This window comes from Argiope bruennichi, chromosome 1 (genome assembly GCF_947563725.1).
Source record: "Argiope bruennichi chromosome 1, qqArgBrue1.1, whole genome shotgun sequence".
Lineage (NCBI taxonomy): Eukaryota > Metazoa > Arthropoda > Arachnida > Araneae > Araneidae > Argiope > Argiope bruennichi.
In genome coordinates this window covers 126,095,994-126,156,941 of record NC_079151.1, presented here as the reverse complement: position 1 = coordinate 126,156,941, position 60,948 = coordinate 126,095,994, and the positions used below count along the sequence as shown (strand labels likewise).

The following is a 60,948-nucleotide window of genomic DNA, read 5'->3' as shown; positions in this document are numbered from 1 at the left end:
TTGAAACTGAAAAATCCAATCCAAAAAGCAATAATCGACTTAAACCTGTAAATTAATTTTTCAGATAGTGAATTCGACTTAATATCCAGAACTATATCAGCTCTACTTCCAATAAAACTGAATATTGAGGCATTATGTCGGAGAGATTCTAATTTATTAACAGCTAATGCAACAATAAATTTCATGTTGCAGTCACTGAAAGAAGAGCACACATCACTATTTGAAGAATTATATATAACATAGAAAAATCGCTCAGAAGAAAGGCATACCGAAATAGAAAATTAGAATAAATTTTCTTAAAATTTTTTTCCCACAAACCTATCCACATTCAGAATTCGGTTCAATTATCGAAGATTATGATGTCACTACTGTCGATAGTGAAAAGGATTGTCTCTTGAACAAAAATTAGAATTAGCGATAAATAAAAAAATTTCAACGAACCAAAATACAATACAGAAATCAGCTATACCCAAAACCATCCGAAGAGAAATCGATTATTTGAAGATGAGGGATTTAGAGGTAAACATTTGGAAAAAGTATATCGCGCATTGCTAACAGTACCATCAACTAGCGTAGATGCCGAAAGAGCGTTTTCGACGGCTGGTAATTTTTACACAAAATTACGTTTCAGGCTTAATGACATTACAACTGATGCATTATGCTTTTTAAGATCACATTTCAAAAATTTGTAATAGTACCACAGACTGAATAGTGATATCTACACTTTTTTTGGGATTTAAATAAATAAGATGTTTCTTTACTTTTTTGTGATTATATATTGTTATAATTTATGTTACAAATTATTTTTTGTGATATTTACACTCTCTAACAAAACTGGCAAATAAAACAAAGAAACACCGGGGTTTTCTTTCTTTTTCTAAAATTTCTAATACCGGTATTAAGATTTAAAAAATACCGAATACCGTTATTGGAATTTTGGTCCGGTATTGCAATCCCTAATCCCGGCCTCCTATAAAATCCTTACACCTGCTAATGAAATCAGTTCTTAGAAGTGATATTTGAAAAAGATAACATGAAAATAATCATAGTATCCGTATATGTATTTACAGTCTTTCTAGAAAAAAAACACATAGATGATAAATATGCTCTATTTTTTATACAAACTTATCTATATGCACTTATAATTCGCAGAATTTTATCTTATCCTTTAGGCACCATCAAGATCCGTCTTCTTGGTCATTTTTTGCAGCCTTTACAATCGAGTCTTCATCTATTGTTATAGAAAATGATTTTCAATTTGGTCAAAACAAAAATATAAATAACAATTCTAATATGCCTTTGTTATTATTATTCTATAACGTTTTAATTAGTTTTCATAATATATGTAAAAACATATTTATATAATGCTCATCATATGTAAATATATATTCTCACACAAATGGAAAAATTGTGTATAGATTTTAGTAAACATAAAGAAAAATATATCTAATGTAGTAAAAAGTAAAGCCATTTAGATAATTTAAATAATCATGAATTATTATTCCTTTAAAAATCGAAACACTTCATAATTCGAACAGTTTAATATTATAAAAAAATGATCCGAAAATTCAAGATAATGAACAAAAATACGAATCCATTGCTAGAAAATAAATAGAAATTTCTTTTTTAATATTTGTGAGACTCCAAAATTATCGATGATGTACTATTCTAAACTAACTAATTAATATAATCACTACGTATAATGTAGATAAAGGAATGTGTATGAAATTTTATTAGATAAGCCGTTTAGCCTCAAACTACCAAATATGGTACAGATATACTTTGGAAGGTGGGAATGTGCATTTCTGAGCAATTTTTGAGGAGAAATTTTACTCAATTAAATTTCAGCGAAATTTTGGTGTTTTTCCACAATGACTTATGAAAATATTACAACACAAAACTTATGTTTACATCACCTTAACATTCAAAAAAGTATATTTTCAATGATACAATATTTGCCGTTTAAATCTTTATCTAATTCTAAACAATTTTTTTAAAAATATTTTAAATATATTTTTGAAGAATATATTTCATGTAAAATAAAATAAAATAAAATTTATTCTACACTAACATATTATTCTTGCATGATAAAAATTAACTTTAATCAACAGGTTGCCATTACATTGTCAAGTGTTCAAATTAAAAGATTAAGTTTCCTCTTGTTACAAATTAAAATTTGAAAACAATAACTTTCAACTATATGAAATGAAATAAATATTAAATATATTTTCTCAAAAAAGGGATTCAAGAAAAAGTTTGTTTTGAATTTTCAATGCTTTATTAATTTAATAATTTTATTATGTTATTTATTTATTTTTTTACTGTTTTATGAATTTAATATTTCTGTTTTATTTAAAGCAAGCACTGTTTTCATATACAGTATTTCCACTCTAATGGATTCCCAATTGCTAATTATTTTTAACAATTAGTATTAAGCATATACATAGAAAATTAGTCTAACTGAAATGAATATTCATTCAATAGCCTTTCAGTTCATGGATAACATTTGCTACAGAAATTGAAATCTTCATAATTTGAAAAATTCATATAAGGTTCAGTAAGAGGTTTCCCCAAATGTTTATCCATATTTTATAATACAAGTCCAACGTCTCTCATACCTATTAAAAATTGCATACTAACAAGGCGATGAACACAACAGTCATTTCTTTGAATTATCTGGTGTATAACGTTCTTGAGATCGTTAGAGAGATAGCATGAATATGAGATAAGGTAAAAAAGATGTTTGGAACCATAAATACATGAAAGTTTTAATATTAAACCACACATGTAAGTGGTAGTTTTATCTCTTCTTGTCTATTTGATGGATTTGGTTGATTTGCCTCTTTCTGTAAAGAGCACTGTTGTTCTTCAGCGTTGTCATTGTTGCCAGTAATCGTTTCTGATGCAGTAGTATTTTTTGTCAATTCTTGATTAAACTTAACTGTTATCTGTAGTTCTTTACTCTTTCTTGCTTCTTTCTTCCACAAAGCTCTGGCGGTAACAATATCAATATTGCCTATAACCCTTTTCCTGTTAGAGCGTTGATCGTTTAGAACTTTTTATTCCATAACTGGCACTTTTTCCTTTATACAAGTCATCAATATCAAATAAATGTCTAGCTTCTTCTCTAAATTTTGTGAGGTTGAAATCAAACTTACCTGAACATTTTCTGCTTTTAGACATTAATAAATTACTGTATTTAGCATGATAAGCTTTTATCGTTTGCGAAATTTTTTTGCTAAAAGCAACTGGAATAGAAGATCTTTATCATATTTGTTCCATTATGGGAACTACAGTGTCATATATTTCGCTTACAAAAGGATCCTTCTCTGAAGCAATTTTGAAATGTGTTATATAAAAATAGCAGTAGATTCGTCAGTAGTCACTTTGAGCCAGACAGATGAAAACTAATATACAGTCTTTAGACAAAATTTGCAGATTTCTATTAAATTTTGTGTAAAATCTGTTCAAAAGAAATCTGTCTGTCCAGATGTCCTAACATAAGCTTACGCGATAACTATATACAAAACGAAGAGAGCTAGATAGATAAAATTCAGGACAAAGATTTAACATTTATAGTGCAGAATTTAGTATTTTTACTGAATCTATCGTGTGATATTTGGCGAGTTATTTGGCGATTAATCTCTGGCATGCGTTAATAGTATCCAAAAATCGAATCAGTGTTTTAGACACGTTTCTCCCAACCGAATGAAACCAAACTTTGCCACAAAACAACACTCGTAGTCTAAAATTCCATATCAAATTTGATATATTTAAGTCATCACGTTTCTGAATGGAGTTTACATGTTTCTTAAACTGCAGACCGACAGATAGTCAGCCCGTAGTTGTATTTAGCTCAAAATTTGACAAGTATTTACAGTATTATGTTAAATTTGTGTACCGAATTTTATCTATTTAACTCTTCTTGTTTTATCGTGTTAATTTATATTCATGCAGCCATATATACTGACTTCCTCTGAACAGATATTACTCAAAATTTGATAGAAATGTGTAAGGACCGTATATCAAATTTCAATCATCTAGCTCAAAGAGTTTTTGAGTTATCATTGTCCAGACAGACCGGCGGATATTTTCCAAAAATGCCGTTGCTTCTTTTTTTATCTCAGTAATATGTGAAACGTGGAGATTCATCAAAATAAAGAAATTTGAATTTTTTTTAGGTTTACTATACTTTCTCTACGTATACGAAAAAGTAAAAAACGTGCTTAACAACGAGTTCCGAAAAAGCCCTTTTCTTACAAGCTGTTTATCGTCATCTCTGCAGATTTCTTTCATCTCTCTTCTGAGCATCAATAGTATATTCTTCTAAAAGTTCCAGAAAATGAGTGGAGTTAATCACATGATAAAATGGGGAATGTGGCGAAACAAGGAGAATAAAGAGGCTAATTCAAAGAAATTCTAATTCTTTTAATAAAAGGATATGAAATTAAATTTTGAACATTTTTCATTATTTTCCGAAAAAGGTATGAAACTACTGTTTGCTTGATTTCGCTATTGTTTGGTTAATTCATTTTGGTTAATGATTAACTTATTTTTTTAATTTAACAGAAGGAAATTATTTTCTCCGTATTTTATAAAAGATTTATATGCGTTGCATTGATAGTTCTCTTCATTTATTTATTTATTTTTACTCCTGTTTCAAAGTATTTTTTCAAATATTTTATAGAAGTGTCCAATTTTTATTCATAAGAAACTTAAAATATCAGACTATGTTTGATTGGCTCGGTTGATCCACGAACTATTACAATTTGAAATTTTTTCATAAAAGCCATAAATTTCAAATAAATAATAGTAAATGATAGAAAAATTTTATAATAGGTAAAAAAAAAAAAAATGCTTTGATAGGAGGAAGTTGAATTAGAGACATAGTTGCTCATTTTTTTAAATTATAGAAAGTTCTCTTGTACTCTTTAATATTTTTAACCCTTTTCGGCACAGTGTTTCGCTACATGGAATACTTAAATTCACTCGCTTCTAAAATTGTTAATTTCAACTATAAATAGAAAAAAAATATGTTTAAGATTCACTTTTAATCTTGTTTTTTAATGATAGATAAAAATTTTAATCAAACTGATCTATAATTTTCAGCTATAGCACGTTATGTAAAAGCCTATTTTTTCAAAGAATTTGGTGCATTTTTTTTCTGTTAAAAAATAATTAATAGAAAAATAATTTCAATGTTATTTTGTTGGTTGTATCTTAAATTATTCATCTTTTTTTTTTTTTTTTTTTTTTTTTTTTTTTTTTTTTTTTTTTTTTTACAGATAGCATACGTATAATCATTGGATAAAATTAGGTGAACACTGTGCCGATAGTGTTATTCAGTGGAAAGCTGTGCCAAAAAGAGAACGTCTGTGTCTTCATTTCTTGTTCTTCTCCCTTTTTCGTGGAAAACAAACTCAATTCAAGGAATAGTGTTTGGGAGGATCAGAATTCTTGGAAATGGCAAACACAGGCTATAAATCCATTTTTTTTTTTTTTTTTTAATCACTAGCTTTGGTCATCTCCGTGCAGCTGAAAGTAATTACAGCTGCACGGAGTTTCTTACTCTTTATTTTTTGAGTTTTGATAACGTTCGTTTTATACAATAATATAAATATTTTTAATTATATGTATATGTATATATTTTAAATATTATTCTATTTTCTATTTTAAATATAATTATAGATTTTTTTGTAAATTAATTGTATTGAAATTGGAGCGGAGAGATCAACTAATTTTTCCGAAATATCAAAACCGCTTCAGAAAGTGTCCTCAAATAGCGAATCTGAGCATGCTTCCTTATGGTGTACTTTCGATCCTGCTAAAACTACTACAAAATTATAACGTATTGTTTTTTTTAATTCAAATTCTAGATATTTTTCTCACTTTCGTGCTTTACTGCAATGCTCCTTTAGTCACACTTTCCAATGCTCTAACGGCGCAGTTTTACAGGTGAGGGAACACCCCCAAAATCAAAACAATAAGAACAATCTTCACGAAATTTAACCTCTTTACTCCTAAGGGCCTAAATGTGTTATCTATATATATGTGTATATATATTTTTGTTTGAGTTTAAGAATTTTTGGTACTGCGCCACAAAGGATTAAAATATTAATTCGTCAATAAAACTCAAAAAGCCTTTTGCTTTATTTCTTTTTTCAAAAAAAGATAATACAGCGAATACTGCTTAATGTAATCGCGACTAAAATTAACATTCACTTTCTGTTATCAAAATCTTCTGGCCCCGAACTAACGTATTAGAATGTACAAAAAATATCCATTTAGTATGATCACAATATCGTTTATTGTTATCAGTTTTGAAATTGAAAATTGAACGATCTATCGTTTTCAACAAGCGATCGAAATTCGTCGAAATCTTTGTTCCTTTTGTAAGAACACATCTGCCCCCATGCAATGGGACTGTAAAAAAGCTTGTTTCTTCTGTAAAAAAGTAATCTGGATTGCAGAAATCTGTTAATCAGGTATATACTGCTTCATGCGACTGCATTACAATAGTAAAATGGATTTTTAAAAAAGATGGGGAATAGCTGGTTTTGAGTGCTAAAGACAAAGTTGAAATCCTTAAAAGGTATGGAAGTTTACCTGAAATAACTTATAGCGCAATTGAAATTGTCAAAGCATCTTTGTCAAAATTTGACTAATCATTAACTTTTTTTTTTTTTTTTTTAGAAAGACCAAACATTGATGATTCCAATGAGAACAAATGCACTAAAGAAAATCCTCCAAAAAATCAAATGTTTGATATTTCAAAAGGAGGTCTGCAGCATGCTTGAATAAGTTTTAGAAAACAATTCAAGTACAAACTGTGTATGATTGAACTGTTAAGGAATATTTGATGTTAAGTAACAATTGAGGAATTTTTTAGCTTTTATTTTTGAAATAAACTGTTGATAGTCCTAAAACGTTATTTTCCTCTTTCCTTTGATCTGATAAAAATATAGTTGATCTTACCCAATTCATTTATTGTTATCAAGCGATTAATATTATCAAAAATTTAAGTCCCGAAGTGGTCATATTAAGAGGTAGCTATTATATATCAATATACAACGAATGTCAAATAAAGCTCATTAATTAAAACTCTTTTTAAAAATCTATAATTCTCAAAAATTAATTTTGTAAGAATGCCATTTTTATTGGCTTTCAAACATTTATTTAACTTAAATAAATCAATAAATTTTCAATTACTAATCAATGCATTAGGTATATTTTTTTCAGTTTCATCCTTTGAGAAAAAAAAAAAAAAAAGAAAAAAAAAAGCGAGAAAAAATTGAATAAGAATTTACCTTAAAAATATATTCAGTTTTTCTGTAGGAAAAATTTAAACATCAAACATGCAATTCCTTTCCAAATCTTGAAATGCATTGCTCTATAATTTCTTACTGTGGCGTAAGAGAAAATAAAAAGTTCTGGATAGTTTAATAAAAACCAGAGAGAGTGGTCACTCGAGAGAGAGAGAGAGATTAGCAGCAGTTAGTAAACAAATTGACGCCATTCTGACCATCCACAGAAAGGGAACTATCCTTCCTTCCTCTGGGTTTTACAAAATATTGCGCTTTTTAATTAATGAAGAAATTTCTTTATTTATAAAATAAATCAAACTCAAAAACTGTAACTGGTTTGGAAAATAATTTTTTAAGTTTCTTTTTACAAACTTCCTTAATTTCCTTCAATAGCAAATATATGGACTCAAGCAAAAAATTTCTCTTTTGTTTCGAATTACATTACCAATAAGAAACTGTAAAGAATTAGTTTAATAAAAATTAAAAAAATTCTCTTCGGAATTAGGTTTAATAATCTCATGCATCTTTATATGAAACAGAATTCCTTAAATGATGTTATTGCTATATTCTTCCAAATTTACAATACTTTATAGTCCAGTGCATAATAATCCAAATGGTCAACCGAAAGGATTCGGGTTCGGAGCACAAATGCGTAGAAACTATATAATAAGAGAACAGTGTATAATTAACAAGATTCCTATGCAAATGATTAAAGCTCAAATTCTTTTCGTGTAAAAAAATAAAATTCTTGCCTTTTACGCTTTTTTAATATTAGAAAAATTCGATATTAATTTGCAAATTTCATGATATTATACGGTATTGGGCTACTCGGGCAGAAAAAGTGAAAATCAGAAGATAAATTAAGGCATAAGAAGTTACCAACTTAGATTTCAAGGAAAGTTGAAAATAGCTAAAAAAAAACTCTTGTTATAGTTTTTTAATAATTAAGTATATTATTATTCTTGAATGCTTCTTTGGATAAAAATTCATTAAATAATGTCTTTTCGGTTTTATTCAAAGACCTTCCTCTCAACATCATCATTTTTTGAATTCAAGTTAATATCTAACCAAATCTGCAGAGTAATTCACTGCTATATGTTATCTTCCTTTACCGTTCTACTCAAAAAAAAAAAAAAAGAAGAAGAAGAAGAAAGAAAAGAAAAGAAAAGCAGACATAAATTTATTTAACCGCTGTCACGTGATAACTTCATAGTCTCGTTTTTAAATTAAATAGTTGTAGGTTGATTTTCCGCAACAGCCAGATTCGAAAAATTTTCATTCTTGAACGTTGTTTTAACGTCGGTTTGTAAACGAATCTTTCTCTTCTCGTGCTTGGTGATCGCATTTTTTCGAAGACTGAAGGTAATGTAGAAAATTTTTGACAGAATTTTATTTTTATTGTATTTGTAAATAAAAGAAATTTAAGCCATAAAACTTACCAACCATTTTTAAAAACATTTAATTAGTTGAAAGATCTGAATGTATTAAATAATTTTATCTTAAATTATTATTAAATGGCTTTACTTAATTATCGTACCGGGTTGTAATTTTTCAAAACAATTATTTTTCTCAAATTTTCAGCAAAAATACTTTTTTGGTTTCAATAAAAATATATATTTATTCTGTTTTATAAGGAATGTTTTATATTTTCCTTTAAATATGAAGCTAATATGGAATTTCTGTCTTACTTACATTTATTATGTCTCTCGAATTGGTAAAACTATATTAAGTTGTTAATTATTATGAACATTTCTTAGTGAGATTTAATATTGTAATTTAAACTAATTTTTCATGGCAAGCAAAACAAGTATTATAATAATCTGCATGAAACAAATGAGTGTAATTTATGTAGATATTCTCATTTTAAGCAAATGTGTAGCGCTTACCATTGCATGTTTACAATCTGATGATAATAGTTAGCAATAGTGCGTATTTAATATCATTATGTGCAACATGATATTTCCAGATTTGTGGATTCTTACTGTAATTTGTATGGCATTTGTTATTGTTTTTATGACATTTGTATTTATAACATGTCTTTATGAGACTTTCTAAACGAAACTAAGTTTTATATATTCATTGATCTTAATAGAAATATAATATTCTATAGTCACATTTTAGGATTCTAATGTATTTTTACAATTGATAATTACTGATATATTTTCATAAACAAATAATTGATTCCTTCTTTGATATTAAATAAGTAAATTTTTTCAGAATGTATTAGTTTTGCTCTCGAATGTCAGTTTTATGCATTTGCCATTCACAAAATTAATGTACATTTAATATAAATTTTAATCAAATGCAGATCTAGGGAATGTTCAAAGTGAAAGGCATTACAAATACAAAACATTGTTTTATTTTGTGGATTTTAAAACCTAGGCTGCTGAAAAATGCTTTTTCTAAAAAGGTATATCCAAAAGTGTTTTTTGCTTTTTTTTTCAATGTTTTTGGTTCTAGAAAAAGGTGAATGTCATATAATCATGTAAAAAAGGAAGATCCTTCCTTTCATAACATATATTCTTATATAGTAAATAGTGCTTTTTATAATGATTCTTTCACGCCAATTAGAGTGTTGTAGTATAGTTGAAAATTAGCCATTTGCTGAAACTTTTGTTGACAAGATAATGAAACTTTTTATTTTATTCATCAAAAAATTTTCATATTCTCCATATTTATATTTGAGGTAATAAATTTTTATGGAAAAAAGAGTTAGACCTAAGTTAATGACCCTCTTATACATAGATACATGATGTTTAGAAATAGAAGTTTTAATTTTTAAGCTGTTTTTTAAACATATAGATATATACTGTAAATTCGGCATTTTTAAGAAATTCATTGTGCTAAAGCAACTTTCAAAGACAAAGCAGTCGACTGTATTTTGTTGAAGAAATATATTGGCAGAGATATCAATAAGTCATTCAAGATATGTGTAAGTTGATTTCAACTATATATTAAATTTATTATTATTTTAAACAATTAACATATTTTTGAATATAAGCTTATCTGTATATAAACTAAGAATGCAGTATCAAATCATTATAAAGTGCCAACAGCAATAATTTTAACTTTGGTAGCTTATTCTGAAGCTAACACATTTTTTTTTAACTATTTATTTGCTGTCTTATATATGTGTTAGTCTCATATTATTTGCCATTCTATTTTTTGGCTGAAGGAAGGATGTTCTTTCAAAACAAATTTTAAATTACAAATTATTGCATCTGAGGCAATTCTAATAGCATGGCTATTCCATATTTTCCCCATAAATTCTTTGATGTAACAAAATCAACAAATATAACAACAAATGTAACAAATATAATAAGTTAATTTTGTAGTGTAAATTACTCATTTTCTTTCACTTTAATTTTTCTTAAGAAATAATTAAACAATAAAAGATAAATAGAAAAAAATTAAAAGTTTTTCATTTTGCATATTCAGCAATTATCACTTACAAATAGCTAACGAAAATGTATCTATATTTTTTATGAAATTACAGTATCCATATATAAACTGATCTCTGTATTTTAGTTTTAGGAAAAATTCTTGACTTATACATGGAATTATGCATCATATTTATTTAATGTATGAACGAGTTTAAGGAATTAAAAAATAAATATTGTTAAAATTATAATATATGAATCAAAGAAAACATGTTTTAATTTTGAACAAAGAAGTAAAATTATTTTAAAATACAAACTTTTTGAATATCTGGTCAAATAAATATTTAGTTTTTTATTAATACATCATATTACATTTAAAATGTGTAGTTGTAATTTTAAATTTGATGTGAAATCTCAGTCTTTTATCATATAAATTTAATAAAAGGATTTTGCTAAGCATTTACTTATATTGACATTTTGGTTTTGCTTTAAATGAAGCAAATATATATTCAGATGCATCTCATTATTCTGAGAGAAATTACAATTTAATTGATGTTTTAACATAATGAACAATTTAAATAAAAGAAGAAAAAAAAACAGGAAAAACTATTCCAAATATATTTTTCTTTCTTTACTTTTCTGTCGACAGCAAAAATTAAGAATGATAAAGTTTTAAGCATTAGTAAATCTCTTCTGCTAATGATATTCTTCTTGCTAGATTTAAATAAATCAACAAAGGTAGTTGTTTATTTATGAGTTGATTTGAAAATTTGACATGTACTAGTAAAGATCCCAAAATTTATATTTTTCAATTATCTGTAAGAACACACTTTTTTGATGTGCAATACTAATTTGAAAATTAGAAGATTATTTGGTACTTTTCCATTATACCGGTGCAAATCTCGCCAAGCACACTTTTTGGCGACAGCACATAGACCCTGGAACAAATCACACCAAGCAAAAGATTACCTGTGGTAATATTCCATTTGGCATTGGTTGCATCATTATTGGCAACTTTATCGCCTGCACTGGTATAATGGAAAAGTACTGATTATTTATTATTTAGATAATTAAAAGATTATTAATATATTATCCATAAATAATTCCTTGCATAAATAATGATAGATATATTTTTTATTGAAATTTTTTAATTTAAATTGGCTTTGTAATTGATATTTTTGAATATAAATTGGCTTTGTAATTACAATTTTTGAATTAGTATTGAATAATTCTGATATATGTGAAATGCCAAAACATAAGATGTTTGTTTATTTATTTATTTAAAAATGCATATTTGTCTGAGGTGAGGAATTATGTGTAAAAACAAATTTATAGAATGTTATACACAAATGTTGTCAGTATTCAGTCTAAGAAATTAATTGTATTTAGTTTTTGCTGTCATTTTTTTAATTAATAATAAATGAATCTGTTGCGTAACAATACTAAAATCTTATCTTTTTTTTTTTTTAAGTTTAATGTGAGATTAATTTATTTCTTTAACTGAACCATAGATTTTTATGAATAAAAATTATATTTTTTAAAAATAAATTGTAATGAATATGATTTTGTTATAACTTATTATTTATATTGGTATTCTTTCAGTTGGAATCAGTGAAGAATAATAAGAATTTTAACAAGCAGATTGCTCTAAGGAAGAAAAGAAAGAAGACAAGAGGAAAGGTACAGGAATTTGAAATTGACTTTTTACAGTTTCGTATTATTATTATTACAAAATTTAAAACTAAAATTAAATTTTATTAATATAAATAACATATATTTATAAATTAAAATTTATTACAGTATTCTGATTTTTACAAAAATCTCCTAGCTATGAATTTAACATATAAGCTGTTTCAAAATATCAGATTTAAAATATGAAAGATTAAAATATGTAACTGAGTGTAATAACTATGGAAATTCCATAATTATTACACTATGGAATTACACAGAAATTAGGTGAAAATTATGGATATATTTCCAAAAAGTATGGAAAACTGCTCAAAACATCCTAAAGACCTTTTACCCGAATCTTGCCTCAAAGTGGTTGAGGAGGGGAGGGTAAGGAATCCTGTTCCAGCATGGATACAAAAACTGGAATTGCTGCTCATAATAAAAATGAATATTGAAATTAGTTATAATGTTAACTGAGGAATGATGACTTAAGAAAAAGCAAAAGTGATTGCTAACCAATGAAGGAAAGTTTTAAATATCTAATAAATAATGCTAATTTGTTTGATCAACAAAATTATCCTGTGTGATTTTTTTTAACATTCCACTTACATGTTTAGTTATTAATAAATTACTATAAAATAAGTTTGAAAACATTTATTTTAAAATTCTTTACAAATATCTATTCTGCAATAATTTGTTTATACTACATTATATGTAACATATTGTTAAGAAGTGCTACTGATGACTGACCAACTAATGTTGGAGGCTGTAGAGAACATACATCAAATAAAAATCTTTACTATATTTTTTAGGGTTATTACATCACAGTCTTATGTCATTGAAAAAATATTTACATATATGAAAATGCTTTTTTTTATGATGTAAGAGTTCATTTGATAGGTTATAATTTCTTCAGTTAAATGATACAAATGAAACAGAACTATTAATTTTCCATTTTACTTCAATTATTTAAAAAGAATAGCTCATAACATTATTTTAGTTTAAAAAGTATAGTGAAGCTTATAAATAATGCATAAAGATGTATAACTTAGTGCCAACAAATTATGTTTATTATTATTATTATTCATAAGGTAGAACATATATTTTCAAAGTGTGCCAAAACAGTGGAATAAATATTTGCTGCCTTAAATATAGCATTTACATATATGCATCTAGTTACTAGTTTTAATAAAAAGTTTTAATAAAAATTTTATGACCCCATAGTGTTAAATGACAATTCAAAAGGTAGATTTTTTATGTTCCTCAATGCACACACAAAATTTCATGCTCCTATTTTAACAATTTGTAGATGCATCTTTATTTCTGTATGTAAAAAAGCTAATCATAAATTTAGATAAAGCCATGTATTTTTAGAAATGCAAGTATATTAAATGCAGAAAAACTTAATATTTGACAGTTAGAGTATGTTTCAGTCATTACAACTTGAAAGAAATATGTTAATCATTCACTTTCATTGTTTGCTGTTTCACCTTAATGATGAAAGGGAGAAAAATTTAGTATCTAAGGTATATCAGAAAAGAAAATAAATACTTTATTTTGAATTATTTGCATGTTATTAAACTATCAATTTCCTTTCATTTTTTATAGATAAAAATTTTTGTATACATAGATGAATATAAGAGAAACATTTTATCAGCAATTTTAGACTATGGGTGCATATAAAAAGGTTACCTTTTTAATTTTTTTATTTCTAATGTCTGTAGAAGACAAAGTGTTTGTATACAATTGCCAACCTTATTTTAAGGGGGCGGGTTAAATGTTAAGTTAATGAGATAAAAATAATAAGGCTATCATCATATTAATTGCTTATCAGGAGATGAAATCAATGCTTTACATTCCCTAACCTTTTTTTTTTTTTTTTTGTCATTTAGCACATATTTCTTTTCTCTGATTTACATTCAGTTTTTACTTTTTATCATTGCTGTTGTTAGATATCTTTGCCTCTGATTGTATGTGTATTTTTGTATATATAAGTTGAGCTAAAGTTTAGTTATTTAGAAAGTGACTGAATTTGTTTTGAATCTAAGGCTATACAGCTAAAAGGAAACTTATGTTATTTTTGTTTCGTTAACATTAAATGTTTTAATCTTCATAGAAAAAGAATTTTCTGCAAATATTTTAAACTTTTACATATTATTTAACATTAGTGTGTGAGAAAAAATATCAAATAAAATCACAAATGCAATTTATTTACAAATATTATGGTTTAAACAAGATACTATTTGAATATTAATGTATATTGGAATTTAAAGGGGAAAACATAATTCATGCTAAAAGCATTAATATAAAATGTTTGTTCCTCAACCAAATAGTTTGGAGTAATTACTGCAGTTTTTAAGAAGCATAATTCTTGTTAAAACCTTTATGATTTAAAACTATTTTCTATATTCATTCATTTTTAATTATGTTTCTTTTAAAATCTTCAAAGCATAAACTTAGAATTTTTTTTTTTTTTTTTCAGTATTTGTTTCTAGTTATATTAGATATCTGACTATCAGTATTTTAATGTTTCTGTGTTATTTATAATCAGAAAAAATGAAATATTATTTTGTGTTGCCTCTGCTAATTAGTATAAACAAATTTATTTCCACTTTTCTTTCACTTTTTCTAATATTGCTTATATAACAATACAACTAGACTTTAAAGAAATTATTAGATAGAATACATGGAAGTACATGTAAATAGAAACTGTTTGGATAATCTAGAATTGCATGCTTATAGAATTTTATCAAAGCAATCAGGGAGAAAATTATTATTATTATTATTTTTAAGGAAGAAAAAAATTTTTAGTTATAATCGAGTTATTCATATTTGTGAACACAAAATACTTAGTTTTGTCAGAATAGTACTTATAATAATTTCATAATCGAGACTGTTTTCATACATTATTTGTAAAATCCCAAATCAATTTAACAATATTTTCAAATATATTGTTTGAAATGTGTGGCGTGAATAACTGTTGGCATAACTGTGAATTTAAACTAATACATTATATATAAATACTAATTCTTGCATAATGGTGCTTTAAATATGATAATAATATGTGTTAAGGCACATTCTTATTCATATACATATATATATATATATATGTTAATCCTTGTGTGGTTTATATTACTGCATTATAGAATAATAGAATCCTTCTTAAAGTTTTGAGTATTATGATCACCAGAAATGAAATAATATTATCTGTTTGTGATCATGAGTTTCTGTTGTAAGATCTTTTTGAAATACATATCTTGTAAAAATATCTTTAACATTAACGATAGCAATTTTTAACAACATTATCAATATGCACAACTAACAAAATATTTTATACTTTTCTGTTGTTGTTTTTTAAATTTATTTATTTATTACTTTTTTTGGAAGAGAGTATTTGGTTTTAAAAAATTTATTGTATTTAACAAAAAAAAAAAAAAGTTTCAAACAAACAAACAAAAAAAAAAGTACTTTCAAAAGCATATAAATTTTTTAAATAACTATTTCAAAATAATAAATACATGAGAGAAATTCTTTTGAACTAGCATTTAACTGAGTAATTTTATTTCTAAAATACAAATCATATTGTGATCAGTTTATTAAGAAGTTTGAATATAAATAGCATTAGCCTTTTTATGCATAAAATGAATAATATTTATAAATAAATGTTTATATATTGTTTCTAATTCAGCTTATTTAATTTATAATTCATTTAACTCAGTATAATATTTGAAATACAATTGGTATATAACAACCAGGATTTCTCAAAAAAAAAAAAAAAGTGTGTATCAAAAACATGAAATAAGTTGCTTTATTTTTTGTTGTATCCATTTAATTCATCTTTTTTGCATTCAAAAGTGTATTTGATATATCTCTGTTGGTACATTCTCTGTATTAATTAAATTTCCTTGTTTCTCAATTGAATGGAATTTATATTTAATTTTAGTTTTTAAATTACTAATTAGTTTATTAGTGTTAATTCTGTACTTTTAATATTAATAACTTGAATAAATATAGATGGCTAGAAGTGCTTATTTTGAAACAGACCATATTAGCAAAGAGGAAAGTTAATTGCATCTTTATATAAACTTATTACATGAAAGAAGTTTTGTAAAAATGCAGAGAGAAAAAACTTATTACTTTTTATGAATATTTTTCATAAAGCTGTTAAATATGAATAGTATATAAATCATTTGGGAGGGGGGGGGGATTTTTAAAAAGGTTTCTTTATATGGAAATTTTTTTTAATTCCCCATGTTTTGTGCTTCACCAGTCCAATTTTCTATCCCTCTTTCTTTTTTAATGTTGAATCAGTTTGTTATCTAGATAAGAAAATCCTACTGAATTTCTTAAGCTATGACAGTCAAATTGGATAATGTATTTTCATTGTGCACTCACTTGAATAACTAATATTGATGCTAATAATCTTTAATTTGCACTCAATGTGAGTGCTGCAACTTAGTTAAAAAAATTATTGCAACTAAGATCTTTTAAGTTCTTATCAACATTTCAAATGGCACCAGTTCAGTTTTGTTAATTTTAACAATTTTTAGAAAAATTATAATTTTCAATAGGGAATAACATATTGAGAATCAAATTAATTTCATTGTCCCATTAAATTAGCAATTCTAATATTCCTCTTCTGTTAAAACATAAGTGCAAATTTTCTTTTAATTCTTAGTGATATAAAACATTTCCTCCAACATCATCGCATGCATTTTCCCCATGTGATGATGCAAAGAAATTCCAATCTGCCATGATGCCAAAATCTTTCTAATGATTAAAGATTGAAAATTTTTATTTATTTTTGCATTGTGATGCTACAATGTGAGAAAGATAATTATATTTCTCGGGCATATTAGACAAGTTCTGTTTAAGAATGTCGATAATTAGACATTGAAACAAATAATGACCACTGTATCATGTGCCATAAAATCAGAAATGATAATTAAAGGCAGGTTTTGGATTTCTTTATCATAGTACATCACAAATGGATGTATTGTTGCTTGAGCATTATTCCAAAGAAAGCCCTGTGCAGCATTTTGAAGTACAAATGCATAATGTTATGCAGAATCACAAAGTTTGATTTTGAGATAATTTTTTTTAATGTCGTAAATACAATGTCTGTTATGTACCAATAAAAGAATGTCTTAAAAGTTTCAGAAAATTCTGAAATAAATTATCCCAAAACTCATTTTTGTATTTAACAACAGTTTCCAGGACAAACTTGTTATCAGTCATTCATTGTTTGAAACTCACTTGCTCTATCTATTAAATTCAAAGGCATCCTCAAATTGACCCTTCAAACTATCAATTCCTGGGCAATTAATACAATTTGTGGAATGATGATGATGTTATTTTACAAATTATGCTTCTTGTCATGTTTTAATGGGCAGCTCACCATTTGTCACTTCTGGTATTTTACATTGAACCATCATCAATTTGCCATTCCAACATATTGTGAAAACATACACAAAATATCCCATCGGATTAATAAGGCCTTATTTACATTTCTGATAAAGAACTGTGATTGATTATGTATTGTATATTACTCTGCATGCATGCATATTGTTTTTAATAGATTGTTTTCTTTGCAGGTTTATTAATTCACTTTGTGTAAGAATAAGAAGTTAATATTGGAACAGCATCATGTGTGACGAAGAAGGTGATTCAAGAAAATATTCATTGTCTGATAATTCATCTTTTCAATCTGTTCCTGATGCAGATAGAGAAATGGCTGCCCAAGCTTTTCATGAATTTGAAAAGCAAAAATATGATGAGTGCTTAAGCGTACTGAAAAAACTTTTATCTAAGAGGCCCCAAGATGTGAAAGTTCTTCATAACTGTGCTGTTGTTGAATATTTTCTTTCAGGCTGTAAGAAAACTGAAAAATTTAAGAAAAAAATGGCTGAAGTTTGCAGACATGTTCATATTGATTTGCAAGATCTTGAAACTATAGATGATGTTGACAATTGTATTGTGTTGTATAATCAGTCAGTAGTTTTATATCACCTACATCAATATCATGCAGCAATAAATATTTTAGATAAAGTATACCAGTTTATTGAGCCCTTGGAAGAAACACTGGCTAGAAATATTTGTTTCTTATTGATTGAATGCTATCTTGCAATATATCAGCCAAAAAAAGCACTGTGCGTGATTGGATTTTTAGAATCTGTATTATTTGCTGATAAAAACTGTAACAAATCTAACCAGAAGGAAAAAGAAGAAAATGATAATTGTATATCAGACACATTGAGACGTAAATTACAACTGTGCAAAGCTAGATCTTATGCTATGATGAAAACAGCAAAAGCATGTAAGCGAGAAATCAAGAATTTATTATCTTCTGGTTCCAACATTCCTAATATTCCAGCATATTATTTAAAATGTCAACTAGAATATCAAAGAGGAAATTATAAGAAAGCATTAAAATTATTAAATACTGTATCACTACCTGATGATATTTCTAAATATTTTAAAGAAACAGGTGATTGCTTACCATCTATTTTTTATAATAATGTGGGTTGTATTCATTTCTATATGGGGAAACCAAATCTAGGACATTTCTATACTGAACGGGCTTTGAAGGAATTTGAGAATGAAATAGCAAAATTGACTGATTCTAATGATAGTAAAAGTCCTCGACCTCTTTATGTCATGAGTATTTCCACCAAGCATCAACTAATGTACAACCTAGGTATGCAGTATTTACAGGCCAAGAAATTTCACAAAGCTTTTTCTTGTTTTGTTGAAGTAGTAAAATCATACCATTCTAATCCTAGGCTTTGGCTTCGAATAGCAGAATGCTGCATTCACATCAACAAGCCAAATTGTATGGACGAATATGCTGAAGTGAAAAAGAAACCTTTCATAAAATCTATAGTTGGTGCTGGACCTCACCAGAAAATCATAATGAATTCTTCAGCACTTGAAAAAGAGTCCAGTGAAGATTCAAAAAACTCTTCAATGTTTGAATCTCCATCATTACAGTTTGCAATGTTTTGTTTAAAGAATGCTCTTTATCTTGTCAGAGAACATAATTATTCCACTGGTGATTCAGATACTAATATTCAAACAGCTTCTGAGGAAAATGAAAGTTCTACTTCAGAGGAAAACAACACTTTATCTGTTTTACCATCAAATTACCTTCAAGGTGCTGAAATCTTTAGTCTTCGGAATTCTATTCTTATTTCTTGTTCATATGTAGCTCTAAGCCTAGGTGAAGTTTTGCTTGCTCATGAATATGCGAAAACTTTATTATCACAACCTCGTATTTCTGCTGCTCACAAATTCTTGGCACATCAATATGCCGGTGAAGCTCTCTTAATCATGGACAGAATCACAGAAGCAGTAGAACATTTGAATTTCCAGTGTGCAAATGAAATAGAATTAGCATTCCCTGTTAGTTCTTCTGAAGTTTCTTTAAAACATCAAATGAGGTTTGATTCAAAATTGAATGAAAAGAACGATGATGGCAGCCGACCTGTAGGTAACATTCCCAACTGGCTCCCTACTACAATATCATCAGCAAAGTTTGTTACTCAGTATAACTTGGCAGTGGCATATGCATGTAGAGAAGAATGGAACAAGGCTATGGAATGCTTAAATCAAATGAATCCAAATGGTTCAGTACCTGTAGAAGCTCTGTCATTGTTAATTTATGTGGAATCTCATGCTTCTGTGAATGATATCAAATCCACTATCCAAAAATATGTGCATCCTGGTACTGCATAAAAAATTAGATATTCATGGAATTGTTTATTTGATTTGATTGTGTTAAATAATAACAAATTGACAAAAGTATTCTTCTGAAAAATTAAATATTAAGTATTATAACTGTCATTATCTTGGCCTCTCATTATAATTTTAACAAACTGTTTTTAAAACAGAAGTGAATAAAAATGTTTGCTGAATAATTATCAATGGAAAATAAAATTTAATTGATATTAGTCACAAATGTTTATAAATTATTTTATGAAATCCTGTAATTGCATCTGATACAGTTTTATAAATATTTTAATGCAGTATTTATATTTACTAAAAATGAATCTGATAATGAATTGCCAGTCTGTAATTCATTTGTTCTTTTGAGATAAATTTTAGCTGTGGAAAGTTTTTATCTACTATACTGTAATTTTTGAAACTGTTGACTACTTGAAACCCATTTCATTGATAGTTATTTTTGCAAAGGCCATTGATTGGACTATGATCCTTTAATAATTTTTATATTGAGCTGATTGGAATTAATTATTTGTTGGGTATTATATAAAAACATTCTTAGTTCACTTGATGTATAAGCAAATTCTGGTTATTTCCTTAATTATTCCTTGTTTCAAATTCATTTTGTTATTTATTATTTTTTATATATCTGTTGAGCAGTCATCTAATAAAATGTTTCATAAAAATTTCTTTGACTTTCTTCATTTCTGTTTCTACATTTGCTTTTGTGGAAATAATTTTTCAGCACTTTTTCATGTAATACAAATGCTCACTTTCTCATAAAAATAACGGATGCAAAATCATTGCTTCAAAACTTCATTGGTTAGCATGAAACTCATTTCTAAAATTAACATTTGAAATATTTAAGTTTTGTGATTTTAGTTTGTTAATATATTGCAGGATTATATTTGGAAAATGGGATATATGGAAAAGATAGAATAAAACATTTTGTTTAATGCAGATTGGAAGAAAAAAAAAATGTGAATTGCTGAGAATTAGCAAAATTAACTTAGAAATGTAACAAATTATAGAATAATTTGTTAAACAGACATGCATTAGGATCTACACACATTGTAGATTATACTTAGTGATGTTCCAAAAGATTCTAAGCTTCATTTAATTTTCAAGAAATTTTGAAAGGGCTTCACTTACCACATGTTCTGAATATCTATTTTGTAGAAGGGGGGTATGCAAAACTTAAGACTGTGTAGATTAGTTTGAGATGTCTGATCTCTTTACATTGGTTCTAAAAGTAAATTTAGAAATGAATTTTAGATAGTTAATTATATAATTATTCTTTTTGTTGTAGAAAATTGAAATTTTGCAAAACAGTTCTTATTTTTAATAATGCTCTTAGTGTGTGATATGATGTTTTATAACCTACAAAGAGGATTGAAGTTATTTTCTACTTTGGGCAATTACCTACTACAACCTAGAATATTTCTATTGTAAGCTCTTAAGTCATGTAGTTAAATTATTTATAGATTGGATGGAGGGGGGGGGGGTGATGTTCTGAACTTTTTTCATAGCTGCAAAATTTAATTTATTCTAAATATAAAGAAAATTAAAAATTGTTTATTCTAATCTCCTAGTAGAAACAACGGGGATTTTTAAAAAAATTTCCCCTGGAAAATCATATTTATGAACTTTTATTGATATGTTAATTAAATAATTTATTAAAATGTGATTAATTTCATATGATTAATGTTAATATATTATTTATGTGACATTCTTTTGAAACATTCTGTTATATTACTTCCTTATAATGAATATTGCAAGTCTCAGTATTTGCCAATGACTAAAATTTTTCACTTAGAACACTTTCACTATTTTTTTATTTTCTGAAATTTACAAAGTAAATCCAGCAGAGGACGGCATAAATTTTCTTCCACTGATATAGTTATGACAAATTCAGTCAATTATAACCTTATTCAAGCTATTGATGATAAGCATCTTCGATGCTTTTATTAAATCTTGCAATACCAAAATTTTCTCATACAGGTTACATACCTAAAAGTGGCAGGTATTTATGATATACCAAAGTTTAAACATTAAACTTCAGAGCAGCCTTAATTTGTTAATGTTGTATCATAGGAGGATCTTTGGAATTCTAAAGGACAAGGATTTGTTATTTCCCCCAAATAAAAAGATTAATGTATTTTTATGTTAGAAAATTTTTGTCTTTTATGTTTCCTCAAAAAAATAGAAATATGTACCCTGGTGAAAGAATTGGGGATATTTTTTTATCATTATTTGTTTATTTTCCTGAAGTATTTCCTCAAAAATGAGAGTGCTAAAATCAGCTTTGTAAATGAGAATTTTGGTGTTATTTTCATACCCTTTTTTATCGGCCCTTTTTTATAGATATATATTTATATATCTATAACCTCCATTTAGCCCTTTTTTATCACAAGTCAAATTGTATCAGTCGCATTTAATTTTATTTATATTTCTTACATGTAACTTGATGTTCATGATTCTCACAATGAAATACTTTTAAGCATCGAATTGTGACAAATATTAATGATCTGAAAGAACAGATTATATCTGCTCTGTTCATTGTGAACATGAATTTTCCTGGTCATATCAATTTTATGACACCATAATGCTACTAAAATCTCAAATGTTCTATTCAATTCTATTTCAAAGTGTATTTTGTAATAAATTAATTTCACTTTTTGATTCTTCAAGCAAATTGGGCACAATTTTTTCTTAACTTTTAACAATGAAAGGATTAAATATGTGATGAAACAGGGAAAATGGTTTGACTTTCATTGCATTGAAGAAAACTATTATTAAAAATCATGAAAAAAATTTCAAATCACAGGGGAAAAAATTATAATAAATTATAACTTTAATTTTTTTTTTTTTTTTTTTTTTTTTCTTGCTATAGTATGTTCGAAAGAATCATGGAGTTAAGTCTGAAACCTGAATATTAATCAAAATATGAAGATTAAATTTTTGGCACATTATATTTGTCCCATTAAATATATATCTATATTTAATATATACTTTGTATGTTTGAGAAATAAAAAAAGCAAAATTATAAATGTTGATATTTTGCATTACATTCAATGAAATATCTCTTTCTATCAGAGTTTAGTAAAATTTATCCTATTCATTATTAGCATATTTCAATGGAATTAAAAGGAAAAAAAAATCGAACTTGTAAAAATTACAATTTTATAAAGATTTTGAAATTATTTATGTTACCAAAGTTAGAAAAAAAAAAGAAAAATAGAATTTCTAAATAGAAACAGCATTAAAACTTTTTTGGACATCCAATGGCAAAAAATAAAAAAATTAATAAATAAATGTTGGATTTAAACTAATAAATAAAATTTCTAAGAAATAAGTCTAGTTGAAATTTAACATATATTATATAAAAATAATCAAAGTTTGTTGTATGTGTACCTTATTTGCAAGTTAAAAATATAGAACTTTTCTTTCTAGGAATCTGGAGACCAAAGCAGGAATCAGAGAACTGTCAGATCTTGATATAAAAATCCACTAGGTAAATTACAATTTTAATTTTTAGTGAATGTGGAGACGTTTTCCTTTGTTTTATATTGTGTTTAGTATCTATATTAATTTTTTGGTGATTTTTATTGTAATCTCCACTTTTTTTTATTGGGTGATTAAAAAAACTGTCCATATTTTGGTGGACTAAGAAAAACATGTTTAAGAAGAAAATATCTTTTTGTTATTTTCTGCTTTCTTATCCTGGTATTTTTATATTATTAGAATTTTTGATGTTTTAATTAATTTTTTTTAATTCAGTGCAGGAAGCGATAGTGAATTTGAGAAAAATGATAGAAAGATCCACTAAATAAATTAAAACATTGAAAATTCTAACAATAACGAAATATTATATTGTCATAGCAAACAAAATTTTCGGATTTTTTTAACCCTAACACTTCAAGATAAAAAAAAAAAAAATTCTAGAGTTTTTTTTTTTTTTTTCAAATTTTAAAACTTTTTAAGTATGAAACAAGTTTATTTAGATAAAAATATTAATAATTAATTATCAGTTCACTATGGGAAAATTGGTAACATTTTGAATTCAATTAACTTAATAAGAATATTGATGCTAACAAATTTTCTTTTCTCTGCAACAAACCATTTTTTTTTTTTTTGCTCTGTGATGAAAAAATTTCATTTCAATACAAAATTTCTTTTTCCGGTCCTAATCATATTTTGAAATAGAGCAGAGTGCGTAGCATCATGCAAAGTGCTTAAATTTGAAAACCATTTTTAAGCACCTTAGAAGTGCTTAATTTTCAGAAAAGGTCTTTAAAAAGTGCTTAATTTTCTCGTGATGTGAAGAAAGCTTTTTGTTTTGTTTTGTTATATGATAATCATGGTCACGGAGGCTAATGTATCAAAAAAGAAAACCAAAAGGGAAGAATTTTAAGAAGTATTCCAAGTGTTCCAACATATATTAGGGGCTATGTTGGCCTGGTGGTAAGGTCTCGGCTTGTGAGCCGTAGGGTTTCAGTTTCGAGACTTCATTCCACCGAAAAACCGCCGGTGTAAGGGGGTCTGTTGCACGATAAATCCGTCAGGGCCAAACGTCCTCCCGTTGGTGTGGAGAGGGAGGTGCCAGCTCAGATGTCGTCCTCGTCATCTGACTGCGGTTCAAAATGACGAGATCCGTCCCAAAATAGCCCTAGTGTTGCTTTAAACAGGACGTTAATATAACTAAACTAAATCCAGCATATATTAAGATAACGCATAATGATTCTTTCCCCCCCCCCTTCGTTTTTCGGTTGTTGTTTCCCTCCCCCCTCACGTTTTTTTCTTCAACAATATACATTGCCATTTATTAAAATACTGGAATAGCTATCTGGAAGGGGCAGTACTATACCATACTTCGCTTGGTACCTTCTATAGGTATACAGTTGAATACCTTCTATAGGTATACAGTTGAATACCTTCTATAGGTATTCAACTGTACTGTATTGAATCGTTATTAATTGTTGTACGTAATTACGTTAGTCAATCGCTTAAAATCTAGTATGATGAAATTTTAATTTGAAGCCTTTAATTGTCAATGATCATGATATCTTTCTAAATAAAATATTTTTAAAGAAATTTTTTTAGGATTTAGGTTTGATTATTTTATAATGATTTTTTTTATAACTTTTATAGATATTTTTTACAATAAAATCTTTTTATATATATAAAGTCTTGCCCTGAGCAACGCCCAGCATGAGGCATTGAAGTTGGGAGCATGAAATTTGGGGAGTTGCTTTTTGGGCATTACAGGCACACTAAGAACAGAATTCTCAAACTTTTAATTCGAAGTTTAATTTTTTTTTAAATAGAATTTTAATGTGTTTTCATCGTAACATCAAAGCATATTATCGCATAAAAATTATATTAGCGTCGTTTTAAAGGTTAAAAAAGGGTAGCTTTTGAATGAAAAAAAAAATTGTTTGGTTGAAGGTAATTTTAAAAAAATAATTTGGGAAATTAGTTTTGGACACAGTTTACAACAGAGATTTTTATTATAATGAAATTCAAAATGATAATGCTTCTTCGAATCGTTGAATCGCGTTATTCTGCAGCTGTTAAAATTGTAGTAAAAGAAAGAAAAATTGCTTCCTTTGCATTTATTTAAACTTTAAAAAAATATTAAAGTTTGTTTATTGAATAAAATTCTTCATTTGATAAGTTTTGTCAAATTTTGTAGCAGTGCGATATATTGTCTCGCTCTGGCTTCAAGAATGATTTTTTTTTTTTTTTTTAAATGCTTCAATTGGCATTTTGACTTTTTCCCATACAAAACGTCTGTCTGTGATAAAGATAGCACAAAAACACTTAGAGCTAGATGGATGAAATTTGGTATGCGGTCTTTACACCAACTTGTAGATTTGGATCAAATTTTCAGCAACATCCGCTTAGAAGAAATCTGTTTGTCTGTCTGACTATTCAAATATAAGTTAGCATGATAACTACAAAACGAAGAGAGCTAGATGGATAAGATTTAGTACACAGATTTAGTATCTATTGTATAAACATCTGTCAAATTTTGAGCTAAATCCAACAAGGGCTTCATCACATGTCCATCTGTACTTTCAGAAATATGTAAAAATATAGCGACTTAAATATAGCAAATTTAGTATGGAATTTTGTAACTAGTGTAGTTTTGAGTCAAATTTTTATTTTAATAAACAGGAAAAAATGCATCTAAAACCCATATTTGTTTTCGCATGCTTTCAACTTCATGCCAGAGGTTAATCCCAAAACACTTGCCAACAATCACGCAATAGAATCAGTAAAAAATATTTAATTCACGCCTAGTAATGTACGCCAATGCCAGACAAGGCATTTCTCTGCAATATGCGAGAAAGTTTTGAGAAGACCCTCTGACTGATTTGTTTCCATTTTACTTCTATCTATAGAACTGATTTTTTTTTTTTTTTTTTTTACTTGTTTTCATTATTTATGAAAACTAGGACTTGCCAAAGCATTTTCATTTCTTCAAAAACTATACGTACCGTTTTTTTCTGCAATTTCTTTTTAAGTAAGAATTTTTGCTTATAGATTAAAAATCAGGTTTTCATTAAATTGTAAGAACGTTAAACGTTCAAAAAAGACTTTTGACTGCATTTTAGAAATAAGAAGCAATAAGACAATTTCTTTTTAGTTTGATCATCTGTGAACGCTGCTATTTTTCTATTTAAAAATTATTTTAAAAACTTATTTAGAACATGGCATTGTTCTATCACCAATTTCATGGCATTTTGTCCAGTTGTGTGGTGATAGCCATAGGAATGCTTTAGTTTTTAGCTTTATGATATCGCAAATAAAATTACTTAATAGAATGAGTACTACTTAAAATGATTACTTAATACTCTTTCCACCCCAAACAGGTTGAATCTTAATTGTTGTTGCTTATATAAAAATCAAATACAAAATGTCTGGTCATACTGAGCTTCTACATCACTATCGGCATTTTCAGAAATGATCTTATATTTTACTTTTAATCTATCTTATATTTTAATTTTAAGAAATGTTGAAAAAGCTCACAGATCTTTATTGTTAATCTTATAAAATGGACTTAATTTTTTTTTGGGGGGGAGGGGTATTAATAGTTTGTTTTCCTTCATTTTTATGATTATTTCTATGCTTTTGTCAAATCCAAAAAGGTATAATTCCACTATAGAAGATGTTGTGCAAATACAGAAATAAATATTAAAATTTAAAAAAATGAGCATTTAAAATTAATTTTTAAGAATTTTTTTCAATAAAAACTATGCATTATTATTAAACAGGAAGAAAAAAAATACTATGCTTAGAAAATAGGCAGTTTATGTATGCATACTTATACAAAGGTACTTAATTTTTGGGGCTAAGGTGCTTAAAAGTACTTAATTTTTGCAGCAGTTTATCACTATGCACACTGTACAGTAAAAAATTCCATATGTCTATTCACATAATACAAGAGCAAGATGATAAAAAAAATTTCCCCGAGTGATTTTACAAACAGATTTTTTTAGTTATTTCTTTGATGATGTAGACTTAGGAGAGGGAATCGTGGGTACCTTTAAAAGGAATTTGTATAGTTGTTAGGGATTTTTACCTCTTTGCTCGTAACTTAAGAAATTTCTATAGTCATCAGTTTTCTAGAGCATGTGTTAGAAATAATTAAATAAAAAGGTGGGATTTGGATCAAGAAATATGAGAACATTTTAGAATGAAGTAACTTGGACAAATTTAAGATAAAAACTAAAAAATAATATTAGGTTAAAAGGTATCATTACTATCCACACACACAAACATTGCGAGACACAAGGACCCTTTGATACACAACCCTGCTTTACAGTGGTATTGTAAGTAAAATATTTAAATGATCTTAAAAGTGACACCTAAGTTTCCATTACCTTTACATGAATTAAAAAAATCAATTTCAACATGGGAACTAGAGATGTAATAAGTACTTAAATTTGTAAAAATATGATGTAAATTTAAATGATCAACAATTACAAATATTTTTTAAAAAAATAAAAGATATAGTAAGTAGATGTGCTTTGGCCATTTTTGTATGAAGGTTCAGCTAATATTTACTTAGGAAGGATAATTACAATATACTTGCCTATATTATCCTTAAATAGTAGAAAATTTGATTCAACAAAATTATCAATGTTGGAATGAAATAAGAACAAATTATTAATTAAAATATCAATATGGTTATGATTTTATGCTTATTGTTGTGAAAAATTGAAATTTTGCAAAACTGTTCTTACTTTTAATAATGTTCTTAGTGTGTGATATGACGTTTTATAACCTCCAAAGATGATTGAAGTTATTTTCTACTTTGGGCTATCACCTACTATATCCTAGAATATTTCTATTGTTAGCTCTTAAGTCATGTAGTTAAATTATTTTTAGATTGGATGGGGGGGGGGGATGTGTTCTGAACTTTTTTTATGGCTGCAGAATATAATTAATTCTAAATATAAAGAAAATTTTAAATTGGTTATTCTAATCTCCTAGTAGAAACAACAGGGATTTTTTTTAAAAATTTCCTCTGGAAAATCATATTTATGAACTTTTCTTGATATGTTTTTCTTTGGAGGTTATAAAGCATCATATCACACACTAAGAGCATTATTAAAAGTAAGAACTGTTTTGCAAAATTTCAATTTTTCACCACAATAACCATAAAATCATAACCATATTGATATTTTAATTAATAATTTGTTCTTATTTCCTTCCTACATTGATAATTTTGTTGAATCAAATTTCCTACTATTTAAGGATAATATAGGCAAGTATAATATCAATATGGTTATGATTTTATGGTTATTGTGAAAAATTGAAATTTTGCAATTATTAATTAAAATATAAATATGGTTATAATTTTATTTGAATAAAATATTAACATAGTTATGATACTATATAAAATATTTGGAACTGAAAATAAACACAATATTCAAACATTTCATATAAAACACTTGGAAATGAAAATAACATGCACAAGATTCTAAATACTTTTATAGTAAACATTGCAAAATAAACAGTATAAAAAGGTTTGTTTGTCTAGATTTGAAAAAAGTGTTTATGTAGATTTGAAAACAGAATATTTGTTTTTTGAAATATATAAGTGTTTTGACACAAAGAATAACCCAGGATAATTTAATTACAATCAGAAGTGAAAAAATTTCCTATGAGGTATTAACTACTTTCTTTTGTTTATCAGCAATCCATTTGCAAGTATTAGAACCTTGGATTATTATTATTATTATTTTCATTTAAAGTCAAAACCCTGAGAATTAGGTAAATCTAATTAACTGGATCAGTCATCTTTCATGATCTTAATAGCATTAAAGTATTGCAAGTGAAGCATATGTTAAAATCATGCATAAAATTTCAATAATAAATTTGTTAAAAGATTTTAAAATTCACAGTAATTTAAAAACGATATTTTAAAAAGATTATTTACCATTATATTACAATATAAATATACAATTTAATTATATAATCAGTAAAATGCAATATAAATCTTAAATTGTAAGGAATGGTGATATTATGTATTGATATTATCAATACTTTTCATTTGTTTAGTATGCTGGAGATATGCACTAGATATTTTTTGTGAGGCTTTGGAAAAGTTCTTGGAATTCTTGAGCGTTTAAATCAGCTTAATAAAACATAATCACAGTAAAGCAATAAACTGAAAGCATCACTTATTAAGAAAAAAAAAAAAAAAAAACTTTTGTTGATGCACATTTGACTTAAATACATTTTCTGACTGCCAAATGTCCTATGTTGTCAATGTGCACAGCGTTAATGTGGCATGTTAAACAATGTAATTAAATGTTAAACAATGTGACAAAGTTAATGGAGCAGCAACTATTTAATGCTTGAACACATATAGTTAATGAAGGAATGCAAATGTGACTGACTGAATACAGCTGACATGTAACCATTCATTTTTGCCCTCCCCCCTCCATTCACTCGCCCACCTCATTCATCAACTTTTGTCTCTAAGGGCTTTAAGCAAAAATATTGTTCTCTAGTGCCTTTATCGATTGACCACTAGCTACCATCTATACCCTTCTTTGTATATTCCTAGCAATGCCTTTGCAGCATTTTCCATATTGCATATTCCATACATATTGGGAAATGAATTCTTTGCTGAAAAAATCACAGATGCAACAAAGAAGCGACGATTCTAGTAATATTTCTAAAATTTCATTTTATCGCCATTATTTGCATCACTGCGGGAGACAAAAGTTTGATGTCAGACGTTTACTTTGGGTAGCAACGAAAATATAAGAATAGGAATCGAAACGTAACAAAATTTTGTTGACTGCAACCGTTTTGATTACTGCGTAGTGAACTTCTGTCTGGTAAATGCTTCCAGTGATGGATTAAGGTAGTTTGCAGTCCTAAGCATTGCATAAGTACAAAGCCCGACATTTAAGAAACTGCTTAATTCAGTTGATTCGCATCCCTTGGATTGCAAGTTCGAACTCCGCCGGCCAAAGACTTTCCGTGTATATGGTGGCTGGTGCACGTATAAATCTGTTGTAGCCACAAAGTCCTCCAAGTCGAGTCAATACCATTAGGGTACTGGATCAGAGGTGATTGTTCTCTGATTCAGGTCTAAATTACGATTTGCAGATGAAAGAATGAAATGTGTGAATGAAATCCGCCCCATGAAAAAGGGCTGTGGCGTATGAGTTGCTAAAACCTACTCTTGGCCCTAGATGGCACTACTGAAATAAGAGATGTTAAAACGCGGCTTAAAATCGCTGACTTCGTCAACGGGCTTATCCATGACATATGCCATAAGCAGCAGCAACGACATTATTAGCCGCTTTTGACGACCAATTGATTTACTGGGATAAATGGCTGATAAAAAAATTTAACTGTTTCCTCTGTAAAATATATTTAAACTTCAAAATTTGACAGACATATAACTCATACTATGTCAAAAGCTTTATACCATTACATTCATTGTACTTTGAATTTCCCTGATTGTCTATTTACATATTTATACAGCTAGTTATATCATAGAAAAGAGTAGAAGTTTTAAAAATATGCTCACTTAAAATAAAATTTCACTCGATTCTTATCTTTAAGTACACGAGATCTGTAAAATTGCTTAAATCAGAGGTAGTTGAAGAGATAAAAATTTGTCATGTTAAAAAAAATTCTTTTAAAAGATACCTATAATCCCTTTTACCTAAATCGACGCGTGTAAAGAAATCCCTATAAAAATCTCATAGTATAAAATCATGGGGGGGGGGAGTATTTCGCTTTTGTATCGTGCTGTAGATTGACGTATCTCGTCGGTTCTTGCTTGTACATAAAGTATGCAGTAAGGATCGGCCATGGTTCTCTCACTCCACAGGGCGATATTCTGCCAAATTTTGCATCCTGGGTTCCAAGGTCACCCCCAGAGAGCATTGACCGGAGGGAAAACAGAGGGACGGGGTGTGAAGCTAGGAGAGAGCAGGAGAAGATGCCATGTGCTATTTGTTGATGGTTAAGAAAATATTTCTTAAATTACCAAAGCTGTACATTTCAGCTCGTGTACTTACTCATGTACATAATGTAAATTTATATAATTAAAACTATAGCCTAGAATCTGGCGCTTGGCTTTTATTTATGCCGACAGGCAGTTGGCCACATCTACATGAAATGACAAACTAACAGAACGGTCAACCTGGGCAGTCGAAAAACGCGTTAACTCGTCATAGTTGACGGGAAAAACTTCACTGGCGTCGTTGGCAGGATTGAGGTAAGAGCTTTTGATTTCATGCACCCTCCTTAGTATTTGTTATGAATATTGTTTGAAGTGAAGTAATAATGATCAGTAATATATCTTTAACATGACAGTGTTGTTTTTAAAAAATACGTCAGTATTTAATTATTAGTGTATGATATCTTGTTTTGTTTATTTTACAAGCATGTGGATTATTTTTTAAAGTATATTTTGAAAGTACATCAGTGCAAACGTGTATTGTTTATGAACACGCCAGAGTTAATAAGTTTGTAACTTTTGTCAATGCGTCAGCGTTTGAGGAATTTGGAGAATTAATTTGTACATCAGTACAAAAGGAAAAAAAAAAGGGGTTTTTTTTCGAGACAGCAGTAATTTCGTAGAATTGGGTAGTTGTATATACTTGACAAAGTATTGTAAAACGGAAGTAAACATCTCGCTTGATTAAGCTCTGTTTTCTTTCTTTGTTTGTTTAATGAATCGCACATCTTGTGTAACTTTAAAAGAATTTTGACATGCGATTTTTGTTAAGCAACATTGCTTATGACAATAAGAATAATAAAAACAGAAAAAAATTTCTTGTATGCTAAAATTATTTCTGTAGTAAATATTGTGATACTATTTCGTTTTATATAATCATAACTTTAGCATTTTGATATTGAAGCAAAGCACCAAGCTTTGAATAAATTGTGGTTATTTGAAGAATTTTTCATCGCGGGTGACTTATTAGAATAATATCATATTATTGTCTTTAAGAAAGAAATTCAGCAGTAAAATGGAAGCAGGAATGTTAATAAGTAGTGAATAATGAATAATTATCTTAAATATTTTGTTTTGTATATCTGTATTTCACTGGTTCTCACATAATATTTGATCTATTTTTAAGCATATATTTTAATATATATATGGTTTTTAAATTAGTAATTCACTACAAAATACTTTAGAGCAATTTTTATTTACTTTAAGGGACCCTAAACATTAAATTACGATAAATAAATGGAAGATTTATGTTCTTAACATTTGCTATATCACATTTTTTTTTACAAAATAATAATAATTGTTTTATGTTAAAACACTTTTTTATTTGTTATTGATTTTTTTGATAACATTTCGAAATTAACAGCATAGACAATCTCGGTCACATTTAATGATATCTAAATTATTCTTCGGGCCACTCCTTTAATTTTTTCCCTCGCTTGAATTAGCCTTATAAGCAATCTATACGTTTGAGTTAAAATAATTTAGTACGGTCAAAAACAATACGAACAACATGCAATGGGAAAAAACTGAACGAAAAAGGGGCGGGGGGAGGGGAATCAAGGTCAAAGAATAATGAAATAAAAAAAATGCTCATCCTTCTGAGGTAGAATTGCCGAAAAAGTGGTATTTTAGGGATACTGAAATGAAGAATACATCTTAATGCTAAAATAATGAATGGAAATTACTCATATTAAAGTTAAATTTGTTACCTTTTCTTATTTCTAGTATCAATAGAATACAGGGAGGGGGAAAACCACGGCGCTAGTCCAGAGATAAATAAGACCGAAAGATCGCATTTATTTTTATTTTATCTTTTCATTTTTCTTCTTCTTCTTTTTATATAAAAAAACAAAAGCAAAGATAAACAGTGTCCTGAATGTCTGATCTTTTGGAATTTTGATTAATACTGTTGAATGCGAAAAACCGGAAATAATTTTCATTAAAAATAAAAGGGACCTATCATAGAAATTATAAGGAACAAACATCCATAGTAAGAATGGTGTCAATGAAGGTTACGTAAGGTCAGGCTCAGAGAGCGAATGTACACAATTCTTTGTCCCAGTGTTATGCTGCGAATTAAATTAATGGCCTGAAGACTCTTTTAACAACTGAAAAACATTTTAAGTCAACTTTTTGTTCTTGTTTCTGAAACGTTGTTAAAGTCCCACATTATGAAATAATATTTAATAAAAAATTTCTGAATTTTGTTTCAGTGATCAATTTTTCTGATATGATCTATATGCAAGAAATGATGAAATAACTACGTCTATCGCCCATAAGCTTAAAAAATAAAAGCCACTTCCAGTTTAAACAGTGCGCTATTATTAAAATGCAGAATGAGATTAATAAAACGTGACCAAATCAGAAATAAATATTAAGTTTAATGCAAAAAGAAAGATATTATGAATCCGGTTTGAAGACTATCTCAAGGGTCACCCTCAGGCAGGGATTCAAACTAGGGATTTTTTCTGTGAGAGGTCTGGCTTTCATCCAAAAAAAATTTACCCCTCGTGACCCGAAAATCCCAGGAAATTCACTTTTTGAAGATAAAATTAGTATCACAAAATTAAAAAGAATAAATTACACAATAACAAACAAAATTATTTCCAAACATTTTTTAATATAAATAAACCCACAGCAAAATTGATGGAAATTAAACTACAAAAAGACCATTTACAAATAAAACCAAAATTCATTGAAATATGAAAGCAAAGCATATATCAGTACATAATGTAGGAAAATACATTATTATAAGAAAAAAAATAATTAAATACATTTAATAAACGGTTGAGGATACATTAATGACTTACTTATAATAAACTTGAATAATATTAATGTTTTTATTAATTGTTACCCAAAAGATTTAATGTTAACTGAAACAAACGAAAATCAACTTAAAGTACGTATCTAGATTTCAATATAGAAATTTCCATTGGAAAAACTTTAATAAGTATTTATGATAAAAGGGATGAATTTAACTTTGAAATAATTAAACATAGCAATTACCATTCTAATTTAAACTCTAAAGTTTTCAAAAATTTAATTTTCTCAGAATTTAATAGAATTAAAAAAATTTGTAACAACAAAATTTCTTATATTGAAACAACAAATAATCTTATTAAAAACTTAACTACTAATAAATTTGCCAAAATCTTTTGCAATATAGAAGTCTTATCAAGAGATGGTTTATCTATTTTTTAACTTTTTCCATCTTTTCACAACTAAAGATAAGCCTTCTAGTTTATTCACTTTAATTTTTAACTCAATAGATGGCGCTGAGATATGATGACGATGCATTATGACCAAGCGTGGTGGGCGTATGCAGCTTTAAACGCGGGGAATTTAAATTTAGTTTAACGAGGTGCGTTTGCATTACACGTTTACTTTACACAGTTTTAGGAGTTCTATTTTCAACTGGTATGTACTTTGCTTTCATGTTTCAATGAATTTTGGTTTTATTTGTAAATAGTTTATTTGATTTTGATCAATTTTGCTGTAGTTTTACTTAGATTTTAAAAAATTTGGAAATAATTTTGATTGTTATTGTGTAATTTATTCTTTTTAATTTTGTGATATTAATTTTATCCCCGAAAATTCAATTTCCTGGGATTTTGGGGTCATAAGGGATCAACTTTTTCGGACGAAAGTCAAACCCCTCGCAGAAAAATTCCCAGGTTTGAATCTCTGCCTGAGGGTGACCCTTGAGAAAGTCTTCAGGCCGGATTCATCATGTCTATCTTTTTGGTTCTTTTTGCATTAAACTTAATATGTATTTCTAATTTAAGTTCATTTCTGTTTTAGTTGTAGCAACATTAGCGTTCTCTAAATACAATGTTTCTTTTATTAGTTTGGTTCAGGAAATATGTATATGTTTAATTGAATTCATAATGATTGATTGTGGATCTATAGTTTTTTTATTAATAAAACGTGGTAAGATTTACTTGATTAAGAATACCTTTCCGTTTAAGGAATCCGACTAGATTCGGAGGGTATTTTTTAAAAAAACAAATATCTTAATATTTATATGATGTTTTTGATTAATAGATAAAATAATGAATAAAAGTGAAATTATTTAAATATATATATATATATATATATATATATATATATATATATATATATATATATTGAAGAAAGCTTATTTTGATATAAATTTTACCATTTACTTACAAAAACTAGGATTGTTCTGGAGAAAAAAAAATTGAGTTTTTCATTTTACTTTGTAACATTGCATGTGTAACGTACCTTAACTATTATCTAAGAATTATATTCAAAAATTTAAAAAAAAATGTGTAATACATGAAATTATCTGTGAAATTTTAGAATTTTTTCAACAATATTTACATTAAACAATCGTAAATCCACTTCTCGAGCATTCAACATCAAATCCAAAGTTCATTACATTTTGCATAACATAACGAGCACTAATTATAAATTTCATTAAAATATTTTGTTTTTTTACATATGCCCATACTTATAAGCTTATTTATAAGTATCATTTATATGTCAATAGTTTGTAATATAACTTGTCTTTTAATTGACATGGAGACAAAATAAGGATTTCACTGGAAACAGAAACGTGAAACTTTGACCAATGAATAATCTTTGCACAATATGTAAATAATTGCGAAAATGGTTATCATATTTTAAACATAACATTCTAGTAGGTTGGAAAAGTGAAATATTCCTTTTCTTCTCTTTATTTAACTTCATTTTTTAAAATTTTGTTTATTTTGAGTGCCATGTTTAACTATATTAGACTATTGAACGTTCGTATTCTCGAATAGAATTTAATGCTTAATTTTGCAATATGAACATTCTAATTGAACCCATAATGCAGCTTTCCTTTTGATTTACGAAGTTTAGTTTAGTATAGTTCTATTAACGCTTCGTTTTAAAGCAATATTAGGGCTATTTTGGAACGTACCTCAAAATTTTGAACCGCGGTCAGATGACGATGGCGATACCGGAGCTGGCGTTTCCTCTCCAAACTTCCACACCACACCAGTGTTAGGACGTTTGGCCCCGACGGATTTAGCATGCATCATACCCGCTTACACGACGGTTTTTCGGTGGAATATGGTCTCGAATCTGAAACCCTCCAGTTTCGGAGCCGAAACCTTACCACAAGGCCACTACGGCCATTTCATTTACGGAATTCTGCTATCACAGTTCATTTCATGAAAATAGATAACACAGGTTCTTTGCAATGAACGAGTGGAATGAATTTTCATCAAATCTTTCTAGCATGATGGTTCATTTCCTGAACCACTTATATCAAATTAATTAATTTCTAATTCATTAATTTTTAAATCATTTAATGAAGAAAGCATATATTTAAAGTTTTAAAAATATCTCTTCTTTATTAAGTGAAGACTGTTCAAGATGTTAAATTCTTTGACGTAAGTGGTTCAAAAAAAGAAACCACCATGCTTGAAAGAGTATTTGAATACTAGCGCATTGTACAATATACCAAATTGACATTTAAATGAATTTTTTATCCATCTTTTCAAAGCTGAAATAATTGGCTTAATAGTATCTTAGAGTATAACTTAAAAATTTGTAGCAGCTTCTTGAAATAGCTTTTAAAGTAATGGTTCTTCTTATATCAGGTTTGTCTATTTTCTGCACTTTTTCCCTGTCAGTAAGCATCTTATTTGATTCAGAAAACAATTTTGGGCAACTTTCTGTTGAATTTATGGTCTTCTCATGGAAAGATTTGATTATTTCAAACTTTCTTTTTCCTATGAAACAGTCTGTTTTTATCGTTTTTGTAAAACAAACTAAGATTCAACATGAAATATCCTAAAATTTGTTTGGACTGGCTACTTATTCAGAATTTCCGAGCATGTTTTTGAATGCTATGAAACATTAGTCTTGATGATATACTTTCGCCTGACTAATTTAATGCTCTTTGTTTCTTTCTTTTTTGTGTGTGAGAGAATATAAAGCAATCTAGTTTTCAATTGATGAGATTAATCTTTGTCACTGAAATGCCCAGAATAAATTCATAGATTTGTAAAGTTAAAAGTATCTGTCCTTCTGCATTTGAAAATTCAAATTTTCCTTTCGTCTGAATTTTTCGGAAGTGAATTAAATATTTTTCTTTCGAATTTCTTGAATGTCACAAGCCGATAACAGCAAAGCCAAATATTAGCTCAATTTTTCGCAAAACTAAGACACTTGACTCTGAAATAAGCTGTTTTTTTAAATCTATAGTTTACGAACCTGAACGAGCATATATATTGCCTCATTGAAAAGAGGCAGTCGACTCTCCATGGCCGAATGGTCAGCACTAGTCTCTCAATCAAGAGATCGTAAGCTCGAATCCCGTTAGAGACAATGCGATTCACGGTCTGTGTAAATATTTAATTCCTTGATTTTATGTTTCCCTTTATTTCATGTCCCAGAAGATTCTGGACATTCATTAGTTTACCAGACAAGTGTTTTGGACTTTTTTTTACTGTCTCCAGAAAAGTATTCTGGAACTTTCCCTGCTAGTATAAAGCAGAAGATCTGTCAGTCACTGTGTTCCGAGTTGAGTTAACCAGACGGACGAGAATGAAAATCGAATTGCTGACCAGCCAACGCCCTTACTAACCCTTCCCAACCCTTTAAGTACTTTAAACTTGACCTATTTTTTTAATTTCATCCCCCTTTTTTTATATATTTGCTATGGAATTTTTATTTTTTGCTCTTGTAATCTTTTCTATTTTATCTTATTTTCTCCCCCCCCCCCTTTTTTTAACACTTGACAAGTTCTTAAAAACTCTATTTCACTATGCACTACATTATTATGTGATATTATATTTGCACAGTTATTTTTACAATAGCATATTTAGGGAGAGGGGATTATAGGCTGATCGACCAGGCTCTCCATCAAAATCTACTATTCTGGTGTGAGTTGAGTTAATTGGTTTAGCTCTACTTCTTGTGTGTGTCATTGAGTTCCATACTAAAGTACCTACGTTGCAATATATAATATGCGTGTAATGCTTTGCCCATGTTATCTTGTAAACAGAATAACTAGAATAATTTTGTTTGGACTTGAACCACTTTGGGATGTGTTGTTAGAAACGTAAAAACCTTGAATGAATTCGTAAATGGGTATCTAGCTCAAAGTGGGTGAAAATGGTGGGAGGTTGAAGTTTTCAATTAGCTATAGCTTCTTTAATTTCGAAGATAGAAAAGTAAACCAAATTGCCAAACCAGCGTCTCATTAAGATAAATAACTTATATTTCAAGTTTTTCGATAATTGCAATATTTGAGGAGACTAAAAAGTGATTTTCAAGCTCTAATTTTGATTGTTTCAAACATTTATGTTGTGAATTTATATATATATATATATATAAATATATATTTCGTTTCCTTTGAAATTGTTTTACTGCACAAGTAAAGATTAAAAGCTTGAATAACATCAATTAAATAAAAATATAGATTAGTAAGTTTTAATGGCTACTTTATGTAAAAACGATCATTTAAAAAATTTTCAGGAGCTGCTAGCTGTTTGCTTCTTAGATTTATATATATATATATATATATATATATATATATATATATGAACTTTGATATTCAGGAGCTTGATTTGATTAATGATGATTCTTTCATTTAATATCTGCCGCATTATTGAGAGTATACTGTATTAAAAATATTATTGTAATAATAAAAGGCAATCATATAGCTTAACACAAATATGGGTACTTTTATTAACCGACTAATAATTGCCAAAAACTAATCTGTTGACTATGTTCGCCAATGACATTCAATTAAGCCTAAGTTTGCCACTGGCATGTAGTTAATAATAAATACAATAATGCCGAAGAATTTTTTTTTTAATCTGATGATGCATTTTCTTCTATTTCAATGAATAGTCATAATTGAAATATTTAAATGTACAACAATAAGATCTTAATTCCGGTAATAATAAGAGAAAAGCAGATGATTTTTTTACCTACAGTATATATGAGAAATCCAACGATAAATTTTCGTTTAGTGCTATAAAACTTTATTCTTCTCACTTAATTGAAAGAGCAATATTTTCAAACAATTTGGCAACTCGTACAACTTTTGACGCTTCCTAAAAACTCCAAATGATATAAACTTAAAAATAAAATAAATAATAATAAAAAACTTATATAAACGCCTCGATTTGTATTTTTATGTATTTGTACTTTCATATTTATTTTTCAATAAATACAAAATTATTGAATAGCAATATAAACATTGCCTATGGCTTCTTCAATATGTTAAGTTTTATTTTTACTTCATCGTAAACGAAAAAATTATACAAAGGCAGTGTAGAAAATGTACAGCAATTGACAAAAAAATTTAAACTCGAGATTTTGTGGAAACTTTGATTCGGACCTGCCTGGGTCCGGAAAACATTTTTGGATGTCTGTCTGTCAATCAATCAATCAGTCTGTCTGTATGCAACAAAGATAGGTCAAAAACGACTTGAGGTAGTCGAATGAAATTCCATATATGGTCTTTTCACCAAATATGTAGATTTTAATCAAACATTGAGCAAAATTTATTAAACTGAAAGAGCTATGTAAATAAAATTTGGTATACATGTTTAGCATCTAAAATAGAGATTCGCGTCAACTTTTGAACCTAATCTGTGTATCGGTTGACCATTTGACGTTCCGTATTTTCTCATGCATGTAATTGCGATAGTTCATAAACGCATTGGCCTTAAATCAATGAAATTTGTTGTATGGTCTTGTGGCTATTGTAGTTCCGTATCATATTTTTGTATGAATCAATCGGCGAAAAGGCGTCCGAAGCGCATATTCTCAAAATAGATCCAGTAAAAATGGTAGATTGATGACAAATGTCTGTACGTGACTATCACCAGATCTGTAATTTGTAACTACTTTGCATGGCGTTAGTGAACGCCATACAAAATCCAAGGTCCACAAGAAGAATGGGGGGGGGGGTATATTAACGTCCCGTTTTAAAGCAACACTAGGGTTATTTTGGGACGGACATCGTAATTTTGAGTCGCGGTCAGACGACGAGAACGACACCTGAACTGGCACCCTGCCCTCCAAACTTCCAAGCACACCAGCGGCAGGACGTTTGGTCCCGACGTATTTAGCGTGCACCAGGCTCGTTTACACTACGGTTCTTCTGTGGAATCGGTTCTCGAACCTGAAACACGCCGGTTTCAAACCCGAGACCTTACCACCAGGCCACCGCGGCCCAAGGATGGGGGGGGGGGTTAATTCCAGGATATGCGGGAATGCTTCTGAAAACCATTCCCACTGGTTTTTATTTAAGGATTGAAAGAAATATGAAAATATAACCTTGGATGAAAAGGAATCTACTTTTGCCTTCTAGCTTGCCGAAAGGAATTATTTTGGTAATCAAACGATTGGTATAAGCAATCGTTTCAATACTGAATCAAACGAGAAGTAATCGATTGCTGATTTGAGGGAAGTATCACGGAGTGCTTCAACTCAAGCTTCTTAACCTCCGGACATAACAGATGAATGGAGTAATAGCATGGCAACGAGATTACTTATAAGTGGTTGTGCAATGTAAATTGAGGATTTGCTTATTAACGACGATTAATTAAATGTTATAAAATAAATTAATCGTTAATAAGATAACATTTAATTAAGTCGAGGGAAAAAATGAAATAAAAATTTTCATGAATGAATTTCGGCAAATTTGGTCCAGAGTCAAGTCGGTGGAGAAAATATTCAGGATAAACGTAAGTTTCCCACCTTTTAATTGAGAGGAGACAAACGGAAGTAAACAAAATAAACCTGGACTCCAGGTTAGATGAAGTCCAAAAGATCGTATTATTTTCTTTCATTATAAAATATCTATTATAAGGCAAAAAGTATTCTCAAGAAGCAAAACCATTAATTTCAGTTGATCTAAAATAAACAGAAGGAGAAAAAATAACAATCACTTTCATCAAAAATATATAATACTGAATTTATTAGCTATAAAATACCGTTTAGTTTTATGAAAGGATGTGAATATAATCAAGAATAATTAATCGGGCATTTTTACCGTTTCTTACTGATGAAATTAATGTACATACTTCTAATAGCGAAGAGTTTCAGAACCTAGCTACGTAATGTGCCGAAAAACTTCAGGGCATCGCGTTTGAGGGCCCTTCTTAGGTGTAAATCAATTTAAATGTAGTAACTTAACGTCAATCGGATATTTTTACCACATATACGCTCATTCATAAATTTGTCTTTACTTTTAAATGTATGAAGATTCTTCAGATATTTTCGTAGGTAGCAACACCAATTACAGGCTGCGAATGATTTTTTACTTAACTAAAGCTTTCTTTTGACAAACTTATTTGCGACAGGGGAAAAAAACGTGATTTTTTTTATAGTATAAACTGTGACCAATGATATAAACTTTCTCGTCTATAAAAGCGAGAAAGGCGAATTTGTATTTCCGACACAAAAAAAAAATGATTTCAAGATTTTCTGGAAATAATGTATCCCTTTATATAATATATATAATATTTTTGATTTAAGTAGAATGTAGGTTCGAAATAATGAAAAGACTTGGTATTTTTTAATTTCGTTTTAATATCCATTTCGAGAAAGCATAATTATTAACAAGAAGACGCAGCGCGGCACAAACACAGAAGGCAAAAAGGGAAGAACAAAAAATCACTAGTCTTATATAATATAGGATTTCTGGCCAGGCGCCAAAGGAATACATGTGTTGACGTTTGACACCTCTTCAAGGGCACTTTCATTTGAAACGTAGTACTGATGGCGCATTATTTTTACAAAGGGATTAATTAAACCGAAAGTGGAATTGGATCACGAAATAAGAGAATATTTTAGAATGAAGTAACGATGGGCTAAATTAAGATAAAGTTTTGGAAATTAATTTGGATTAAATTAAGAGTTTAAAATATCACTACATATATATGTATATAATTTGTACTAAAATCATAAAGAATTGCAATTTTACATATCATTGGCAAATTAATATGTTAATTTTAATTCCTCTTTGTGTAATTGCATACTTTTTTTATTTCATACAAATGTATTTTAATTTTGTCATAGGTACTAGATATATTATTAAATGTTAAATTATAAATTCTGATAGATAATTTTTACAATATGCATGAAATAATTCAGCATATTATATATATTTAGTAAATTGCCAAGGCTGTTGAATTATTTATTTGTTAACGAAGGATTTATTTCAGTATTCAGAGTTTCCATATAATGTCTAATTTGAAAAAAGCGATATGTATACCTTTATTATTATTTTTTATGCATTCCCTTTCGATAATTTAAGAGATTAGCACACATTTTATTTCCAAGCATAATGTATATCGGAATCATTTTTCATTCGCATTTCTCTAACGTTAAAAGTCCCACACTAACAATTATCTGATTTTTTGTCCTTATTTAAATTACTAAAATTAGAATGAAGAAAAATTCTGTTTAAGTTTGACATAAAACTCGCGAACTAATTTTTAAAAAAATTACTTTCCAAACATTTTTAAAAAATATTCTTACGATATTTTTCAAAGACTGTAGATATTATTCAAAGACTGTTGATATATAATGAATATTGTGAAGTAGCTTATGATGTTTAAGTCATATCAATTACAAAATTATTTTATATATTACTATTTAGGTTTAGTAGAACTTTAGATCGTTGCTCTTGGTGGTATAAGTGGTGAGAAAAAAAATTAAAGTTTATAATAATGTTTCAATGCATATATCAAATTCTCTATTGGGTGCTTTTCTGAACTTTTAGTGGCAACAGTTGCTAATGTTGGGGGGAAAAAAAGGATACCAAAAATTGTGTTCACCATTAACTAGCAAGGTTATTGAAAAAAATATGTAAAATGTTTTTATATGTGCCTTCAGAATCGAATTAAAATCTCAGATAAATCTTTGATTAACAAATAATTCAGGCAATGAAAATTATCGTGGGATGGATTATATTAGTATACAAATTGAGGCGGTCAAACATAAAACGGCACCCAGAATACATACCAAAACGGCGTCCCTCTATTCATTAAAAAATAAAAATAATAATCTAATCCTCATATTCTCTCCCATCTAAAAAAAAAAAAAAAATGCGGAAGCCGAAAGTAGAGGATTTAATGCGAAGGATAATAAATAACAATTTTAATGTATTTAATAATTTATAATAATGATAGTAATTTAATAAGTAATTTCTTTGATATATTATATATCCGGGTATCCCAAAAATGACTGATAAATTTTAAAAATCAAAAAAAAAAAAAGCGATAAATCGCCAATTTTCTGCTCGTGCATTTTGATGCTTCAAAACGCTAAACCAAAACAATGTTCTCGCATGAGGATTTAAAAAAAAATTGGGAGAGACGAATGCGATAGAAATGTATCGTTTGCAGTCTGCCTTATGCTTGAGAAGGAGGGAATTTATCCCACCGAATTGCAAATTTAGTTAGCGTTTCCATCAACAGATGGCACTGAATTCGTTCCTTCGCGAACTTTCCCACTAATGGCGGTTTCAAAGATAACGTATTTTAGTGATTTCTTGCGCAAGTTTTCAGCTACGCAGTAGCGTTACGTTGGCTCATATTAGGTAAACTTTCATATTTATTAAGAATTTAAATTTTGCCTTTAATATTAAAACTCAGTTATAACCATTTTGATTTTGTTATTCAAGCACAGATGGTAGTGATTTGTCTTGTAAGATTTTAATCCATACCTGACAGTTAAGCTGTCTTTTTAAACCAATCCATACTACTCTTGCTCAGTGAATTGATAATATGAATTCTGTCCCATGGGAAGTATAATTGCCAGATGTTTTGTTACAAAGGGAATGAGAAATAACCCTGGATGTAAGGGCTAGATGTAACTTTCTAGGATGCAAATCTTAGAATTCCTTTTTCCCGCGAAATTTTCAAAACTAAATATTTTTCTGGATTTTATTTAATCTTTATGTGAATAGTTTTAAATCGAAAAATTTAATAAACCGAAACATTAAAACGCTTAATAATAGATCACTTTCTAAAAAAAAATTGACTTCAGTATATTGCATATAAAAAAAGTGGGCATTAAAATTTAACAATTTTAACCTAAGTTGTCAAAAAAACGGAAAAACTTTATTAATAAAGTCTTCAATAATACTTTACAATAAAATCGGAATGTCGTACTTAAAATTATAAAACACCACTTTAAAAAAAAAAGTTAAAAATTAAGGGTATTAAACTTATTAATGGATATTTATTAAAACTGTTAATACAAGAATTTTCCAAAATTATTAAAGCAATATTTGTTCGTAATTATTTTTTCGATTGCACTTCTTTTATAATTAAATGATAGTACAAAATTAAATAGTTTTTAAATAAATAAAAAATCGAGATTTTCGGAGCCCCTAAAGTTTCTATCTACGCAATTACGCTCTCTTTGTATTCAATAATCCAGCCTCGGTCCTTCTAATGACCCTCGTTAGGGGTGATTGTATCCCGCATTTATCTGGAATTCGGGACATTTATTTGTCGAAGTGCTGAATTTCCTCATTTTTAATGAGGTTCTCTTACTTTCGCGAATGTTCTTTATGATCTCTAAATTAGAATTTGTTTCAAATGATAATTCCATTTAATTATTTGGGTAATAATATGAATAAAAATCTTTGAGAATAGATAATCTGTATGCTGCGCAGGCCAAAAAATGTTTTAATTTCTTTAAATAAAATTGCATATGAAGTTTTTGAGTTGGAATTTTCTACAGAACTCCATTGTTCAAGAGTTGATGAAAAATATATTAAATTTTCCATGAAATCTAAAATTTATTAAATTTTTCATCTAAATTCTTATCAAAATTCCTGACTTTTAGTGAACATCTGGCTTCAGTTCCTATTCGATACCTGTTAAAATGGATACTTTAACAGACATTTTAGATTCTAATGGAGTACCGGGAAGTAAAAAACCATTGTCTTAATCAAGCTGAATTTTCAAATAATAGTTAAGAAAAATGTAAATAGGTCAATTCCTGGAACTGATGCTTATTCAAAAAATTATCCTGTATCAAACAATTATTTTATGAGAGGCCGAGAAATATTGTAGTGAATAATTATTTTCAAAATTCACTTTTTCTTTGTTGAATTTAATTGTTTACAAATATGATCAAGATTTTTTTTTGTGTTCATTAGTAATATACTTTTTTTTTTTTTAATTTTTTTTTTTTTTTTTTTTTGACATACCATTGAAATTTCCTTTTGAATGTTTCGGTTTTATTAAATATTTGTATTTTTCTGCGATTACTTTTTATTTGCGTATTTTATTTGGAAAAAGTAATATCACTTCTACGATTTCCTTCATCGTAATCAATATGTAATATTGATATATCATTAATCTATCGACATTACATACCGATTAATTTATTGTTTAAATTTTGCTCTATTTTAAGGAGAACTTGATCCAAAACTTTGATAAATTTTGTCTTGAACGCAACAAACACACTGATATTTGTTGCTATAGAATTTAGGTAATACAGGAAAATCGGATACCAGGTTTTCGCCTAGACGAAAACATTCTAGGCACGCGCAGAAAACTCGCCGAACGTCCGCCATCTTGGATGGCTAGAAGACGTGGCATTATGGCGTCGCTTTTGAAAACGATCGTAATGGCGGCAAATACAGAAAACGAAACTAGTAATGCGGAGTGAATAAAAAAGTGGAAATAATTAATTTTACAAAAAATTATGAAAGAATAGTTGAAAAAAATAATGAATTTCAAGATGGCAACAAAAATAGACAATAGTTAATCGCAAATAAAAGAAAAAACTGAAATTATTTTTTTAAATTATCGAAAAAAAAATATGGAAATTTGAAGATTCATTTAAAAAATAGACGATAGTTAATAGTAAATATAATAAAAAATAGATGAACTGAAAATACAAGTGCTAAATATAGAGAAATGAACGTACCCACATCATTTCTATCAATCTTGCTACAATTATTTTTCTCCCTCTGAAAGATTGAAAAGTAAAATATTCAAATAATAGTAGTTATTTTATTTTCTTTCGAATATGAATAAATTTTGTTTCAGAGGCGCATTTTTAAAAAAAAAATCAGTCATGAAAAAGAAATAAAAAATAAGTTAAAAATTAAAACTTGTTTTCTTTTATTATAATATGAACTAATATAAACTAATATTATATATGAACTAATATTATATATAAACTAATAGGAGATATGTAAAGAATAAAAAACACTTAATTGTTTCCTTAGAATAAAAATTACATTCTTAAACTGTTAAAATATTCAAATCAAATTGTGTTTAATTTCAGTATAAAAACATTTTGTATATAAAAATTAAATTTCCCTTTAACAGGATGACGTTTCCAAAACTTACAGCAAATTATATCATTTAGAGACAAATGAACTTGATAATTTTTGCTGGACATTATATATCTGAGTACTTCAAAAATTTTAAAAAGTTAATTTACCACAACGTACAGCGAAATTTATTTATTGAATGCCCGTTATAACTTCGGTTGCAAAAAGAAAAATGTAATTTGCCTCTTTTTATTATTGGCAATGATTAGTGGATTCATTATTTTCACCACAGGAACTGTTAAATGGGCGCAAAAGTTCTATTTGAATCAAATTCTTTTTGGTGTCCGTGTGAAAATTTATAAAAATATCTTAAGGTGCTCTGCATAATTGGCATATAATTTCTTTCGATGATAGAAAATTAATTCAACGACAATCACGTGCAAGTAGTAATTTCTAATGTCATGTAATAATTCATATGTTCAAAAATATGTTCTAAGAAACAAGTAGAGCTTAAACGAATGGAAAAATTATTCAAATATTTTTAAGTATTCTTGAAGAATTGTTTATGATAATTAAATCGGACGTACAATACAAATTTCTTAAATAACGTATTATTCTTTGGAGCTTAAAAAATTCTTTTTGTATTTTCCACGAATTAGAACCTTCTTGCAGTTGGAAAATACAAAATTCCGATTTAATAGGTATAATCCTTATAAATGAATACATAAACTTAAAATTCCATGATGCTCCTAACTTTTAATGATATATATTAACTTTTTTATTTTAATTAAAATAATTCTGTTGATTTTCATAGACAAAAAACATATTTGATAAATCTGTTCTAAAGTAATAAACTGCAAGTAATAAGTAATAAACTGCAAAAAATCATATATATATATTCTAGATTAAAGAGCGATATTTTCATTAAAAATTAGATTTTGTAAGTTTTAGAAGAAAACTGATGAAAAATATCTTATACATATTATATGAAAAATCATATCAGAACTTTCAAACAAAGGTTTGATAATGGCCACTTCTCGGATCTCCATGTTTTTAATAAATATTAGAACGAATTTTCTCCTCGCCAATTGGCTGCTCAATATTTGCGAAAATGTTTTTTCTGATTAGTGTTAGTATGTTAGTGCGAAACATAAATCTCAAATATCGACTATCAACATCCTAATATATTATACAAATAAATATGTCATAATAAATCAAATCTAAACTTTCAAACAAGATTGATAATGGCTTCTTCAACCCGGCGAATTTTCTGCTCGCCAATTGGCTACTCTGAATATCCACTAAAATATTTAGTCCATCAAATATTTGTATATCAATACGAAACACAAAAATCAAATATTGATTATCTGCGTTCGTACGAGACTTGATGTGGTGCTTTGACCTGTAAAAATATTTAGCAAAGTGATAAGATGCATAGACAGCTTTATGAGAACGAAGCAACATTAAGGAAGAATTTTGTAAACAGTCATCGTGGGAAATTTTGACAAAACAAAATTCTCCTTCTAATATTACCAAGTTCTTACCAAATATTCCTTTGCGCAAAATTTAAGAAATCAACTTAGCATACTTAATAAAAATTTTAAAGACGGGTATTAATTTTTAATCTAACATAATTTCTTAAAGACATAAAGAAAACATTTTTCAAGTTTTCGAGCAGTAGTGGCTCGTCTATTTGGGCTGCAGCACCCCCAGAAATTACGTTGAAATCTTTTTCTTTCATTTTTAAACCTGTTTGGTTATTTTCCCACACTGAGATCTCGATGTGCAAAGAAAACGAAAATAATAAAACGAACAAAGAAAGGAAGCAGAAATTAAGGCGATAAACAGGAGATATGGCTGCCCGGAAATCAATTCCGGATGGTTTCGCAATACCTGCGCAGTAACCGAGTGTCAGAAGAAAGCTAAGAAGATACCACCCACTGAGTTCTGCAAGGGACCTGGTATGCGTTCATCTTCCCACGCAAATCTGGGCTTAGCTCCCTCGTTTCGCTTTTCATCGCTGTTCTTCATTTAATCACTTTTTTTTTTATTGTGGTTTCATTTTCGCGTGGCCATATTGAACTCATCTGTTTTAAATTCGTTTTCGTTGATAATTTTTTAAAAAAAATCATAAGTGAGAGGTAAAAGTGTTTTTAAAATTGTTTCTTGTTTTCTCTTGTGAATTATTTTTCATACTTGTCACCTCTGAACTGATGAGCCACCATTTTGGAGAATAACATAAATACTGAATTTTGTCAAATAAACTTTCTCTCGTGCATTAAAAACTGTATAAAAGCTAAAAAACAATTCGAAAACTTATAAAAAAATTTACGTTTTAAAAAATTTAATATTTAACTAAAATTTTATTTTTATATTTAAAAATTATTGTAATTTAAATAATTTTTAAAATTTGTTTAAAGAATTTTAAATATAAGTATTAAATTAAAAAAAAATAAAAATTTTAATAATTGTAATTTTAAAATCTTAAATAATTTTATGATTTAAAAATTAAGTAATAAAGTAAAATTTTATATTTGAAGAATTATAAATATTAAATTATCAAAAAAATATCATTTTAATAATTTGGTTTTAATAATTTAAAAAATTCCTAAATGTATAAAAATGACAAATTTTTAATTTTTAAATTTGTTGCAATTTGAATAGTTTACCAATTTTTGAAATTAGAATAAAATTTTACATTTAAAAAAATAAATTTATTATATATTTTAAGAGTGTTTTATATAAATGGATTTCTTATACGACATTAAAATATTTGCTTGCAAGTACCAAAAATTGCCAGAAAATTGTCACTTTTTTTTTTTTACTTTTCTGAGTTATTTTCATAAAACGGCGAATGTGCCGTAAACGTTGCCCCTCTCCGGATCTTCTTTTTTTTTTTTTAAGCTTTTCTTGAGGGGGGGGGGTATAGAATCTGACAGCAGAATAGGGAGAAGGTTGTCTGCTCGTTGTCTGGAAAATGCGGGCTGGAAGGTAATATAGGAAGGGGTGGGTGGAAGGGAATGAGGATGTGATTGAATATTTCCCTTTTGTCCAGAAGTAATTGAAAAAGGGAGACGTCTAAATCCGGAGAAGGGTATTCGATTTTTCCTTTGTTGGAAATAGGGAGTAAAATTGTACTTCAGATTTATGCATCTCCTCTCCCCCCCCCCTCCTTTTTTTTTTTTTTTAATCGCTTAACTGTTTTGCCCGAGTGCCATACTTGCATCGATTTATAGAATTTTGATGGATATACGCAAAAAATAAACCATTCATAACAATTATAATTCAATATTAAAATTACTTCGAATACATAGATAAGTCAAGTATTCAGTGGATTTCCATTTGAATCAAAATAAAATATTCCCAAAATAGGTGTCATCTTATTAGATAGTTAAGAAAATAAAACAGTTAAAGGATTAAGATGAGTGCCTGAATTTTCATATAAATGCATAAAACTGTGAATTTCATTTTTTTTTTTTTTTTTTTTTTTTGCATTTAAAACCAAATAAAAATATTTTCTTTATTTGTAACTTAAGAACGTGAATGCAAATTATAGATAAAACAATTATTCTGTCTGTTTGTTGCAAAGTAACTAACGAAGGGAAATTAATTTTAAATTGACCGTAAATTATAAAAATAATATTACGAACCAATTATTATCAAATTTCTGTATAGTAATTTCTATATTGTAAATCCAAATAAGAATACATATGTATTTTTTTTAATAGATTTCATCTGTGCTTCGTCTACATAAAAAGCTTCGAATTGGACCAGCTTCTTGAGGAAAGGTGATTTTTCTCTTATATTCTTTTAAATTCTGCTGCTCTCATGGCTGTAAAGCAATGAGTTTTCCAGCTGGCAGCTGCCTAGGATGAGAGCAAGCAGTCAATTAAAAATAAAAAACTTTATTTTCATAGTTCCTATAAAAACAGCTTTGTAAAAGAATATAAATTATGTGAATGTTAAAAAAAATTAAGATACTACATGTTATTTAGTATAATTGGACAAGTTCCTATAGGTTTCATTATGCTCTTAAAATATTTATAAAACCAAATTTTCGGTTCAAGAAAATAGTGTGTAAATATTAATATCGGGCTGCTTGAAGTCATAATAAATAACTGAAAATACCTGCATATTCACACAGTAAATAAAATAAAGATATTAATATAAAATGCATTATTCATATATTAAAAACGTACTGAAATGCGAGATTGAAGTGACCAACTTAAAAAGAGGGACCTCATGATGTACATTATCTAGAATCGCAATGTATCTAAATCCGCCACTACTATAAAGCGTAAATAGGCAAAGACTATTATAAAAAAAAAGGTAAAAAATGTGTGTGTTTTTTATATCAAATCTCTTTCTTGAATTATATATCACGAGGCTGCAAAGATTTATAATCAGTCAAAAAAACATCTAAAGCCATTTTAGCACTAAAAAGGCATGTGAAGTACATTAGACTCCCGATTATCCGCGCCTGCCGCACTAAGTTTTTTTTTTTTTTTTTTTGCTTCCAAGCAAAGAGAAAATGCTTCCAAAGCAAGAAGCAAACACAAATGACTGTTTTCTTCAAAAAGGTGTAGTTTTACAGTTATGCTTTTGTAATTACATAATACATTACAGTATTAAAACAGTACATATGTATTAATTTTTCTGTGTATCCTTGACGCCTCTTGTAAGTACAAAGCACTTTTCTGTTTTCATTAACAAAATGCCTTTTAGGTTAATTTTGAGTGATATACAAAAGTATTAAGCGTTAGTTAAACATTTCCTGCTGTTTATTTTACGATTTATTGTACATAAAACGATTTTTCAAAGTTGGAATGACTGTTTTCTCTTTTGCTATACCCGTTTTTAGCTTTTTTCGGATTATCCGCGATTTTTGTTATCCGCGGCGGGCGCGCCACCCAATTCTGCGGATAATCGGGAGTGTACTGTAGATGGTGGGTTGTAACCTTATTTAAATCTCGATTTCAGGGCTAAAATTCACTGTTAAAATACGTATTTTCGCACTTCATATTGAATATTAAGTCCTCCATTCAACTCAAGCCACGTAGAATGTGAATGCGGCCCGGTGAAACGTAGCAGTTACCGGTAACGTGTTGAATTTAAATACAAGGCTCTATACTGGTAGTTTATATATTGCTCCGCAAGAATATATTAGAAGAAAAGTTAAAGGATATAAACTGTTCGCACTTTAACATGAATTCTGTACACTTCAATGTGGTATACTTTAAAAAAAAACATTAAGTATAACCCAAGAACAATTTACGAATCTTGTATGTAATGTGCAGTTATAATTAGGAACAGCAGCAGCAACTGAGGACCGTTACACACTGACGAAACGATGAACAACAAGCAGACTGCTTCTCTTTTTCTGTCAACTTGTACTTTGTACAACAGACGACAACTTGTATTTTGCACAATGTTGCCAGTGCAATGCCTTGCCTTCCCTTAATTACGATAAAGAAAACTAGGCGGACTACGGAAGTCAGATACCCGCAAACCGGATACTCGGGAGTGTACTTAAGTCAATTTGAATGGATAGAAAAAATACAATATAACATCAATTTTAAGGAAATTAAATTCGGAATTTTATGTCCTTTTGTACTTGTTCGATCAGGATGTAATGCATTCTGGTAATTGACATAGTCGACTGGGCTGATGGCTTTAAACAGAACCTGCGCCATGGTTCTGTAAAAATATACTCGACTCGTAATCAAAATAAAATCAAATATCGGTTTATTTCTTGATCATTTATTTTCAAGTTCTTAAATTCGCTTGCTTACTTATATGATCCATTCCCCTCCCCCCACCAATTTTGTATAGAAAAATGCAACTGCAAAAAAAAAAAAAACCTTGGTGCTGTAAAAATGCATTTGGTTCGTAATCAAAAATAAAATCAAATATCGGTTTATTTCTTGATTATTAATTTTAGGATATTTTTATGTTCTTAAATTCGCTTACTTAAATTTCCCATTCTCTACCCCCCCCCCCATCCTCTCCCATCAATTTTGTATAGTAAAGTGCCTCAAAAAAAGAAGGAAAAAAAATAGAGGGGAGGATGGAGCACATGTTTTTGTCGCCTCTCGCATAAACCGCCACTTCCTGCAGAGAGAGGTAAAACAATTTCCGCTTTGCCGCAGGGTTCCGACTGACAAAAAAATCTGTGGTCCTTTGTGTGCACAGAGATTGTGTGCTTCTAACACAAAATTCAGTGCCATTTTGACTATTTGTTTGAGGAAATACGCGAGGAGTTCTATCAATTCTCTGCTTTAACAAGTGCTCCCCTTTCTGTCTCTCTCATACACCCCTCCTGGGGATGGGGTGGGATGACTCATATTCTCTGTCTCCCCCACTTGCCATCGGTTGAGCAGGAAAACTGGCCTGCTCGTCCACTGTCACAGCGGTTGTGCCACTGTTGCAATTCGAAGATGCCTTGGAATTGCAACATTTGCAAAAAACGGGTTTGAAGTACCGAAATAGATTCAAGATCTGCGAGGCCCTAAATTCCTATTTCGAAATACAGCAAGGTTCAAACTGCTAATTAGCGAAAGATTTTCCTTCCTGTTTCTATACGGAAAGTGTTTCGAAGTTGAAAAAAGAATTCGTCGACATACGTATGTATTTAGTGATTTTTAAACTAAACGTACTTTTAAAAAGGTGTGCTAAATCTTTATTTTTACAGTGTAACTTGGCCACTTTGAACGCTTTTAATTTTAATTCATCGGTAATTCGAATTTTTCTCTGGCTCTTTGAATTTCCAATCGATATATTGACTTAAAATAAAAATTCGTCTTATAGGCGATATTTTAACAAGACTGCAAACTGTAATTTTTTTAATTTCTGAGGTGTTTCTATAAATTAAATACAGCCGTACTTTACAGCGATGAATAAGGAACTTTTTAATGACCTTAATTCTCCCCTGCATTGACTACTAACCAATGCATCCAATTAATAAATTTAGTAATTTTTTTAATTTTTGATTTTTTTATAAAATTAAAGTTAAAATTTTTATTTTTTTTAAATTTCATAGCTTATTTATTACGTGCTATTTATTAAAATTGTTAGTTATTAATTAGTTGTTTTCTCTTGTACCATTTTTTTGAAGTTTGTATTAATTCAAATTTTTCGATAAATGGAATTCTTGTTGCCGTTTCGATTACTTATCGCTTACTTATTTCAGGTTCGAATTAATCAAGTTCTGCTCTTTCAGTTATTTTGTATTTCTTACGAAAAACATGAAATTTTTTATAGCTCTAAGAGTTTTGTTAATATATACATATGCAAACTACCAATCAATATACATGATAAAGTAAGTAAATCGATGAAAGAGGAAATTTTTTCAAATATTCGGATTTGAATGCAATTAACAATGGGAAAACAATTAAACTTAAGAGAAAACCAGTTTAAGAATTCCTGAATAACTTTTTTAACATCGAGAAATTTATTTTTTGTTCTTTATAACAGTTGTAACAATCTGAAATAATGCGATTTAACTCTTTTCTATAAAATCATTTAAATTATAATAATAATTTTGGCTCATATTTGGAAATTATTTATTTCTAGAAATAATGCATATATATTACTTATATTCTTTTTCTAACGTTCTTTGTAATGGAATTACCAATCACTTCTTGATATAGTAGTTACACAGTTGTACGCACGTCTGTATTCTCTGACTAAACACAATTTAATTTTTTAAGAATTTATTTACGATTTGATCTACTAATTTAATTTCATGTGCATGGTACCACTTGATAATGAATTTTGGGAAAAAAATATATTTTAAGATTTCTGAATGTATATAATAATAATTGACTGAAAAGTAAAAATTAAAATAAAATTCCCATTTCTTAACTCACTAATGAATGTACTTTTAAAAAAATGTTTTTAAAGGCATGATATCATTTTTCCAACCCATTTTTCTAGTTAACTTTAAAAAGTGAGGGGCACGAATTGTTACTGATGAATCTCCATGTTTTAAATCATCTTCAGACTGAAAAAAATCAGTTTTGGCATCATACCTTTTTGTATGTACACAAATTAACTCTAAAGCATAATATGCTAGATTAATTAAAATTAGTATGCGGTTTCTACAATCAAAATTGTAATCAGTGCGATCAAATTTTGAGTGAAATACTTTTATCGGAATTGTTGCTGATGAATCTCCATGTTTTAAATCGTCTTGAAACTGTAAAAACCAGTTTTAGTATTAAGACTTTTTGTGTGTGCACAAGTTAACTCAAAAGCATAATATGCAAGGTTTATTAAAATTAGTAAGCGGGTTTTACTTCAAAATTGTAGATTTCTATCTAATTTTGGATGAAATACTTCTGTCAAAAGTTCTGTCCAGCCATATACATATGCGCTGCAAAACACGAAATGAAGGATAGCATACCGATGCAAAATGCGAAATAAAATATATGATCTTTACACCCAAATATAATATGTATACAATTTTGGACTAAGTGCGTCTAAAAATGTAAAGAAGATAAATGAAATTTCATGTATGGGCTTGACTCCAAATCTGTAGATCTTTATTCAATTTTAGACTCGGTAAGTGAAAGGCCGAAGTTCAATTTGCTCTCTTCCCTCTTCTCTTCACTGTATTATGAGACTAAGTACCAAATACATTGTATTTTATGCGGGGATTATATAAGGGGGCATGGCATTGTATAAAAACATTGCATTGTACTCAGCTCTGCCGGTCGTGCAAAGCGTGTGGGTCTTAGGGCCGCGATAATCCCTTAAAAGGGAAACTCTAGAACGCTTCTTCTTTATCCGAGTGGGAATTCTGTCAGATGGAGAGCAGAGTGAGTAAGGGATCAGTACATGGCCATTTTAGAGTGAATGTGGAATTATTAGCTTTACGCTTTTGATATTTTTATATATTGAATTCGTGTCGTCTTGTGTTTTTAAAGTATTTGTAATGTTTTAAAAGAACTGAAAAGCACAGAGGATTGGTTGGAACACTCAGTAACAGAAATGCTTAGTAACACGAAATGTGCATGCGCGAAGGCAGCCTAAAATAGACGTTCTTTTGAGGTCGACTGCTCTTCGACAAAAGCAGGATAAGTAGCGGATTTAAGTATTTTGCGATCCTAGATAGTGCACATTATGAGGCCCTTCTTTTAATAAACCGGTCTGTTTAGTTTCAAATTTAAACATATTGTTAACAAATTAGTTATTTATTTCAAGTTAATATATTTATTTAATTAACTTAATAAATAGCTATTTATTTTTGAATTTCTATAACATTTTTGATTAATATCACGCACAATATTATTGAAACAAATATTCGGTTTAAAAAATATTTTAAGTGAACGTGACGAAACCTGACTGACTACGGTTGATGAGGATTTAATATTATCCTAATATTTGAATTTTTTTATGAGTTTATTTATTCGACAACTAGGCACAGAAATCAGACAAGAGACCTCAGGCAGCTGCTTAGTCTAACTGGAAAACCGTCACTGCACAAGTTCTACGAGAGGCCTTTTTGTTTTCAATAAATATCAGTTAACGTGTGTGGGGGGGGGGAGGAGCTAGCAAGTCGCAATATGCGAATAGTGGCAGTTAGGCTGCTTAGAACATATAAGATTTTTGTAACGTGCATGCCTGCTGATACAAAATTTATTATATTCCTATACCATTTGCAATTAGACAATATACTGTTTGAAAAAACAAAATTTGTATTCGGCAGTCACATTACAAGTTTTGTTCGGCTTTTATCAAGTTTAATTAGTTTAATAATTAATTAAATTTGATTTAAATGTTTAACGGATTGACGGCTTGCTCTTTTCTACCTATAAAGAAATCTTTAATTTCTTAATATTTTTTTAAATAAAAATTTTAAGATTTTTTTTTTATTTTTTTATTTTTAATGTACTGATTTAGAAAGCAAGTGAAGTGAAAGAAAGTGAAGCAAGTGTGAGGGATTGCTAAACTAATTGTAACTAAAGAACGTGAATACAAATTGTAGATAAAACAATTATTCTGGTTGTTTGTTGCAAAGTAACTAACGAAGGGAAATTAATTTTAAACTGACCGTACATTATGAAAATATTACGAACCAATTATTATCAAATTTCTGTATAGTGATTTCTATATTGCAATTCCAAATAAAAATACATATGTATTTTTTTAATAGATTTCATCTGTGCTTCGTCTACGTAAGAAGCTTCGAATTGGACGAGCTGCTTGAGGAAAGGTGAGATTTTTCTCTTGTATTCTTTTAAATTCTGCTGCCCTCATGGCTGTAAAGCAGTGAGTTTTCCAGCTGGCAGCTGCCTAGGATGAGAGCAAGCAGTCAATTAAAAAAAAAAAAAAAAAAACTTTATTTTCATAGTTCCTATAAAAACAGCTTTGTAAAAGAATATAAATTATGTGAATGATAAAAAAAATTAGGATACTACACGTTATTAAGTATAATTGATTTAGAAAGCAAGTGAAATTATTATATTTTGAGATATAGCTAAACTAATTGTAACTAAAATGCTGAAATCAGATGACACCAGATCGACTGCAGCCCAAAAACCGAACTTGTAGGCAAATATAGAAGAAAATCAAATAAAGAACAATATTTTCATATTTTATTATATTCCGCAACAGGTTAACTTGATTTAATTGTAAAAGTTACGAAATCCTCTTGGTAAAATAGTCCTTCAATGACCCTATTTTGCATTAACTACATTTAAACAAAATTGTCTTTTAAATATCAATAATCGATATCCGGAGGCAGCATTAATGAGAGGACAATTGCCCTCTGTCCATAATCGCTTCCTCCCCTTTGGCAGGAGATTGAGAGTTTCGTTAGCCAAAACCTTCCCTGTTTCGGAACGGTTGTGGAGATCTGGCATTGATAAATGATAGTTTAAAAATAATCTTAAAAGTTGATATATTGAGAATCATTGAAATATTCTACTGTTGATTTAAATTGGCAGAATGATTACATTTGGTAAAATAATCAACAAAGTGATAAGTAAATAAAATGTTGCATTTTGTGAATAATTTTTGATAATCGATTTAGAAATCAGTCGATAGATATCTACGTCTTTGTTTCCAGATTTTGAGATCTAATTCAAAAAAAAAAAAAAAAAAGCATTCGTTCAGCTTATAATTTACATTAGGGATGGGCATTAAGTCGATCGCGATCGACCAGTGGACCCGTAAAACATTTTGGGGTGGCCGCCTTTACCAAGACTTAAGACGCGCATACTAAAAGAAACACATTTATGAAACATTATGTTTTCTTATAATAATGAGAAATATAATTACTCCCTTTGTCTCTTTTCGAAGTTTTTCTCTTTCAATAATTTTAAAAGTGCATAGTTGAGATCCTAAGAATAACTTTTGAAATCTGATGAAGTAAATGATCCTAATTCACAAAAAGTTGCATATCATTTAACACAATGGTTCTTAACCTTTTTAAGCCGCGACCCAAATTTGAGAAATATTTGAGAAAAAGTCAAAGTTTTTTCATTGCTTTATTTTAGATCGTATTTTTAAAAAATCTTCAATCCTACGATGATGATTTTTTTTAACTTACAAATTTTTTATTTATTTTTTTAATAATAAAGATAAACAAAAGTACTTTTCGATCCAAGGAAAACTTAATTAATAATCAAGTGTTTTTAAGAATTTTTATTGACCAAATTAAAATGTATTGATAACTTTTTGAAAATAATTGACATTTTAACTTATTCCTAAAAAAAAAGGGAAATATCAATACATATGTTAAGTCTTTTAAATTCTAAATGCAAGTCATACAGTTTTAATGAGAACCTTGTGCTTGAATACATTTTGAAAGATCTTCAAACCTCGGTTGAATGCTTGTCAAGGAGCACCTTATATCTATTTCAGGATTTAACTTGTTCCGGTAATTGTTTTTGATTACACACAGAGCCGAAAAACCAGCCTCACACGTATATGTTGTTGAAAAGGGCAATAATACTTTTAGGGCTTCTTTAACAATTATTGGCTTTTCGGTTTTTAATTTTAACCAGAAAGCACATAAAGATTCAGTGTTTTTGTAATTGTATCGAAGTGCTTAGTCACTTTGTATTTCTATTAATTGTTCTTGAAATTGATTAATATTAACAAAATCCTCATGCAAATCACGTACATCAAAATTAAATGGCATTCGAACCCAATTATATTTGAAAACATCGTCTACAGGGAAATATCGATCCAAGTCTGCTATTAGTTTTTCTAAATGATTAATAATAATTTTCTGTATTTCAAAATCTGTGATATCAATATTATTGTCTTCAACAAGTAAATTAAGAGTCAGGAATGAAGCCAGCTTTGCTCCATTTAGTTCTCACCGTTATTATCATCACACGTACTTTTTTTGCTCTCGCTTTTTAATCAGCTGATATTTTTTGATCTTGTTAATCACATTCATTTTCGATTGTTGATATTTATTCAAGTCGTCATTTCTAAAATGTCTGAAATTTGGTGTATTACTAACTTTTTTGGTTCGACTCAGCGCGACCCAAGAAATATGCTTCGCGACCCAAAGGTTAAGAACCGCTGATTTAACATCGTTCTTTGACTCTACCTACCTGTGCGAATCTGCATTTTCAGCGATGAATAGAAATTAAGACAACATATTGTTCCCATCTCACAAACGACCGCTTATAATTCAGTGCAAAATCAGCAATTAATAATTATATACCGAGATATTCAAAAATAGCGGATAGTATGTAGTCTAAATCTTCTAATAATTATAACTAACAGAACTAACTTTAGATAAAATGATTTTTAATGTATTTAGAAATGTTTCATATTCAATACATCATTTGATATTATATTTGTGGCTATTTGACTTATTTTAATACTTATTTGATATTATATTTGTGGCTATGTATTTGTAACTTGCTATTATGTTTGTAGTTATGTAGGTAAGCATATATTCTGTATTTAACAGAATAATCAACAAGATGACAAGTGAATAAAATGTTGCATTTTAATTTTGATAAACTTAGGTCATTGATTTAGAAATCGACGACGTTATGTCCGCAGATTTTCAGATATCTAATTCAAAAAAAGAAAACTCATTAATTCCATCAAATATAATTTGCACTATCTAGTAGTATAACCGACGAGGTGACAGATGAATAAGACATCTCATTTTCCCAACAATTTTTGATCGGCCGGCTAAGAAATGATTGCAAAGGATGTCGACAATGTTTAGTTCTCTGTTTTCAGAATATCCGATTTAAATGCCATTCTTTCAGCTTATAATATTCAGTATATTTAGCAGAATATCCGACAAGGTGGCAAATGAATAAGGTGTTGCATTTCTGCCGACTGCTCTTCGTCTTTCGGTTAAGATATTATCATGATTTAAGAAAGCAAAATTCATGCACTATTTCAATCATCGTCGGTAAAATTATTAGGAAAATTAATTATGTCATACATGAGTAGCGCGATAGGGTTGTTTTTCCTGATTAAAAAATCACTGAGAAGTTCAGAATAATTGTTGCTTCCTCAACAATGAATTTGCCGATTTTTTTAATCTATCGTACTTATTTCATTGATACTTCTAGGTTTAAAATATGTTTAATGATTAAAGTAAATTTATTAAAACAATAGCCATCTTTGGCGACCAGCCGGTTCGCCGATCTTAATGCTCCTTAAAATTTCAAGTTGCATGCAAATATTTTATGTTTTCAATTGCGTCTTCATAAAAATATTTTAAGCTTCAAATTAAAATCATATTATTCACTCATACTTTTAAAACGACATAATGTACTATCTCTAATTTTCAATCAGCGCCCGTAAAATTAAAGTGGCAATGATTAAATGCAATCAATATTTTTTTTAAAAAAAGCATTTTTTACTGAAACCACATTTTTAAAAAAATGAGTACTGAAAAAATCGTTCATTAAGTCGTATGTGCACTACAGAATAATTTTCATAATTTATGTAGTATCTTACGAATTATTCTACAAAGATTCATCATGAAATTCAGTTTTTAGTTTTATTTTCAAAAGAAGTTAAATGACGTTAAATATATTTACTTTATTTTGTTTTTGTCTATAAATATACTTTAAAAAGTTATGCAATCTAAATTTTATACAA

General features: G+C 28.4%; 1 protein-coding gene across 3 annotated transcripts; it reads left to right on the top strand.

Annotated features, from left to right (window-relative positions):
• Nucleotides 1-8,537: 8,537 nt before the first annotated feature.
• On the top strand, nt 8,538-20,725 carry LOC129961873 (CCR4-NOT transcription complex subunit 10-like). Of its 3 annotated transcripts, none has more exons than XM_056075499.1 (4): nt 8,563-8,666; nt 10,107-10,236; nt 12,287-12,364; nt 17,950-20,725. In XM_056075499.1, the coding sequence occupies exon 4, from the start codon at nt 18,002-18,004 to the stop codon at nt 20,087-20,089; it is 2,088 nt and encodes a 695-aa protein (XP_055931474.1). In that variant the 5' UTR covers nt 8,563-8,666; nt 10,107-10,236; nt 12,287-12,364; nt 17,950-18,001; the 3' UTR covers nt 20,090-20,725. The 3 variants fall into 3 exon arrangements, with proteins under 3 accessions (XP_055931467.1, XP_055931474.1, XP_055931482.1); XM_056075507.1 differs by having other exon boundaries at nt 8,612-8,666; nt 10,136-10,236; XM_056075492.1 differs by lacking the exon at nt 10,107-10,236 and having other exon boundaries at nt 8,538-8,666.
• The last annotated feature ends 40,223 nt before the right edge of the window (nt 20,726-60,948 follow it).

Excerpts from the sequence above, each read along its gene's own strand:
- LOC129961873 (XM_056075492.1), top strand. The coding sequence starts at position 18,002 with ATGTGTGACGAAGAAGGTGATTCAAGAAAATATTCATTGTCTGATAAT.